The following is a 71,639-nucleotide window of genomic DNA, read 5'->3' as shown; positions in this document are numbered from 1 at the left end:
TACAAATGACTGGGTGGAGTGTCTGGATGGATACTCAAGTGAGGCTCAAATGGCTCCCCAATCCCTCCTTCAATGAGGGAGAGTCAACAGTCTACAAGCCCAGCTTGGTCTTTTGTAAGCAGGTACAGATGAGCTAATAAAGACGGTGACAGTTTGCACAAAGGACCGTGCTGTACAACAGCTGCTTAGTACAAATATGTCACTGTCCTCTGTCCTTTCTCTGGTTCACAGGCCTCCTCTTTGCACATGCTGGCTTCCCCTTTTGCTTTTCAGTCATGTTATAACGCAGCGTGATGCTCTAATCAGAAGCCAGGGGCATGCCACACTCTAGAAATTCTGCCTCCAAAATCAATAGACAACAAAACAAAACAAACACCAACAAAACCGACAACCAAAAACAAAGAAAACACCATCACCACCTAAAACTCCTCTCTTTCCATAAATTGTGCAGCCTTAAGCATTTTTATTATCGAAACAGAAGAGGGATTCAGACAGGACTAAGCATTAAATAATGTGATTTCCTCCTCATGGCCCTCTATTTCATTTATAGTACTTATACTCTTATTGTATTTCTTAGCAGTAATGAAGAAAGTACTGCATGGGGTGGTTGAACCTGGTAGGTGCTCAAACAATCACTATCATTTTTGAGTTGTTTTTTTGCTTTACCGTCTGAGACCTATAGAAACCAAAGCAGGCTATTTTTGCACAAAATTATGTGCAAATTAAATTTCTGTGAAAATCAACACAAAAGGAAGCCTTTTTTTTTTTTTTTTTTTTTTTTTTTTTTTTAAAAAAAAAACCTTTTAAAAGTATTTTAAGCCAGGCATGATGGTTCACTTGGGAGAAAGAGGAAGGCAGATCTCTGCAAGTTCAAGGCCAGCGTGGTCTACAGAGTGAGTTTTAAGACAGCTAGGGCTATACAGAGAAACCTTGTCTCAAAAAAAAAAAAACCAAAACCTGAAAAAAAAAGTATTTTTATTAATTCTCTGAGTTTCACATACGCATACAATATATTTTTGATGTATTTGCCCTTCACTCCTCCCCTAACTCCTCCTAGACCCACCCTCACCGTGTTATCTATTTCTTCTTTGTTTTGTTTTAATAATTCACAAATCCAGTTTGTGTTGCTCATATACTCATGGGTGTGAAATCATCCTCCAGCTCTGGGGTCAGTTGACCAGGGACTTACCCTTAAAGAAGTCTGACTCTCTTCCCTAGAAGTCCTGACTGTCAATAGCACTCCAGTAGGGTTGGGGAGTCATGAGCCTCCTCCTCCTCCACGCTGGAGTGTAAACTGGCTTAATCTTGTGCAGGCAACCACAGTTGTGAACTCATAAATGCAGGCATCCTGTCGTGTCCAGCACACGTTGATTCTCCTTGACTCTGGCTCTTACAAGCTTTCTACCCTCTCTTCTGCGATGATCCTTCATATCTCTCTCTCTCTCTCTCTCTCTCTCTCTCTCTCTCTCTCTCTCTCTCTCTCTCTCTCTGTGTGTGTGTGTGTGTGTGTGTGTGTGTGTGTGTGTGTGATGTATCTATCCTTTGTAACTGAGCAGTCCACAGACAATTATTCACTCTTTGAAAATCATGAAAGACTTCGTTGTCTTCTGACTCTGTTTCGAGCTGATGGAACTGATTCTAGGAGCGTTGTTTTTGATGGGCCTCTGAAACTAAGAACTAACCATTTCAAAGAACACTTACTAGAGTCTGGGGGCGGGGAGGAGATTGGGGAGTTGGTCAAAAGATATGTTTCCATTAGCCAGAAAGAATAAGTTCAAGAAATCTGTTGCCTAGCATGGAGACTATAGTTAATCAGGCTCACGACTCCCCACCCCTACTTGAGTGCCATTGACAGTCAGGACTTTTAGGGAAGAGAGTCAGACTTCTTTAAGGGTAAGGCGCTGGTCAGCTGACCCCGGGGTCTGGTGGATGGTCTCACACCCATGAGTACATGAGCAATACAAACTGGATTATTAAAACAAAACAAAGCAGAAATAGATAACACATGGTGGGGGTGGGTCTGGGAGGAGTTAGGGGAGTAGTGGAGGGCAAATACAATAAAACTATGTTGTATGCCTATGTGAAACTCAGAGAATTAATAATTTTTATTTATTTATTTTTGGTTTTTTTGAGACAAGGTCTCTCTGTATAGCCCATTCCACAATGTACACATATTTCAAATCACTATGTTGTACATTGTAAACATATATAATTTTTGTCAAAAGAACACCCCCCCCCCAAAACAAAACAAAACAGAACACCACTAACAACAAAAAAGCCCTAGTTGGGTCAGAGCAAAGCTGGTTATGAAGTAATGCTGCCACCCTGTGGCTACACAATGAAAAGCAGTTGGGTTTTTATCCATGTATAGAGGAAGTACTGGAAGAGGTGGGTGAGGAGCTGGGTTGACTACTTAGAGCTACAAGAACTGACTTAAAAAAATGCCACGAGTCCAGCACAATAACAACGATGATAACCACAGGGGGCATTTCAAGCTTCTTCCACTATTCAGGTGGATCATAGGAACTGAAGAACACGATGGAGACTCACATCTCTTTCCCATTGCCCTGTGAATAGAAGACTTCAGAAAGCCCCCAAAGACCTGCTGGGCCTCAGTTAAGGACCAGTAGGTTCACAAAGGGGACAAACCTCACAAACCTCACAGTGCAGTAGTAACACATCTGTCCTGCTCCGTGGAGGAACAGGCTCCCAGGAGTATAGATCCCTCGAAATCCAAACATCCAGAGAGGAGGGCAGAAAGGGAAGCTGTCTCAGCAGTGGCTCCATGACTGTCAGATACTGGAGACTTTTACATTGCTGTGAAGAAAGAGACACCATGATGAAGACAATTTATAGAAGAAAAAGCTTATTGAGTCTTTACAGGTGCAGAGGGTGAGACGATGGCCATCATGGCAGGGAGCATGGGAGCAGGTAGCCAGGCACGGCCCTGGAGTAGTAGGTGAGAGCTCACTTCTCTTATACAGCCGAGAGAGAGAGAGAGAGAGAGAGAGAGAGAGAGAGAGAGAGAGAGAGAGAGAGAGAGAGAGAGAAAGAAACTGGGTTTGGTGTCGGCTTCTGAATCCTCAAAGCCTGATCCCAGTAACATATCTTCTTCAACAAGGCCACAACTTCAAATCTTCCCCAACCAGCTACACCAACTGGGACCAAGCATTCAAATCTACGAACCTATGAGGACCATTCTCATCCAAACCGCCACACAATCTAACAGTCACAATGAACTTAAACTACAAATGGGGACTTCACACAGGTAAAGATGAAACAGAGTTGTTCATTCTCATAATAACAAGGTTGGCTTAAAATTATTTTCTGGAAATGAAATTTTTTAGTAATTGTTTTGAACTTTATAAAGGACTTGGAATCATGATGGAGAACTTGAAGGGACACAGAAAAGCATAATAAAACACAAATTTAGTAGTAATTCTATCACTCAAGTGGCCATCTTTCTAGATGGTTCTCCATGCTCTTAGATTCACTGGGCAGTATCCTAAGCATAGGAAATCTCAAAGCCCACCCCCACAGTGACATACTTCTTTCAACAATGCCATAGCCACTCAAAAAAAGCTGCACCTCCTCTTAATAGTGTCACTCCCTATGAGATTATGAGGGTCAGTTACACTCAAACTACCACAGGGATCCCACAACAGACCAAAGCACAGATACCAGCAAAGTCCAACTTGGTGAACCAATGAGGTTCAATAAGGTGTCACTTATAGGATGTGGGTGAGGGGTTATTGACAGGAACCAAAATTGCCAGGAACCAAAAGACAGCTGCATCACCAAATCCCAAGCCAGGATGGGTGACAGCTTACAAAAAGCTGGGAACCTGGAGCACAGGCAGCTCAACCGGTTGGAGAGTGTCCTTTCCAGGTGCCTCAGTTGGTTGAAACCTCTTCCTGGTACCTAAGCTGGTTTCTGCTTCTTCCAGGCAGCTTGTCTGCTCACAGTCTTCTTTGCAGCTTGTCTTGTCTGTGAGTCTTCTTTTGCACTTAGTTCTGCTCACTTGGGAGGGAGTCTCAGCTTTTATTGCTTACTCTGGCAGGGAGGGGCCTGGTGAATTCAGTTTCAGGGACTCCCTGAAGCTATTTTTAGTCATTTACCTTTCCATTTAAGGAGCTTTTTGTAGGATGTAATGTTTCAATCTAGGAGGATGCTGTTAAACAACAGGGCTTCATTGAAATGTTGAATCTCATGAAATAACATTTCTGAGAATGAGGAGAACCTAACTCATTTTTCTCTCACTACATATCATTTGTGTCCCCTTTCCACAACCACACATACATCATATGGTTGTTTAGCAGTACCTCATTTTAGCTCCTGACAGACATTTGAATTATCTTGATGGTCCATACCTGGGAATATGTGACTTTGTGCATATATCTTCATGTATTAGTGTTTTTTTTTTTTGTTTTTTTTTTTTTTTTTTTTTTTTTTTTTTTTTTTGTTTTTGTTTTTCGAGACAGGGTTTCTCTGTGTAGCTTGGCGCCTTTCCTGGAGCTCACTTGGTAGCCCAGGCTAGTGTTTTAATCAGGGTTCTCTAGTTCTGTGGAATAATACTTTTGCACACTGTAAAGATTTGTCACTTGAATTGGTTTAATAAAAAACTGACTGGCCAGTAGCCAAGCAGAAGTATAGGTGGGACAACCAAATTATGGATGCTGGAATGAAGAAAGGCAGAGTCAGAGAGATACCAGCAGATGGAGAGGAAGCAGGAGTGTAGAAAATGAGGTAACAGGTCATGAGCAATGTGGTAGAGGGCAGATAAGAAATATGGGTTGATTTAAATGTAAGAGTTAATAACAAGCCTGAGCTATTGACCGAACATTCATAAATAATATTAATTCTCTGAGTTGGTTATTTGGGAACTGGCAGGTGGGAAAGAAAAGTTTGTCTATAAATGGTGCTCAACATGGGGTCAGAATTTCTTTGAGGAACCTGACAAAGCTTAAGGGGAATTTCCAAAAACATGCAGGAGTGGAGCCAAATGCAGCTGCTTAGTCTCGTTCTCTGATGCTGGCCACAGTATGGTTGCCTGTGGACTTGAGCTGCCAGCATGAGCTAGGCCAGCACGCCATGAGCTAAGCTGCATGGCAGGTTACTACAGTCTCTTACATGGGACATGGTACAGAGAGGCATCTCTCAGCCATTGCCTGTAGGCTTGAGCCACCAGTGTGAGCCAAGGCAATGTGCTATATGGCAGGTTTTGGGTTTTGCTTCTCTAGACAGAAAAAGTTACAGATATGTAGTAAAGACATATCTAGACAGAAAGAACCTCTAAACGGGTTACAGTATGTTTAAAAATATACACAGGCTTGGGAGAAAAAAGAAAAAGGTTATATAAAAATAGTTTATAATAGTAAAGTACTCAAAAAAGGAGTAAAGTAATAAAAAGAAAAAAGCCACATAAAGATGGAAAATACACAGAGAGTATGGATCCTGTATATTACTGTGCTGTCTTTGAATGTTTTGACTGGTAAGACACACTGGATGTGAAGGGTGCTAGATTAAACCAACCTGTATATTTTGAAAATGTCTTGACTTCAGAATTTAAGTCAAAAAGCATATTGCTTTGGGGGAGAGGTCATGCTTTTATTTCCACAGGAAATGAGAGGCTGTGGATTCATTCCAGGTTAAAGAAAACAATGTTTGATCAAGGAAGACCCGCTAAAAATTCTGACTACAGACATAAAAAAATAAACTTGGAAAAACTACAAAACATGTAACATACATTTTACCTGCTCAAACATAAATTACCTTAGGCTAACTTGGGCACAACACACAGTCTATATTTGTATTAATACAAAAATGTATGTTACTTTTAAAAATTTATATATTTTTCTGAACAAGGAGACCAAACATCAATAAAAACAGATAGTCCAGATGATGCAACATCTCAGAGCATTTTTGTTAATATTTCCTTCGAGTTCTGCATCCATAACATCTTCAAGGCTACTGGCTGAGATGATCCAGCCTTGTAGACTACTCCAGCCAAGATTTAAAAATTATCCTGATTTCCTAAAGGTTCCCTCAAAGATGTCAGTGCCTCCAAACAACAGGAAGTAGTCTAGAGAATGATGTCCATACTCCCCTGAAATGGATTACAGATGTTTATTATCATTTAAGGGGGGTTGGTTACAAGTTGTTATTGGTAATAGTCAGAAAAAAAGCTAAACATAGGAGTTAAATTCAAAGATCTCATTCTTTCTTTTCTTTTCCTTTTTTTTTAAAAGATTTATTTATTTATTATGTGTACAGCATGTATGACCAGAAGAGGGCACCAGGTCTCAGTACAGATGGTTGTGAGCCACCATGTGGTTGCTGGGGTTTGAACTCAGGACCTCTGAAAGAGCAGTCAGTGCTCTTTACCTCTGAGCCATATCTCCAGCCCCAAAGATCTCTTCCTTAAAAAAAAGGGATATCATATAGAAATGATAAGATGAAAGGATAGGTTATTGAATCTATTTTAATCCAAAAAACAACTATTAGTCTGAAAATATTTTACGTTGGTATAGATTTTAGTTTATTGCTATAAATTTAAAGTTATTCTGTTATACTGTAAGTATGTTTCTACTCTTGTTTGGGGATATTTTGCTTATATAGCTCATTTAAAAATATATATAATTAAGAAATACAAGTAAATAGTAATCTATAATAGTCAAACTTGTAGTCATTTTAGGTATGTTTTCAAGGTCATACACAGATATATTTAGATAGGTAGATGGTCTTCAAATACTTCAAAGACCTACAGAATATTTCACTTAAAACATTTGATAACTTAAGGCTTTTCATGACAGTGAGACATGTCTGCTCCTGATGTACCAGTTTTCTTCAGAGAACATGATGGGCATCACAGAGTTTGCATTCTTTATGGCAAAAGCTAGCCATTTGGGCAAAGAAACTGCCCTTGCCTCAGTTGCTGACAATATACTGTCCAAACTGGACCAGCAGGATGCAAAAAAAAAAAAAAAAAAAAAAAAAAAAAAAACAACTGCCAAACTTTGGCAAGAGAAGGTAGGACAGTCCTTCAAAATTCTCTGCTTCTCAGAAGAGTCTGACCCTTATACTAGGCCTGTAGGCTAAAGATGGATGCCTCAATGTTACAGAAGAACTTTGGATGACTATCCAGGATGTCCCTGTTGTTAGATAACATTATACCCTTCTGGAGTCTTTGTTGGAGTTAAAGACTAAATAATTAGACCTAAAGTTTGTCTTAGTTATGATAAAGGTAAATTAGATATAAACTTTAGACTCACAAAGATAAGATAGATAATAAAATATTTTCTCAAATACAAATGAACTGGATATTGTAACTATAATTCTTAATAACTGTTTTTGTTGTATATAATTTTACTGTGTTAAAATTAAAACTTCCTTTTTAATTAGACAAAATGGGGGAAATGCTATGGAATAATTCTTTTATACACTGTAAAGATTTGTCACTCGAATTGGTTTAATAAAAAGCTGAGTGGCCATAAGCCAGGCAAGAAGTATAGGCAGGATAATCAAACTAAGGATGCTGGGATGCAGAATGGCAGAGTCAGAGAGACACCAGCAGATGCAGAGGAAGAAGGATATGTAGAAAATGAGCTAACAAGCCATGAGCCATGTGGCAGAGGATAGATAAGAAATATGCATTGACTTAAATGTAAGAGTTGGTAACATGCCTGAGCAATCAGCTGAGCATTTATAAATAATATTAAGTCTCTGTGTCAGTTATTTGGGAATTGGTGAGCAGTAGAAAAAGTCTGTCTACACTCTAAACAGAACTTTACAGAATGAATTTCTCTCTATATATAGAAAAGGGATTTATTAGAATGACTTACAGGCTGTGGTCCAGCTAATCTAACAATGGCTGCCTATGAACAGAAATTTCAATAATCCAGTAGTCATTTAGTCCACAAGGCTGGATGTCTCATCTGGTCTTCAGTATACTCTGGAATTCTGAAGAAGTAAGCTCTAATGCCAGTGAAGGAATGGATATGCTAGTGAGGGTAAGAACAAGGAGGCAAAGAGTGAGGCTTCCTTCTTCCATGCCCTTTATATAGGCTGCCACCAGAAGATGTACCCAAGATTAGAGGTGGGTCTTCTCACCTCAAAGATGCAGATTAGAAGTGGGTCTTCCCACTTCAAATGATTTAATTAAGCAAAAATCCCTCACAGATGTGCCTAGTCATTTTTGGATTTTAGTTAATTCCGGATGTAGTTAAGTTGGCAACCAAAATAGTGATCACAATTATAAAGCTCTCTCCTGCCATTTACTTCCTGGTGTTCTCACAACTCTTATCCCAGGAGAAAGGGGGCTATAGACACTGACAGGAAAATATTTTTACTAGAGATAATTCTGTGAGTTTGGGCATTATGGCCAGGAAAAGGTAATGAGTGTCCCAAAGTATAAAAAGGCTCTTTCACCCACTTCCACCATAATGCCCCCAGCTTCAAGGTTGTGTACTTGGGGAGGGAGCAGTTGAGGAGGAGGAGGGAGAGGATGAGGAGGAAGAGGAGGAGGAAGAGAAGGAGGAGGAGAAGGAGGAGACTGGAACAGTGACCACTTTCAGCAACAGACATTTTCAGAGTAAAGGTGTAAGCAGCCAATCCCATGAATAGGAGAGGGACATTATAGTATCATGTGTGAGCTCCCATACAACACTTATTGGGATGAAAAAAAAAAAAAGATCGTCAATAGCATTCTTAATGTGATGAATCTAAGCATCCAATGCTGAGCTGGGGAAACAAGGGAAATGCCTACTGTGTAGTGAGTGCCTGTGCATACTAGTGCCTCATGAATTTTGCAAGATGAGGCCACTAACAATCTAATTGTAAGGGAGGTAGGCTACAAGGTCACAGAGAGGTTAAGTAACTGACCACAGCTCTCTAACTGGTGTCAGAGCATAGATTTGTATCCTGGTCTCACTGCTGCCCTCTAGGAAGAGAGTCTCAATGAAGGTTTGTCTAGAACAGACTGGCCCATGGCCAAGCCTGTGAGAGATTGTTTTGATTTCCTTAATTGATATGTGAAAAACCAGCCTAAAAATGAGTGGCATGACTCCCTGGTTTTAGACACTGGGATGTATAAAAGTAGAGAAAGCTAGCTGATGCCTGAGGATGCATGCATTCCTTTCTCTTTGCTCTTGGCTGTGGATATGTTACTAACTTTTAAATTCCTGCCTATTGAATTTCCTGGTTACAGACTCTAACCTAGAATTGTGATCTCAAATAAACCCTTACTCCCCTAAGTTGCTGTTGTCAGGGTAATTTATCACAGCAACAGAAATAAAGCTAGGACACCTTTGCTCTGAGGTACTCCTCTTTTTGGAATGGACATCTACTAAGTTCTCTGACTCTCCAGCATGCACACTGTCATTGTTGAACAAAGCAGCCTCCTTTGTGTAACCCTAGCTATTAGATCCCCTTTTGTAATGTAGTTGATTGTTTCTGTTCCTCTAGAAAACTTTGACTAGCATACTTGATTTTCTGGCTTTCTCGGGAAGAGATGAATTGAGATACAGGAACTGACTTCTACATAGGCAATTTTTTGCAGGAAAGAAGCACCAAACACATCTTCCTGATGAGGCACAGGCTCCTGAGCACAGCATCTATACTGGCTGGTTTTGTGTATCAACTTGACACAAGTTAGAGTCATCAGAAGGAAGGAGCCTCAGTTGAGGGAATGCCTTAATGAGATCCAGCTGTAAGGCATTTTCTCAATTAGTGATGAATGAGGAAGGACCCAGCCCTTGGTGGGTGGTGCCATCCCTGGGCAGGTGGTTCTGGGTTCTATAAGAAGGTGCGCTGAGCAATTTAGGGGAAGCAAGCCAGTAAACAGCTCCCCTCCATGGCCTCTGCATCAGCTCCTGCCTCCCAGATCCTTCCCTGTTTGAGTTCCTGTCCTGACTTCCTTCAGTGATGAACAGCAATGCTGAAGCATAAACCTAATAAACCCTTTCCTCCCCAACTTGCTTTTTGGTAATGGTTTTTCATCGCAGCAATAGAAACCTAACTAAGACAAATTGGTACCAGCATAGAGGGGTATCACTGTGACAGACTTGACCATGTTTTGGGGTAGATTTTGGAACTTTGGGCTAGAAGAACCATTGAGTGTTAAGAGCTCAGTGGAAAGTTGTTGCTTTTTTTTTTTTTTTTTTTTTTTTTTTTTTGGTGCTTCATTGTGTGTGTGTGTGTGTGGGTGAGCTACCCAGCTCCCAGATAAATCACTCATGGAGGCTTATTCTTACTTATCAATGCCCAGCTTTAGCTTGGCTTAGTTTCTTGCCAGCTTTTCTTAACTTAAATTATCCTGTCTACCTTTTGCCTCTGGGCTTTTCCCATTCTCCTACTTCTGTAAATCTTACTCTTATTCTGTGGCTTCTGTGTAGCTGGGTGGCTGATCCCTCCTCCTTCTCTGGCTGCTAGCTAGCTCTCTCCTCCCAGTTTTTTCCTTCTATATATACTCCCTGCCTGACAGCCCCACCTAGTCTTTCTTGTGCCTCACCATTGGCCATTTAGCTCTTTATTAGACCATCAAGTGTTTTACACAGGCACAGTAACACAGCTTCACGGAGTTAAACAAACGCAACCTAAACAAAAGTAACACACCTTAAATCATTCTACTACAGGAAGCTCTTTGGGAGCTTGGAAGATAAGAATGTTAAGAGCAATGTAGAAGATGGAGGCCTGGCTTGTGAAATTTCAGAGGGAATTTTAAGGACTATCAGGCCCATTTATTGTTTTGAATTAAGATTTGGTGGTTCTGGTTATCTGGATCTGAAGAATCAGCTGTGATTAACATGATACCAGAACTACTACTAAAACAAAATTTTGTTTTGCTGGGATACTGGTTGCATGTCAGCTGGAGCTAAGAAATTAGTGGTGATTAAGAAGAGACCAGCATCACTGAAGTGAAATCTTAGAGAAGTGTTTTCTGAGAGCACAGGGAAACTGTGTTCCAGAGTGGCCAGGGTTGTACCTCATGCTGGAAGCCAGACTTGGTAATGTGTAAATGTCACCCAGGTGGTACTGGCTTTGAAGGCATGCAAGGGTCATGGAGAACAGCTGAGGCTTGGCGCTATGAGAGGCCAGGAAAGGCCAGTGATGAAGGTGCAGCCTCAGTGGCAGTTGAAGGGCCAGAACTGAAGGGGGTCATGCAAAGAAATTGAGGCTTGGCACCTTGAAGAGAGCCTATTGAGAGGAAAAGTGCAGCCCAGTTGCAGCAAGGGACGCCAGCATTTTAGAGATGCCAGTACCATGGGATGACCACCAAGAATAGCAGCAGCAGTGGAGTGGAGCCAGCTGGGGAACAGAAGACAAGTTGTTGTACTGAAGAAGGCAGAGCTAGAGAAGTGAGCCAAGTCCTTTGGAGAAGTCCAGAGGATCATGAGTGTATCCCAGTTGGAATTTTGTTTTGCTTTGATTATGACTGTGCCCTGATTTTTCCCCCTTGAAGTAAGAACATATTTTGTTGGAGCCTACAGTTGAGAGACTTTGATTTTGAAGACCTTGGATTTTAAAAGATTGGTTACTAAAATTTTAATGTGTTTTAACTTGTAAAGAATATGGGACTTTGAAAGTTATTTATGTTTTTAATATGAGATCTTGGGGATGAATAAGAAAGGAAGGGTCGTGGCTTAATAGGGATGTGTTTGTGTGTCAAGTTGACAAGGGGTCAGTTGTACTGGCTGGTTTTGTGTCAACTTGACACAAGTTAGAGTCATCAGAAGCAAGAAGCCTCAGTTGAGGGAATGCCTTAATGAGATCCAGCTGTAAGGCATTTTCTCAATTAATGATGAATGAGGGAGGGCCCAGCCCATGGTGGGTGGTACCATTCCTGGGCAGGTGGTTCTGGGTTCTATAAGACAGTGGACTGAGCAGTACAGGGAAAACAAACCAATAAACAGCTCCCCTTCATGGTCTCTGTACCAGTTCCTGCCTCCCAGATCCTGACCTATTTGAGTTCCTGTCCTGACTTCCTTCAGTGATGAACAACAATGATGAAGTGTAAGCCTAATACACCTTTTCCTTCCCAACTTGCTTTTTGGTCAAGGTATTTCATTATAGCAATAGAAACACTAAGCAAGACAGCATCTATTCAACCTTGCCCCATGTTCAGGGTTTGGCTTTCTTTCTCTGAAGACTTTTTATCCTTGGATTATGCTTGCTGGGGAGTTTCCTCACTGAATTCAATTTCTTTTTCTTTCTTTTTTTGGTTTTTTGAGACAGGGTTTCTCTGTGCAGCTTTGCGCCTTTCCTGGATCTCACTCTGTAGACCAGGCTGGCCTCGAACTCACAAAGATCCGCCTGCCTCTGCCTCCTGAGTGCTGGGATTAAAGGCGTGCGCCACCACCGCCCGGCTGAATTCAATTTCTTTCACAGCACTCTTCACTCCCTTTTGGGGAGAATTGCTTTCCCTTAAAGTTGTTACTACATTCCTCTTCCAAAGATTGATTGGAAGAGTTTTATTACTAATTTTATTCTGGAACATTTTAAACCCAAAACTCCAGGAGATATTATTCAAATATGCATGCGTGAACTGTACCACCATTCTCAGATTATACTGTTATTTTTGGTGACAGACAGTTGCTATGAAATATGTTCCTAACCTAGGAGCTTTACCCATGGCAATGATACAGTCTCTGATTTTTTGTCTGGGAGGGGTCTGTTGATAGTTATTAATGTAGCTTTAGATGTGTTCTTGGGAAACCACCCTGTGGATTCTCTTAGTTTTGTTGTTTCTCATAAAGTCAGTTAAGAATCCTCTCCATTAAAGGTTTTATTTTGAGTTTCTTGATTTTGGGATGTTGTTACACTGTAGAACAATCTTTGTACACTGTAAATATGTATTACTCTCATTGATTAATAGAAAGCTGACTGGGTATAGCTGGGCAGGAAGAGATTGGGCAGGAGTGCCAGACTAGGCAGACTCTGGGAAGAAGGAAAGTCTCAGAAGTCATAAAGAGACCTGGAGAGATGCAAGATGAACATGCTGTGCTAAAAGAAGGTACTGTTAACTTGGCAGAGGGTAGACAAGAAATACAAGTTAATTCAGCTGTAAGAGCTATTTAGTAACAAGCATAAGCTACCAGCCAATCATTTATAATTCATAATAAGTCTCTATATGGTTATTTGAGTGTGGCTGGTAGAACCAATCAGGGCCCAATGAAAAACCCCATCTACAAATGGGGTTCCAATATGGGGCACCTACACCCACATAAGACCTGAGAAAGCTTAAACATGTTTTTAAACACTCAAAATGGAGTCAAATGTGACTTCCTAGTCTCATGTCTCTCATGCCAGGCCACAGTACAAAGACATATCTCCCAGCAGCTGCCTGTAGCATGGGACCAGCCACCAAATGCCATGTGCTAGTGCCGTTCACTAAGCTGAGCAGTGCCAATGGCTCACATAACAATTTAAGATTCATTTCATTCGATTAAAAAACAATACGGATTTTATCCATCTGTATCTCTCTAGTAAAGTAAAATATGTTGACTTCAAAATGGAAGTCAAAAGGTGTGTTGCTTTGGGGAAGAGATTATACTTTTATTTCCAAAGTAAATGAGAAGCTTCATTTCAGATTGATAAGGATCAGGTTCAATCCAGGAAGGACCCCTGAAAGTCCTGGCTACAAACATAAAGAAATAAACCTAGAAAAACTACAAAACATATAATGTATATTTTACTTGCTCAAATATAAAACAAGAAATCATCTTTGGCTAGCTCATGTACAAAACACAGTCTATACTTGTACTAATACAGATATGTATGTTACCTTTAAAGGTTTGTATATTTTTAGAACAAAGAGGCCAAACACCAATGAAAACAGATGGCCCAGATGATCCAACATCTCAAAATGACTCAGTTATAGTATCCTCAGAATTCTACATCCCAAACAGCTTCAAGGCTGCTCGCTGAGATGATCCAGCCTTACAAACTACTCCAGCCAAGACCTAATAATTATCCTGATTTTCTCAAGGTTTCCCCAAAGATACCAGTGCCCACAGACAACAGGAAGTAGCCTATAAAATGACAACCACATTCCCAAAATAAGGGGTATGGGTGGTTTTGGTTATTCAATGGTTTATGAATATTTGTAATTATTTAGGGAGGGTTGGTTACAACTTGTTATTGGTCATAGTCAGAAAAAAAGCTAAACAAAAGAGTTATATTCAAGACCTCTTCCTAATGGAAAAAAAAGGAGAATATGATATAGGGATGATAGGAAAAAGGTAGATTATTGGATTAATTTTAATCCAAAAAATAGCTATTACTCTTAAAATATTTTACATTGGTAGGAGCTTTGGCTAATTGGTTCAAATTTAAAGTTAACTTTGTTATACTGTGTGTGTATGTTTCTGCTCTTATTTGGGATATTGTGCTTATGCAACTCATTTAGAAATATAATGTATAATTAAGAAATTCTGGTTAATAGTCATCTATAATCAAATTTGCAGTCATATTAGGTATGTTTTCAAGGTTAAACATATATTTAGATAGATAGATGGTCTTCAAACACTCCAAAGACCTAAAGAATATGGCATTTAAGGTGTTAAATAACCTAAGGTTTTTCATGAAAATCTGCTCCTGACAGCACCAATTTGCTTCAAAATAAGATGGTGGGCATTGAAAGAAATTCTGAATAGAGTTTGCTTTCTTTATGGCAAAAACTAGCTATTTGGGCAAAGAGACTGCCCTTGTCTCAGTTGTTGACAATATACTGTTCAAACTGGACCAGCAGGACACACACACACACACACACACACACACACACACACACACACACACACACACAAAGTGACTGCCAAACTTTGGCAAGACAAGGTAAGACAATTCTACAAAATTCCCTGCTTCTCAAAAATATCTGTCAAATATTCTAGGCCTGTCAGCCAAAGTTGGATACCCCAATGCTACAGAAACTTTGGGTGACTATCCAGACATCCAGATTTGTCCCTGTCATTAGGGACATTACACCCTTCTGGGATCTTTGATGGAATTAAAGACTAAGTAATCAGAGTTTTCCTTAGTTATGACAAAAGGTAAATTAGGTATAAAACTTTAGACTCATGAAAATAAGATAGTTAATAAAATATTTTCTTTAAATTTGCCAAATACAAATGGACTGGATATTGTAATTTTAATTCTTACTTGATAACTGTTATTGTTATATATGATTTTACTATGGTAAAGTTAAAACCTTCCTTTTTAATTAGACAAGAAGGGGAAATGCTATGGAACAATCTTTGTACACTGTAAATATGTAGTGCTCTCATTGTTAATAAAGAGCTGACTGGCCTTTAGCTGGGCAGGAAGAGATTGGGTGGGACAGCCAGATTAGGTGAACACTGGGAAGATGAAGAGAAGAATCTGAGGAGTCACAAGGAGACGTGGAGAGAATCAAGATGAATATGCTGTGCTAAAAGAAGGCACTGTCATATGGCAGAGGATAGACAAGAAATATGGGTTAGTTTAGTTGTAAGAGTTAGTTAGTAACAAGCATAAGGTATCAGCAGAGCATTTATAATTAATAATATGTCTCTATGTGGCTATTTAAGTGTGGTTGGCAGGACAGAGTTGATTGGGTCTCAACGAAAAACTCCACCTACATTATTATATGTATATAAATTATCTGAACATATTCTGTTCTGGTGAATCCTATTGGTGAAGGTGTCTGTTTTTTCTCTGCTATAATTGGAATTGAAACCTGAATATGTTCACTTGGCATGCACTCTGCCATAGAGTAAAACCTTGAGCCATTGTTTTTCACTTTACTTTTAATTTTTTTCTTGAGACTTGGAAAAATGCTTCACTAAATTTCCCAGGTTGGCTTTTTACTCAGAAACCCAGGGTGGACTTGAATTTGTGATCTTTATACCTCAGCCTCTCATGTAGCTAGCGCCCAAGACCAGGCTCAAAGGCTAATGTTTCAATTAATTATGTTATATTGGTGGTATTGGAAAGACATGTTTTATCCAGATCAGAATTTGGGGATTTTTTTCCCTCTACATTTATCCATCAATTTGGTTCAAATACTCTGAGGAATCCTTGTGAGACATTGTATATTGGTCAACCTCTTTTCAATGTGGTGACCTTCAGTGAACCTGCTGCTTGGACTTTCTTACAAGTAGTAGTTGTTCGGGCAGTGATAAGTTTGGGTCCTGTCATTTTCTTTGTGGAGATGATCTTTTTGAAGATGAGTTAATTGAGTCCTAGTTATATTTGTATATTGATGACATGCTCATTGACATCACTTGAAGAAATGTGCCCTCAAACAACCTTTCAAATCATACACACACACATACACACACACACACACACACACACACACACACACACACACACACTCAGTCATGTGCAAATATATACACAGAATTCAGTTTGGACTTGAGTATTCAATTTTTTTTTTTTTTAAGGATCCCAGGTCTCCAAGACTAATTACTTTGTGGTTAATTCATTTTGCAGCAAGTGATTTTTGAGAAGTCTCATAAACATGTATTATACAAGTTTTTCATGAAATTAATTACTATTGGTCATTTCTACAATCTGAATATCCACCGCCCCCGCCCAGTTCAAATGTTGAAACTCAGTCCTCAATGCAATAGCAAGAGATGGAGCCTTTGGAAGGCAATTTGGTCATGAGGGTTCTGTTCTCATCATTGCAGTTAGCAGTGCCTTTTCAAAAGACACTTGAGGAATGTGTTTGTTCTGTCTGCCTGAGGACACACAGAAGGCACCATCTATGAAGAATACACATATCAAACACTAAATATGCCAGCACATTAATCTTGGAACCCGCCCAAGCTGTAAAACTATAATCAATAATGATTCCTTTTTATAATTTCCCTGGTCTCAGACATATTGTTACAGCAACCCACAGGAACCCAAACACTGTTGTTTCTGAGGCTTTTCATTGGCTGAGCCCATGTGTAGAACTTATCTCCTCAGGTGGTAGTTCTTGAAAAGCCTCTATTTAAGCTAAATGTAGCCATGCACTTCATTTCCTCAGACAGGAATCTGGACCTGTTTCATCCTGGCTCGCTAGGATCTAAGAATATGTTCTCTGCTGTGAATTTTTGTTGTTGTTATTGTTGGGATAATTTCAGTTTGCTAATTAGGTGACATCATCAGTGCCAATGGTTGTCCATTGCTTTTGTACTTTCTAGACATTGTATGCAGAGTCTTTTCTAATGTCCTTAAAATAAGATTTTAAAAATTAAATTATGAGCCGGGCGGTGGTGGCGCACGCCTTTAATCCCAGCACTCGGGAGGCAGAGCCAGGCGGATCTCTGTGAGTTCGAGGCCAGCCTGGGCTACCAAGTGAGTCCCAGGAAAGGCGCAAAGCTACACAGAGAAACCCTGTCTCGAAAAATCAAAAAAAAAAAAAAAAATTAAATTATGTATATATACACATGTCTGTGTTAGCATGTAAAAATGAATACAGGTGCCTGTGGAGACCAGGGATGTTGGAGTTGGAATTACAGGCATTTGTGAGCTTCCTAGTGTGGGTACCCAGACCTGAACTCAGTTCCCCTGAAAGATCAGTACGCACTCAACCTCTGAGCTGTCTCTGCAGCCAGCTCTTTTTCTGGGGTCTTTTGTGAAAAAATTTTGCCCAATAAACCTTACCTGCAATCTGTATATTTTTCTTCAAGTGATGAGGATCCAGCCTGGCGTCTCATATAATCTACATAAGTGCTGTACCATTGAGCTACAGCACCGGCCCTCTGGTTCTCTTACCCTGCTTTGGCTAGACTTTCTTACAAGTAGTAGTTGTTCGGGCAGTGATAGGTTTGGGTCCTGTCATTTTCTTTGTGGAGATGATCCTTTTGAAGATGAGTTAAAGATGTACTAGCAATTTTTCTTGGAATTAATGTGTTTTGACCAGGACTCTAGAGGACATCAGACCCAGGAGATCCTCAGTAATGCCAGTGCAACTGCTGAATTTTGCTTCTGGGTCTGGTTTCTGGGGACTCTCTTCTCTGTGACATTGGCCTTTTGTTGAAAGGCATCAGAGGAACTTTTCTTTCCTGACAAATGGATGCAAACAAGAAAGCGGGGAGATCTGGAATTTTCCTTCACTCTCGTGTGGCCTGTGCTGTGACTCAGGAGCCAGCCACGCAGCAGAACTGAGGGCTCAAACATCTGACGATCTTCATACACAGATCATGAATTTTAACACTGCCGGGAAATGTCATGCATCAACCTTTCTTTGCTGACAGGCATCTTCTGATACCCACACTTTTAATTGATTTAAATCATTTCACTTTCTCTCTCTCTCTCCTGTCATGTTTTATGACAGTTTTTCATGTAGCCCAGGCTAGATTTGTAAGTGACTTGCTATGTAGCCTAGGATGCCACACTGCTTTTGATTCTCCTGTCTCCACCTTTTGAGTGCTGGGATGGCAGGTGTGCAAACAGGGGTCTTCATGCATGGTTGGTAAGCATTCCACCAAGTGAGTTACCTCCCAGCTCTTATTCTCAAATTCTAAAAATATCTGTTATTACAAATTTTACATTTTCCCAAAATTGTTTGCTCACAGATAGAAAAAGAAAATATACTTCCCATAGAACAGTGGTTCTCAACCCGTGGGTTGTGACCCTTTGGGAGGTCAAATAGCTCTTTCACAGGGGTTGCATATCAGATATCCTGCATACTAGAAATTTACATTATGATTCATAACAGTAGCAAAATTACAATGTGAAATATCAGTGAAAATAATTTTATGGTTGAGGATCAACACAACATGAGGAGCTGTATTAAAGGGTCTCAGCATTAGACAGGTTGAGAACCACTGCTATAGGATATGATTCAACCTTTTGAGAAAATAACTATAATCTATATAAAAATATGAGTGAGATTAATCAGTGCTTATTAGTCAAAAAGATGTTTTTACTATAAGATAATATTCTCTCACCAGAAAACTTTGATTTATCAACTTTATCATTTATATTGCGAAAGCCTTGTCTTTAAAGAACCAAACATGAATTTTTAAAGCTTCCTGTTTGGGATTATAAATATTTAGGGAGTTAATGTTAGCTGGTAATAAAAAAGATGCATGGAGTGAGCTTAAATGATTCTGAATAATACTGGTCATTTGAAATCTCTATGAAGGCTTCCTTTTATCAAAGGGGTAGGAACAAGGCTGTAATTAACTTGGAGCAAATGGACTCATACAGTATCCTGTTCATGGTCAGGGTTATTTGACTTCCTCTGCTATACTGTCAGGGATGTCTGGAAAGGAGATGGCTCTGAGACAGACTCAAGAACCACTTTTCAACTCTCTGACCATGGCCTCTGCTTATTAGCCTTGCTGAACCTTAGTTGTGTCTTCATTTATAATGTGAGACTTTGGGAAGCATCCAAGTGGAGCTATGACAACTGAATGAGATAGTGCATGGAAGCTCAGCCCCTGCACAACACAGGTTAAATAGGTCAAGTAATTCACCTATTATCATGGAAAACTAAGACTTCTAAACTATGTCTGTGGGTGAGACAGTGAATGAACATTCTCTTTAGGGGCAGAAGTGTTCCATTCTTGACTCTTTGGGAATGGCCTTTATCTTTGTCACCTTAAAATAGGCATTGTTTGGGAATAAACGTACTTAGATCTTCAATTTGTCCCTAATAAATGGAAGATGGAAGTCATTTAGCCCCTTCCCTCACTCTTGAGTCTGCCTTTCTAGCCTTCTCAAATCCAGACTTCCTATGTATCCCTGAGCCTCCTGGGCAGCACCTCTAAGCATGCCCTACGTAAGTACAAGTGAGTGCTCACTCCTGCCCCCATGCTCTGGCATGTGTCTTGTTCCTGGTCTGAGATGTGGTGTGTTCCACCTGCCTGTTTGTGCCATCTGTTCCCTGCACCAGGAACCTTGCAGTAGTCACCGGATACCTCCTGCATGCTCAGGATGAAATCCCTCACTTCTCTGTCATAGTAAACACAAGAAGTAGACAGTATAGGTTGAGAGCTAGCAAGCACAAGAACAAGGAAGTGAGGAAAACGACAGTCTTTTTAGCTTACCTGTGAGAGCTAGGCAAGCTTGGCTGAAATTAAAGTACATAACAATATCATCCAGAGAGAGCTGAAAAAGACTGCCTTAGTAAAAAGGGATTCAGCTGCCCTTAGAAGAATATGCCTTTCAGATGTGGCATTGACAATGACCTCTAAGCAAGGCTTGAAAGAGGCAGGGAGCTTGACCATATTACTTTACAGTGTTCAATCCCTGGGTAAAATTCTGTGACTGTTCAAATTGTGTGGCTGTCATGTCCAGCACATGTAAGTACACAGTCATTGGTGGCCAAGGCACGTGGCTGAGGGTGTCCACAGAACTTAAGGAAATAATATACAAGAAATGAAAAAGCATCCCATTTCCGACCTTTAGCTTGGATGATATCGAGGTGGCTGAGAGATCCAGGATTTGGTCGCTCTTAGTGGAGGTGGTCCTGTGTTGCTGGATGGAGAGTTTACATTTTGAGAAACCTATTGCTGGGCAATTTTACCATTGTACAAACATCTTAAAGTATACTCACAAACATAGAAGGAATACCCTGCTGTATTCCCAAACCCTGTGGATAGCCTATTGCTCCAGGCTATGAATTTTCAAAGCACAATAATTTTTAAAAAATATCTAAACATCTCTAAACACAGAGCATGTACAGTTAAAATGTATTATAAAAGATGAAAAATTGGTATACCTATATAGGACTTTTCCCATCAAGGGGGCTTGTAGGGTTGGGCATTGCTTTGGGTGGTTTCAGAGAGTGAGTACTCACTCACTGACTTAATGGCCTAGGTCATGGCTGTTGTGTTACTGCAGGCATTACAAACAGCTACAAGGAGACTGCATTAGTTTGGTTTCATTCTTCCATAATAAACCTAGTTTAATGTTATTTTTTGTTTTATAGACTTCAAATTTTTTTTTTTTTTTTTTGGTTTTTCAAAACAGGGTTTCTCTGTGTAGCTTTGCGCCTTTCCTGGGACTCACTTAGTAGTCCAGGCTGGCCTCGAACTCACAGAGATCCGCCTGGCTCTGCCTCCCGAGTGCTGGGATTAAAGGCGTGCGCCACCACCGCCCGGCGACTTCAAAAAATTTATTGGTTCTTTTATAGCAATGCTTAGTTTAAAATGCAAAGACAAAACTTTCTTTTAAAAAAAGATTGGCTGGGTGGTGGTGGCATATGCCTTTAATCCCAGCATTCAGGAGGCAGAGCCAGGTGAATCTCTGTGAGTTCGAAGTCAGCCTGGTCTACAGAGCAAGATCCAGGACAGGCACCAAAACGACACGGAGAAACCCTGTCTCGAAAAACCAAAAAAAAAGATTTAATTTTTAATCGTGTATATGGGTGTGTCTGTGTAGTGTGAGTTTGTGCATGTGCATGGAGTCCAGAAGAGGGTGTTGGGTCCCAGGGAACTGGAGGTACAACCTGACATGGGTGCTGGGAACTAAACTTGGGTCCTCTGTAAGAGCAACAGATGCTCTTAACTACTGAGCCATCTCTCCAAACCCTTCTTTTGGTGTATTCTTACCCATGTACTTTTATGTTAAATTTTTTGAAAGCTGAGGATCTAGCTCTGTTGGCAGAAAACTTGCCTAGCATGTATAATATCTATGAGTTCAATATCCAGCACCAGAAAGAAAACTATTTTAACCGGAGCCTGATGGTGTAGGCCTGTAATCCAAGCTATTCAGGCGAGGGAGGAGGATCATGAATTTAAGGCTGGCCTTTGTTCTTTTGTTAATGGTCAACTGATTATACTTATGTGGGTTTTTCCTGGGCTCTTTATTATGTTACAATGATTTAACTTTTCTACTCTTTCACCAAGAGTCTATCATCTTAATTGCAGTAGCTTTATTGCAAGACTTGACATTGGACGAGTCCATTTTTAATACCATTTTTTGGGTTTGTGTAAGCTTTTGGGGGACTTTTGCTTTTCCATAGGTACCTCAGAGCCACTTTTCTGATATGCACTCATTTGCTGCTATTTTTATTTAATTACACTGAATCTATAAAATTGATAACTGGTAACTTCACAGCAGTCAGTCTTGCTATCCACAAAATAGAACGTTTCTGCCTTTGGTTCTTTGACTCATTCATTGAAGCCATGTAGTTTTCTTCGTGTGTGTGTGTGTGTGTGTGTGTGTGTGTGTGTGTGTGTGTGTGTGTGTTTGACTTGTACCTAAGTATTTTTTTTTTGAGGATGTTAATTTAAATATTATGTTTTAATTTTAATTTTTGTGATAATTATTGAAATTTAGGGATGATTGGCCTCCGTGTTGACATTGCATCCTGTAACTATCTGAAAAGTGCTTATCAGGTTTAAGAGCCTTTTGTTCTTTGCTCTTAGTTCTTACACTAACAGTTGGGACATCTTGAAGAAAGACAATTTGACTTCATCCTTCTCAAAAATGTACATTGGTGTACTTTTTGTTATTTATTTGAAACAGGCCTCTCATAAAAATCCCACAAGCTAACAGGTTGCACAACTGAATTCTTGCAGAGGGTCTTTTTATGTAGCTAAGGATGGCCTGGAACTCATTATATAACTCAGTCTGGTCTCAAATTCATGATTCTTCTTCCTCAACGTTCCAAATACTGGGGTTAGAAATGTTCATGTGTATATATTTATTTAATTTTTGTTTTATTGCATTAGCTATGATTTCAGCAATGATATTGTAAAGAAGTTGCAGTGAGAAGGGGCATCCTTACCTTGTGCATCTGTATATATTTATTTTATTTTATTCCATTAGCTATGATTTCAGCAATAACACTGTAAAGGAGTCATGGTGAGAAGGTGCATCTTTACCTTGTTTATGATATTAGTGGGAAAACAACTCATATTTCACCACTAGTATTAGCCAACCAGTTGTGGAGCACTCAGGAACCTGAGGTAGGAAGATAGTCTGAGGCCAGCCTGAGCTACATAATGACTTAAAGGCCAGCCTGAGCTATATAGAGAAACTCTTGTTAAAACACATGTAACTCTCTCCATACACCAAAACCCTGTGTGGAATATTTTTTTATAGACTGTAGAAGGGGGACTAGTTGGAAAGAAGGGAATCAGCTGGAGTTGGAGGAGGACAAAATGGGGAAATAGGGGTGAATATAGTCAAAATACATAATGAAAATGTCACAATGAAACCCATTCTTGTGATAATGAGTATATTTCTTATAAAAATTTTAAAAAGATCTTTGCATGTAACTCAGACTTTATCCTAAGGATGGGTACCATATGCTAGTTGATAGGTCTTTAGCAACTTCACAAAATGAAGAGGCTGAATTCTGGTCCCTAAACTTTAGCCTGGGAATGTAAAGGTGATATTTTTAGCTTGGACACCTGGTTAATAAGAAGCAGCATGGGCTAGAGAAGGTTGTGCTTATTCTAAAAGCTCACAAGGTGGGGGCGTTTCTCAGTTAAAAGGGAATTTAGCTTTTCTACCCTCTGACCGGTGGGCTCTCCTTATTTCCATTTCCTTGTCTCCCAAGCAGCCTGCACTGAGCGAGCTCCCAGTTTCCCCCACTGTATACATCTATTGCCTTTGTTTGTTGTTCATTTTCCCCAGGCGCTCTGCTGGTTTAATCTCTCTTCTCCATCCACTCATACCTCAGCCCACTGGTTCTTTGAACATCATTGCTCAGTGAAGGCTCCTCCAGTGCATGGGCCGCATTGACTCTGGTCACTGAATTCCTCATGTACTATTTTACACTGGTAGCTATAGCCCTTTGCTTTCTGAAAAGCTTAAATTTTTTAGTGCATGACTATGAGATGGCCTTGATCTTACTTACTGATGTATGTCCGTGTGTGTGTGTGTGTGTGTGTGTGTGTGTGTGTGTGTGTGTGTGTGTGCAGAGCTGGTGAATAGCATGAGATAGCATGGCCCATGACTAAGATAAAATCAATTGGCTTTGAGTTTATTAAAAGTGAAATTGCTGGGCTAGGGACGTAGCTCAGTTGATAGAGTGCTTGTTAAATAAGCATGAAGTCCTGGATTTGATTTCCCAATATGACAAAAACTGGTTATGATGGTACATGTCTGTTATCAAAGTATTCAGGAGGTGGAGTCAAGAAGATAAAAAGTTTAATATAATCCTCTTTACATATTGAGTTCAAGTCCATCCTGGGATACATGAGACCCTATCTCAAAAAGGAAAAAAAATTGAAAAAGAAAAATTTAAATGTGGGAACTGTTATGGGTGAACCCCATTTAATCAGGGGGACCCTTAAAAGGAATCAAAGAGATTTTTCTGCTGGCCATAAAAGAGCAAACAGTGTGCATGCTCTAGAGAAGACTCAGCATAGGGAATGACAGACAGACCCCAGAAGCTGCCAGCAAGAAGGAGGGATTCCTGTAAGTGTGAAAAGGCTAACCTCAAGTCTCTGATAAGATGTTGCCATGAACAACAGTATGACTCTACCTCAAGACTCCATAAGCTGCTTGGTCCTATGGCCTAAGGGACTCCAATGGGTATAGTTCTAAGCTGGGGGTGGTAGTGTCTGTTGTTAATCAGTGAAATTACATATATCTAGTATCTATATACTAGATTGAAGGCCTGTTCTAACTCTTGGATGGCCCGATGTGTCCCTGTTTTTAGTTATAGAGGTTGGATACACCTGCTAGGCAGTGAATGCTAGTTCCACAGGGAGCTTGCTGTCTAATGGAGGGTGTCTTAGGGTTTCTATTGCTGTGATGAAACACCATGACCAAAGCAAGCCAGGAAGGAAAAGGTTTGTTTAGCTTACACTTCCATATCAGTGAAGGAAGTCAGAACAGGAACTCAAGCAGGGCAGGAACCTGGAGGCAGGAACTGATGCACAGGCCACGGAGGGGAGCTGCTTACTGGCTTGTTCAACCTGCTTTTTCATGGAACCCAGGACTACGAGTCCAGGAATGGTATCACCCAAATTGGGCTGGGCCCTCTCCATTAATCACTAATTGAGAAAATACCCTACAGCTGGATGTTAAAGAGGCATTTTCTCAATTGAGGTTCCCTCCTTTCAGATAACTCTAGCTTGTGTCAAGTTGATATAAAACCATCAAGCATAGAAGACAAAGCTTGGAAATCTTTTTGAGGGATATTCATAAAAGCATTCTAACTCAAAGTTGGCTTTGCATTACCACCAAGCAGTACCATTTTGTTTTGCTTCAATTTGCATTAATGGTAAAACTAAAATGCAAAATTTAATGTTTTTTCTGGGATAATCTCACAGTACTTTATCATTTGCAAGAGTAGGGATCATACAAAACAGTGGTCAATGGAAATAATGACTTTGAAATAGAGCGAATATAGGATTTGTAATTATTTGCAAAAATATGCCACACTTTGATCAAAATTCCATTATACAATTCCAAGTTATGTTTAATATAGGCTTAAACATGGTCTAAGGATGGATCTGTGAGATGACTTAGTAGGGTAAAAATGCTTCCCAAGACAACCTGAGGACCCAAGGTCTATCCCCAGAACCAATGCGGTAAAAGGAGAGAGCTGACTCCTGAAAGTTGTCCTCTGATCCCCACGTGTGCTGTGTCACATGTATCCACACATACACACAAAGTAAACATACCCTAACTACATAAATGTATTTATGTTATATTATATATAGATAAAATTGAGAGGGAGAAGGAGAGAGAGAGTGTGTGTGTGTGCCCCGAGGCCCCTTCAGATAAATAGCAATTCTCCTTTCTGCTCTAGCATCTTCCAGAGAAGCCAAGGCTGGCCTGGGGTCTTGGCTTTTCTTGGGTCTGGGGCAGGGATAGCATCTCAGGTCTGCTCTCTTTTGTGGTGTTCTCACTCCTGTCCCTTTCATAGGTACCACATACTCAGCATGCCCCACTTTTCTTATGTCCTATACTGAAGGAAAAACTACCTCCATCCATCCATGGGACCCAAACAAAAAACATAGCAACCATCTTGGATGAGTCACATTCCCAGTCTCTCTATCATGTTAGTTTCCTTTTAAATTATTTCTCATATCCACAAGCCACCATACTGCGTGATCAAATGCAGAAATGCTTACATTCTGTGCATTCCATATTAGGGTAGAATACTGATCAGCTTTAAGAAGGAATGTAGCTGGAGAGCTTCTCTCCAGGTCCCACCAAGCCCCCGCAGTCCTACAACCCATGTATAAAATAATTACCCAGATGCTTATATTACTTATAAACTGTATGGCCCTGGCAGGCTTCTTGTTATCTACTTCTTCTATCTTAAAGTAAGAAATTTCTATTAATCTATAAGTTGCCACGTGGCTCGTTTCTTACCAGTACCTTACATCTTGCTTGTCATGGCAGCTCGCAGGTCTTTCTCTCTGCCTTCCTGTTCCCTCAGTTCTCCTCTGTTAGTTCTGCCTATACTTCCTGCCTGGCTACTGGCCAATCAGTGTTTTATTTATTAACCAATCAGAGCAACACATTTGCCATACAGAACATCCCACAGCAAAGGAAGGAAATTCTGATCCATGTTTCGGGGTGAGTGAACCCTGAGGACATAGTATGACAAATAAAAGCACTAAATTCTAGCCACTAGAACCTAAGGATAACTACAGAATGCTAAATGAAAACACACACACACACACACACACACACACACACACACACACACACACACACGATTCCAGTTATATGAGGTACTTGGAATAGTTAAAACAACCCAGACAAAGTAGAATGATGGTTTTGAGGGTTTGGGGGAGGGGAAAATAGAGTTATTTAATGGGACTGAGCTTCAGTCCTACAAGGTAAAGGAAGAGTTTGGATGCTGGCTGGTAGGGATAGTTGTAAATATGAATGTGTTAAGGTCATTGAACTGTAAATTTTATGTCTTTTGCTTTAACAATAAAAAGATGGAAACATTTTCTAAAGTGATGACATAGGGTGAAGAAAAACACCTGTTATTAGTACCATGGGCAGCCTCCATGACATCTGTATGGATTCCCAGAGCCCTGACTGCAAAGCACAGCTGAAGTTAGAAGGGTATGGGAGGGGCTGGAGAGATGGCTCAGCAGTTAAGAGTGCTGACTCCTTTTCCAGAGGACCTGGATTCAATTCCCAGGACCCACATGGCAGCTCACAACTGTCTGCAATTCCAGTTCCAGGGGACTCGACACCCATGGAAAAAACAATGCACATAAAATAAAATTTAAAAAAATTAAAAGAAGGGTATGGGAGAGGGTCATGCTTTCATCCTATAATGTAGGAGGAAAAAGCCTCATCAGTTTGATGACTTACTGTATTTAATTCATGTTTTGGATTAATTTTTATCCAATAGCTAATCTAAAACTTCACATGATTAAAGACATTCATGCTAATCTAAAACTTCACATGATTAAAGGCATTCATGGTTAGCAGACCAGAGCATCTGTAGATGCCTGCCTCCTTCTCAGTCACTTCCATCTTAGCTGAAGTGAGAGTTCCTCTTGCAGGCCATTTTCTCAAGAGGTAAAAACCCATTGAGGCATTTCTGCAGCCACACTGGAGACACCTGGCTGAGATGTCTGTCCCATAGTCTCCTTCTCAAGAGGTGCTTTGTCTTTCTGCAGGGCTGGGGTCTTTGAGGAAAGAGCTTCAGGGAGCAGTTCCTAAAGACAAAACACAAAGGAGAGAAGGTGTTTTTAGAGATTAAACACAGGGATACCAAGAATACACAACTGCTGTTTTTAATGCCGGACACCCACAAAGAACAAAGCTAAAATCAACCTACTGCAGAGATCCATGAGATCAAACCTGCTGGGATCAAAGTGGTGCACAGGGACTCAGCAGCCTGCAGATAAAACCTCATGCAGTGCACTCCAGACTCTACAAAACATCAACTGCAATGTTCAGCATACACATAGAAATTACTAGACAGATGAAGAAGGAGGTGAATATGAGCCATTAACTTCAGAATGTCACAGATGATGGGAATAGTGGAGAGGGACTTAAAGTAGTCTTAAATACTTTCAAAACTATAAGGGAGAAACACAGGCATAATAAGTAAAAATTAAGGTAGTCAAGAAAAAGGAAACAGGAATTTAAGAGTTGAAAAGTATAGCTGCACTAAAAAAAAATATAGAGGGGTTGGGGAGATGACTCAACCAATAAAGAGCTTGCTGTGTAAGTAGGAGGACATGTTTGTTCCCCAAAAATGAAGTAAACAACAACAACAAAACCCAAAAGGGCATGGTGGTGTGTGCTTGTAATCCCAATGCTGGGGAAGCCAGCACAGGTATCCCTGCAACTCACTGGGATGATCATCATCAAGCCTAGCCTAATCATTAAGCTTTAAGGCAGTGAGAGACCCTGCCTCAAAAAACAAGATGAGGGCTAGAAAGATGACTTCGTAGTTAAGAGAACTTGCTGCCCTTGAAGGAACCTAGGTTCACTTCCCAGCACCTACATGGATGTGCACAAGTATCTGTAACCCTAATTTCAGGGGATCCAATGCCCTCTTCTGGCCTCCATTCATCCTGTATGCACATGGCACACTTATACAAATGTATACAAACACTTATACACATAAAATAAATACAAATAAACCTTAAAAAAAGACAAGATGGATGGCATCTGAGACTGACCCCTGACTTCCACATGTATGCATACATACATAGCCACTTATACACAAAAGGCAAAGAAAATAATCATGGAAATTCCTAGATAGAATGCTAGCCATGGCAGAGCAACAGAAATGATCCAACCTGAAGTTGAGGGAAAAGCTGCTGAGAATAAGTGACTTGATTATTTAATGCTCTATCACCTCCTCCAAGGCAGCAGAGTGGGTAGAAAGAATGTAAGATCAGAAAGAAGGGGTGGAACATTGTAGAACACTGTCTTCTGGGCATGACAGACCCAGAAAAAAAATGATGAGAGGGTGGAAGAGATGGTTTGGTGGGTAAAGCTTCAGGTCCTCATCTCTTCCATTTCAGTCATTCAAAGAATAAACCCTGGAGGGTGAGTTCCCTTTCATGCAGTTCAACCTTTAATATTGAAAAATGTGGCCAACTACAAAGTACAAGTTTCAGACCTACACAATGGGGCTACTCAAAAATATATTGCAATATATTCACCCATATTCATAGTTACTTTGGAGTGCATGGATTGGACTCATGGGATTGTCAAAAAGTACTATCAAACCAACTTCCTGATGGGTATGGTAGCTTGTGATTGTAATTCTTAGCACTTGGGAGGCTGAGGCAGGAAGATTGCAGTAAGTTCCTGGGCTACATAGTGAATCTCTTTCTTTGTTCTAGGGAATTGAACCCAGCACTTGTACATACTAGCTGATTCTCTAACACTGAGTGATATGGTCTCACCTCTTTAGTATTTTTATTTGCCCAGGCTGGCTTTGAATTTACCTTGTAGTCCAGACTTCTAAATCTGGTGTATCTTCCTTTCAATTTATTGACAAGACATTCAGCCTTACAAAATAAGCCCACTGGTTATAAGAGTGTATTAGATTGTTGAGTATCTTAGCATCAAATGTAAACAAGCTTAGTGTCTTCTGAGTTGGCTTTGGGACAGCAAAGCTGGTGAATGCAGAGGACCTCACTAAGGATATTAAGGACATATTGATGATGTCTAAGGAGATATTGATGATTAAGAAGACATCTGGTGTCAATCCCAATATTACACTGAAGAGAGTTCTCTAACCAGGTACTGTGTAAAATGGTGCAATTTTTAGAAGTTTGTAAAAGACTGTGGGAGACTAAAGTTCTGCTTGCCAAACTGAGGAAGAGAGAGTTGCTTTCAACTCTTTGGAGTCAATAACTGATGTTTGTAATAATATAGTAGAGGGCACACATAAATACTCATAATCGAAAGATAAAATGCTAAGTAGAATGCTTTATGTAATATATGCATTGAGAATTATATTTGGTCTCTGAGAAATATGGATTATTTTTAAAGGGCTTCAAGAAATTTGAAAGAAAGAATATTCAAATCTGAAGTTTTTAAAGCCAGTCATATTCACATTCACGACATTTTCTGAAATCTAAAGTAAATTTGCTTTTTTCATTTTTCTTTTGCTGAGTATTTTATGGACAAGATGTCAATGAGCTTGGCTTATGCCTGAGGTGCAGCTGTGAGGGAGAGGCTGGCCAAGGGTAGCCTCAGTGTGCTCGGTCCAGTGCCAGGTGCCTTGAGGATTTCCTGGAAATCCCGCCTCAGGGTGGCTGAGCTGGATTTTCCTTCTTCCCTCCTACCTGGTGACACTTGTCACACCTCTGCTGAATCTGCTCTTCCTCTTGTTTCACCATTTCGGCCATTCTCCCTTCCTTGAGGCTCCTGTCGTACTCTTCCTTTAGCTGTGCCTCCTCTTGCCTTTTCTGGGTAATATGACAGAGACAAATCAGGTCCCACCCCTTAGACAGGGAACCCTCCCTTACCTAAGACAGACCTGGACCGACCAGGCCCACTGGACTGCTTCCTATTATCAGGATTAGCTAGCCTGTAGCTCCAAACCCAACTCTAAACTCTCTGAGCTAGATTCTCTCCTTACCCTCAGAGTCCTCAGACATCAGAGGTAGCTAGGACTAAGCAATCCTCGCATGGTGGTTGAGCCAAGAAACTCTCCAGGGCAGCTCAGGACTCTGCCTTGGATGTCGAGCTGTTCTGAGCAAGCCGCCCCCGCCCTCCCAAGCAGGCCCAGTACACAAACGCACCTTTTCTTCAGCATTAGTCACATCCCTATAATGGTAAAGCCAGTGAGCCAAGTATTCTATTGGGTCACTGGGCCGCACGCTTGCCACCTCTGCCAGTGCCTGGGTCAGGCTGTTTCCAAAACACTTCTTCAGGTAGGCAGTTTCCATGCTGCAGACCTGGGAAACACCAGATCCTCCGTTTTACAAATGCGATCCGCCTTTTAAAATAGGTCCATTCTAACAACAGATTTGTTCCAGAACAAACATGAGGTGTTCCTAGATCACACTTATGGTAGTTTTCTATTACAACGACACAATACTTGAGATCATCAACTACAGAAGGAAAAGCTTATTGTGGCTCTGTAAGCATTTGGTCCCACCACTCTCGACCTATAATGAGGCCAAACATTGTAAGAGAGGGTACATGGAAGGTAAGAGTAGCTCACTTCAGGACGGGGAGGAAAGGAAAGAGAAAAAGAGGAAGAGAGGGACACATACTCCGACCCCACACACGAGAGAAGTGGGGGGGGGGAGAGAGACAGAGAGAGAGAGAGAGAGAGAGAGAGAGAGAGAGAGAGAGAGAGAGAGAGAGAGAGAGAGAGAGAGAGAGAACTGTGCTGGAGCCATACAGGAGGAGTTGGACGAGGAATTCGTGCTAGATATAATCAAAATGCATTGATTAGATGTGTGAAATTGTCAACAAATAAATAAATGATATTCTATTAAGAAAGAATTTGAAGCCAGGTTGAACAACAGAATGAGATCCTCTCTCAAAAAAAACTTGGAAGGGCAAATTATTAATACATATTTCTGAGAAAAATGGAGGTCAAACCTGATGGTGAAGGCCTAAAATTCCAGTTACTGAGGATTCTAGGGCAAGAGGATCAAAAGTTCAAGGCCTTCTGGGTGGCAGACCAAGTTCGAGTCCCTTGGCCATGTGCAGACTACTTCTTTCTCTCTCTGCTCTGGACTCTCCAGATGCCTCTGGCTGTTTTCTCCTGCCCATCTACAATAAAACCCTCCTCTTAACCACCATCAAGGAATCTTATCGTCGGTTTATTTACTTATTGGTACTTTGGTCTTCTGAGCCCTTGTGAGAACTGCCCATCAAGTTCTGCTTATTGTAATATGAATCTTAAAAGGTCTTATTAAAAAAAAAAAAAAAAAAAAACAGAGTGAAAGCTGAAAGATCAGAGAAGCCGAACAGCCAGCCACTAGTTCTTAGCTCTACGTAATTCTCAGTCTAAAGAGAGTGAGTTCCTGTTTCCTCATGCCTTATATACCTTTCTATGTCCTGCCATATCACTTCCTGGGATTAAAGGCCTGTGTCACCACTTCCTGGCTCTGTTTCTCTCACGTAGCCCAGTGTGGCCTTAAACTCACAGAGATCCAGATGGAGCTCTGCCTCCCAAGTGGTAGGATTAAAGGTGTGTGCCACCACTGCCTGACCTCTGTGTCTAATTTAATGGCTGACTCTCTCCTCTGATCTTCAGGCAGGCTTTATGGGGGCACACCACAGTTTATAGCATTGTAGGCTGGTGTCTCCAAATTTTTCAAAATTCCTTCCACAAATCCCCAAGATTTCTGAAGCACATTATCAAGTAATCAAACCAATGAGCCCGATTTCATGGTGCCAATTTTCATATTAGTAAACTCTCTGTTGCTATAACGAAATGCCTGAGATAATCAACTAAATGAGGCAGTGTTTACTTCGGCCCATGACTTTGGATTTCTCAGGTCATAGTCACTTGGCTTCATTGGTTTTGGGCCTCTGGAAAGGCAGAGAAAACTTCAGGGTAGGGAGGAACACATTAGAACAAAGCTGCTCACCTCATGAAAAGTCAGTAGAGAGGGAGGGGTCAGAGTCATACAATTCCCTTCAAGGGCATGCCTCTGGTGATGCACCTTCTTCCTATAGTCCTTACTCATTAAAGATTCCATCAGCCTCCAACAGTGCTACAAGTATAAACTGTAAACTGACCACATGGCAGTTCCGTGGTACGGTTAAGGGGAAGGTTTTTATTGTAGATATGAGAGAGAGAACAGCCAGAGGCATCTGGAAGAGTCCAGAGCACGGGTGTGTGTGTGTGTGTGTGAGTGTGTGAGTGTGTGTGTGTGTGTGTGTGTGTGTGTGTGTGTGTGTGTGTGTTAGGGGCAGAGAAAAAAGTAGACTGAACATGGCCAGCAGACTGGACCAGACCAGGAGAGAAGCAGGAGCAGATGGGGGGGGGGCATGGTGGGAAGGGGGAGGGGAACAGAGGGAGCATGTTGAAAATAGCAGGGTAAGAAGAATGAGTAGCTGGGGGCGGGGGGGGGGGGAAGCCCATGAGCCAGAGAGAGTAGGGGAGGAGGTGAGAAGAGCTACTTTGAAACAGGTACCTGTGATTCTGAGGGAGCCTGGGGGCCAGCATCCACTTTGGTATGCTAATAAGCACTACAGGAAGCCTTTTAAGGCGTCCCTTCTGCTAGTGATATGGGAAACAGTTTTGCCTTCACAAATTCCTGAGAAATGTTGGCTTTTATCTAACCATCAGAAATCCTCCTAGAGTCCAAGTTGAGCCTGTTTCTGGACATTTGGACTGCCTTTTGGAGTTTGAGAAACTGGATTTTCATTTGGAACTAACACTGCAGACTGGCAAACTAGCCTTCAGCACATGGCTTTTGGGGGTCATTTAAGATCCATCCATAGCACTACCTTTCTTAAAAGAACCAACCAAATTGCACTTGCCAATAGCCGCTGCAGTCAGGTAGGCTTCTTTCCTAAGGTTTTGCAGCTGGAGTATGTCAGACCATGAGTCCTAGTGATCATCAGTCTTGAGAGGGCTTGGCCCGTGATTAGTAAGGGTGGTGAATGTTTTTTAACTAACCCATATTTGCCCCTAAGTACAGAGAAACTCTGGGTAAACAGCAAGCTGTGCTATTGTGAGGTTGGAAGCTAGTCTATGACATAGACAACAGAGGCTCATTTACTTTATAGGGAGAGAGAAGGAAGAAAGTGATGGACCTATCAAGCCACTGCTGATACGCTATCCCACAACATCACTTTAGGTGGAGATGATGCTCCTAGATTTCCTAATAGGTGTCAAGAGTAACAGATAATGCAGCTTGAGACTGAATGCCACATTGGGAGCAACAGTGAACCAGAGCAGAGCCACAGCAGTGCAAACATCTGTACCAGGGCTGTTGTTGACACTTAACAGCTCTGTGATCTTCAGAAAGTTGCTTGGTGTCTCCCAGTCTTGATGTTCTTTGGAAAACAGAAATAAAATACATTCCTCATAATATTGAAAGGACAAATTGAGCTACTAATCACATGAAAGGCATCCAGCCTGGCACACAGCAAGAATTTAATAAACATGAGCTATGGAACAAGATATTATCAACATATATCCTTAGCACCTAGCCTCCATATTCCTATTTTCAGCTTAAGGATGGATAAATAGACATATTAGTATAGAAAACATATATATATATGCATATATGTTCTACCACTCATTACTATCAGAGTCTAGAAACCCACACATTCCAGAAGCAGTGTACATTCTGAGCACACTTGTATTTATTTGTGTTTCCTTTAAAAAATGAGACAGAGTCTCATTATGCATAGGCTATCCTGCAACTCCCTAAATAGTCTAGGGTGGCTTTGAACTTGTGCTTCTTTTGCCTAAGCCTTCGTAATGATGAATGAGAGGTATGCTCCACCACACCCGGCTTCAAAGGGGAATTAAATATTGTTCATTACTTAAAGAACCAGAGATCCTTAAAGAAGAGGTTGTTTCCAGTGTTGGGGCAAAGAAAGTCTAACCAGCCAAAGACAATTATGCCAGAAAGTAAGAAAACTCTAACAAATTAAATTTTTGTGTTCATAGGAGCCATCTGGAAGGCTTGTTCCAGCACTACATTCTTGGTCCCAATGGTGCCCATATTCTCACACCTGGAACCTGTGAATGGTACCTTATATGATAAAAGGAGCTTTGCAGTTGCAATTAAGGATCTTGAGATAGGGAGTGGATTACACAAGCAGGCCATCTTAGTTACTTTTCTATTGATGTGAAGAGACACCATGACCAAGACAACTTATAAAAGAAAGCATTTAATATGGGGGCTTTATAGTTTTAGAGGGTGAGTCATGACTATCATGGGGGTGGGGAGCATGGCAGCAGGCAGACAGGCAGACAGGCATGGTGCTGGAGCAGTAGCTAAGAGCTTACTTCTTACCTGCAAGTTGGAGGGGTGTGTGTGTGTGTGTGTGTGTGTGTGTGGGCTTTTGAAACCTTAAAGTCTACCTCCAGTGACATACTTTCTAAACAGTTACATCAACTGGGGACCAAGCATTCAAAGACTATGGAGACCATTCTCATTGAAACCACCACACAGGCAGAGCTGTAATTGCCAGGGTTGTCAGAAAGGCCAGCCGTGGAGGATGGCCCAGCGACAAGACAGAAGAAAGAAGCAGCATAAGATTCAAGATCAAATGATTCAAGATCCAGAAGACATGGAAACGAAACATCCAGAGGGGTCAGCCCTGTATACATTTGTGTTTAAAGTCACTAAGTTTGGGGTAGGTGTGGAGGCTGGGGGATTGGGGCAGGTCATCCTCTCTCTGTGCCTGTGGATAAACCATTTTCCGAACCCCTGCTGCTCTGTGATCTGATGACAAATTGTTGATGGGCTTGGTGAAATGCAACTTCCAATATCTCAGATTCAAGACATATGTATCTAGATAAAATCTCCAGTGCAATTCCTAGCCACTGACCTACTCCTCTATCAGTGTAGAATTCCGGCACAGAATCACCAATTGCCTTCCCAGGACACATCCATTCCTGGGTCATTGAGTGACTGCCACACTGCTTAAAAGTGACAAGTCCTATGAAGATACTATCCCTGACACACTAAGTACTCAGTAAATATGTCCGAGGGCTCTGATGCTAGCAACAGCTCTACTTTGTTGACCCATCTGTGCCTCTTCTTGCATTTATGGAAGCCTCTATCAATGAGCAATGCCCTGGCCATATAAGTTAGAAGAGAACTCGGGGAATCCTGCTCCCCCGCCCAATATGGTCCACACACCACCAGGCCTGTGTCCTAGTTTGCTTTTGCTTTGATAAACACCATGACCAGAAACAAATCGGGGTTGGGATGGGGCAGCTGAGGGTATTATCTGGCTTACAGGTTACAGTCAGGGAAGCCAAGGCAGAACTCAATGCAAGAACATGAAGCAGTAACCCTGAAGAGGATGCTTCTTACTGGTTTGCTTCCCCAGGATGACTCAGCTACCTTTCTCACACAGCCCAAGCCCACCCAGGGATAGGCACTGCCCATGGTGGAATGGGTCCTTCTACATAATCAGAAATCAAGAAAATGCCTCACAGATATGCCCACAGGTCAATACGATGGAAGCAATTCCTCATTTGAGATTTCCTCTTCCCGGGTATACCTAGGCTTTTGTCACATTGACAAAAACTAACCAGCATTTAGGGAAGAGTGCACAGGAGGGCCTGGTGGAGGGTATCTTTGGGCAACCTGGAGTTGCCTGTGCTTGAGTAGGCTCTGAAAGGCGTCTTAAAACTACCAAGCCAACGAGTGACTGTCTCCCGGGAATCAAAGGGGCTCCCCTGACTTTCCAGGGCTCCTATCTAAGGGTCCCTGCCGCTCAGTCTCTGTCTCTCGGGGTCTGCCAGTTTCCATCGCTCTGTCCTGATGCTCCTTCTCGGTGCTTCCCCAGCGCAAATCTGGTTCTCCCATATGCATGTCCCTCCCCTATGGCGCGTTCCTGGCCCCTTCGTGAGCTCCCCCCCTCCCCTCGTGCGTGTGTTCTATCCGTCGGGGAAGGAATCCTAGCTCTCCCAACGAGCGTGCACTCGTTGCCAGGCAACGGGACGCGACTCACGGGCAGGTGGCAGGAAGTGAGTCAGTTGCACGCACCAAGGAGGCTGGAGCGGTGTCCTTAGAACTGACCCTCTAGGGTCTCTGCAGAAGCGATTCTCAAATTTACACCTTGCGAGTCTTGTGGGTCTCACTCCGAAAGCTGAGGGAGCGTTAGTTCTCTGGAAGGAGCCGGGGTGACTTTTTCTCCACCTTCCTCGCTTCCGGTTCCTCCTCTTTCTCTTACTCCTCCCCCTTCTCCACCCTCTATCCACACAATAGGAAAACTGGGGTAAGTGTCTAGGTTAGTGGCTGCCTGGTTGAATTTTATTTTCTGGTAAACTGGTTACTTTCTAGCATAAACATAGTATAAGACAATTATTCATCGTTTCTCTGAAATTCAAATTGAACGGGGCCTGCTGTAGTTTCAAGTGTCGAATCCAGCGCTGCTGCTCAGGTCCCCTCTCTCCCAGGCCCTGGCAAGAGGACCTCCTTCATGAAGTGGCTCACAGCTGATACTTCAACCTGGAGGCAGCTCGCTCTGTGAGAAGGGACTTTCTTCTGTGGAGCTGGATGCGTACTGGTGTTTGTTGGGAAACAACATTTCTTAGGGCAGAAGAGATGGCTATTATTTTCTCACATGGCCAGGAAATAGGTGTTATAGAGATGACAGAGGACCTCATGCAAGCCCCAATTGAGAATGCTAAGCAGCGGTCAGAAAACCCAGATAGACCCTGGCCAACTCCTAAATAAGAGTTCTCCCCTTACAACCACTGTTCCTCTCCAAGGTTCCTTGTTTCTGGAGTATCTACCATGTTTTATGTAACTGAACTTCAAATGGCCTTGAGATGTCCACATGTTGAGTTTATCTCTGGAGGATTTCCCACTGAAAAAGCACAGTGGAGACACAGTTCAATTGGTTACCATAATACTTCTCTCTATGTGGTTAGGACACCAACGGCAACTTGGTAGGAGATCAGCTCGCCAGTTCTTAGGGCTACTCACACATACATACATTCCTTTGGTGGCAGAAGGAGTTTCTATACTACCCTTCTCCTCCTGCATTGTGAGTCACTAGGGAACCACTTTCTATTTTAGAGAGCATTTCCATTCCCTTATATTATCACAAGACTCCACAGTATGGTATACCAGTCTGACTACGGTAATAATGGTGTGAACACTGCATTCACATGTCAGTTTACAGTCTTGAGACTGCAACTTTGAGATAGGATTAAAAAATGGCAAAGGTGAACATAATGTGATATTCCTAGATGTTACCACATCACCCTCAACAATGTCAATTTTGCTCTCCTATCATTATTGCAGGCCAGGGTAGTGTCTACAAGAGGCAAAAATGCCTTGATTCAGAGGCAAGTCTTGACACATTGGCACTCTGTCTCCTCTGGGTGCTAGAGTTCTTGCTTCTTTTTTCGCCTAGTGAATTTCACTGTTTGTTCAGCAAACTTGAGCTTAGCTGAAATATCAACTTCTCACAGAAGGTTTTCTTGGATTCCCTGGCTTGTCAGCCCCTGTTGTCTGCTACTAAGGGAACGGATTTCAGTTTTAATCTTGTATTTACTGATTTGTCATTAATATCTCCTCTACTTATTTTCATGCCATATGAAATCTGAGATAGTCTATAGGTCCAAATGCAGATGTTTAGAAGGCAACTGACAGACACATCACATATTTCTAATGAAGCAGTATGAGTAGCCTTCCCACCGGGACATATATTCTCACCTTAGCTGCTTTGGGAAACCCCAGTAAACTCATTGGGTCACAATACTGAGCTTGGGTAGAATCACTTGTTTGGCCTGTTATTTTCCACCTGCTTATTCTTTTGGGGTAAATCAACCCAGAAAAGGCCATGCAGCAGTCTTCATATCTGAAAAGACTGAGAAACAGTTGAAAGTGGGCACAAAATGCTCACTTGCCACCATAGAGAGATGGTGGTGTTAGCCCTGTGACCAAAATACTCTTTGGGAACCTAGAGGAGTCTAGCTTCTAGAAGAAAGACAGACACAGATGCACAGTACGCTCGCATACCTCTCTCTCTCTCTCCCCTCCCCCCTCAGGCAGCATGACAAGGGCTGTATGAGCTATTTGAAGCAGGAGGAACCCCCTTGTACTGGTTGACAAAACTTAGAGAGCCAGAAATGGTCTGTGCCTTGAAGGCAAGGAGCTCTATTCCAAGAATAGAGGGAGGATTATGGAGATGCAAAAGTGCAGGGTGTGGTGTGTAGAATGGGAGAATATTTGGTGGGGTAAGAGCCTAGGGTATATGATGACAGGCAGGTGCTTGAGGTGAGCCTAAAGTTTATGGCCAGATTATGAGTAACCTCATGCTGTTTATTAGAATCTGAATTTGTATTCTCTGGCTTTGACAACACATGATTTCTTTAAGAAGAGTTGGACAATTTGTGTTGTTTTATTGAAGTGCTTAGGAGAAGCATCTCAGAGTCACTAGAGTTAAGGCCCTGAGGTCAAGAAGTGGATACAAACCCTACATTCATCTGTTAGCCAAGTGCTCTGGGCTGTTTACTTAAGCTCTTTGAGTCTGCTTCCCTATCTGCCCACTGCCTGGGATGTTGTAGGTGTTAACTGGCACCAGCATTACTTGGCACATTGTGAAGAATAATGCTAGTGTCCAGTTCTGACTCTGGAACTAAACGAGAACCTTCAGGATGTAGAAGCTATTTTAGGTATGACTTCTACAGAGTATTTTGTAGACCATTTGGAGTTTCCTGGGGCCAGCTTGCTTATGTCATCCTTAATGAGAAGAACCCATGACTAGTGACAGGGTGGAATGTTCAGGTAGCTTCCTTTGACTTTACTCTATTTTTTTTGGGGGGGGGGCAGGCTTTCTCTGTGTATCCATGGCTGTCCTGAAACTCACTCTGGCCTTAAACTCAGAGATCTGCTTTGCCTCTGCCTGCTTCCAGAGTCCAGGGATTATAGGCGAGTGCCACCACAGCTTAGCTTGACTTTATTCTTACCCGTGCCTACTCAGAACACTTTTGGCTCTAATGAAAAACTTTTGTAGGTGATTTTATTTAGGAGCTAGAAATGGAGTCGATATACCTTCAGAGGTGCCTGGGGACATGCCTAACTCAAGGCCTCGCAGAGGTGGCAAGAGTTCGCCCATTGGATCCAATTGAATATTTGGCCTTGTGGATTTATAAGTACAAGGAAAATGTGACCATGGAGCAATTGGTAAATATGGATCTCCTTTTAGGAAATTAGAATAGCATGATAATTGGTTCATCTTGTCTATAATTTTATGTTCAATTTTGTTTTTCTGTTATAAAAATCTCTATTATATAAACACTTTGGACAATATGTGAATGCAGAGAGCAGTGAAAATGGAAAGAAAGCTTCAGTTTTATTTTTAAATATTTTCTTCCCAGTATTGTCTTTTTCTGACATGTTTGCCTGTAGATTGGTTTTCTTTTTCTACTTTTTTTTCTTTGTATTCAACATATAATCTCAATTGTGCATTCTTTGTTTGGCTAACGCATAAAACTCCCCCAAACTGATGTATAGTTTCCAAATGAACAGAACATCATTTTCTTAACCCTTCTTCTATTGCTGGTAGTTGAGATGCTTCTGAGATTGCATTGACAGATTGGTCTCTAATAAGTTGTGTGCTGTTGCTTTTTACCAACTGCTAGAGACAGAGAGAGATGATTGAGTTGGAGCATGAGAGAGAATTAGCGATGATGGAACAGGAAATGCTGGAGCGACTTAAAGCAGAAGAACTCTTGTTTCAGCAGGTGAGAAAAGAGCTCAAATGTGGCTGAAGTTAACAGTGTCACCCTTGGTGTGGTACAACCCACATCCTGAAATACTCCTGGCTCTGGTCACTTAGACATTTCTCCCTAGTATCCCCATCCTTCTCTGGTGTAGAGGCAGTGCCATGAGGTAACTGGACAACCCAGGGAGTATATTATTGTGGAAACCAATGGGACAATAGTCAACAGCACCACTCCTGAACATTCAAAGCCCAGACGATCACTCCAGGAACAGTGGTGAGGGTAGAGTATAGTGGGTAAGAAGGGGGATGGTGAGTGAGCATTATGATTCCAGGGAGTTTGTGAGGGGAAGGGCAATGGGTTTTGTTTTGATTTAGGAACACATGGAGCACAATGTGTGACATTAGAAAAACAGAAAAAATGATCTAGAACCTTCTGTCCATATTAATAAGAGAAAGTGGGTCTGGAAAACAAGTGGATGAGTCCTTCTTTTATTGGAGCTCGGAGATGAAGCATAGGTGGCCTAGATATAGGTGGCTGTATTGTCTTGTGACATAAAGTTGACAGCTGACTTGGTGTGACTGTTTCTATCTTCTTTAGAATCAACCATGAACACACACTTAAGAATCAAGTAATGAGGTAGGAGGGATGGAAAGAATGGTAAAAGTTTGAAGTAATACCTTTGGAGAATGGAAGAGTGGGTTGACCAAGCTTTATGTGTTGAACATCTCTAACCTTAAAAAAAAATCCAAAAATGTCTCTAAACATGAAAACTTTTGTGTGCTTACATGGTGTTAAGGAGTGGAAAATTCCACATTGTTAAACCTTGTTTCACATAAAAAAAATAATAAAATATGGTATATGTTTATTTTTAGGTAGAAGGTAAAATAGAATTGAATTTCATGTTTAGTCTTGGGTGCCATACGTAAGGCATCTTATTACAGATATATAAATATCTCAAAAATATGAGATCTGAGCCACTTCTGGTCCTAAGCATTTCTGAAACAAGATACTCAATATGGATGATGTAGCATTTGGAGACCAAGCATTCATAACAGTGCTATCCAGGGGACCTGTCCTTCTCTACTGCTGATTTATCTCTACTGAAGAGAAGCAGGAAGTCTCAGATGTTCTGTGTCCCTGAGACAATGGGTTCATTATGGAAATAGACTTCGTTTTCTTTGATGTGTCTACTTCATCCTACTGGAATAAAATTTAGTTACACTAGAAATTAGATATTTGCCTAGCCATGTTAGCCAGCAAAGCTAATCTGCTGTGTGTTGAACCCAAAGCATTTCATTTGAAGTGGGTGTGGAATGTATGGTAACATTCTACAGGTGATGTTAAGGCTAATTAAAGAAGTGGATTGGGGGGCAGAAGTAGATGGGAGAAGGAGAGCTGAACCAAAAGGGCTTAACAGGGAGTGGGTTAAGATAAGAAGCGGCTGAGTGTTCTCTTATGCTCTCAGAAGTGTCTGAGTTGGAGGCTGAGGATTTGGCTTCTTCCTTGAGGTCATTTCCAACTCAGCACTGATGCTTTCAAGGAGTAACTTGTGGGCACGTTGAAAACATCCTCTCCTAAACAAAAGCCAGAGAAAAATCTGGGTGCACCCCTACAATCCCTGCCTTGGGAAGGCAGAGGCAGGAGAATCTGAAGTTCCAGGCCAGCCTGGGTTACATAGTGAGACTGTGTCAAAAAATAAAATAAAGCAAGCAAACAAAAAACAACAACAGCTGAGAGAAAACTCTCAAAAGCATTTAACTTGTTTTTAGTGGACATCTAATATTGCTCCCAGTGTCAACAAATTGATCAGTGAATGAAGAAAAAAAAGAAAAGAAAGGGAAAAAAAAGGATATTACTGCTCCTAGATATGGTGGAAGAGAAAGTTTATAGGTAGAGTATAGCCAGAGGCAAGGACATCAGTGAGAGTCTAGAGTGAACATGACCCTGAGCTGGGCCATGTGAGGAGAGGGAGGAGGGGAGAGCCAGGACAGCAGAGGGTAGACAAAAAAGGCCTGGTAACCAAAATATGTGGATTATAGAGAGAAGGGAAGCTGAAGGAAGGGCACCCCACCCCTGGGATAGAAAAGTTTAGAATAGGGGGTGGAGTTTGCTGGCCATACTCTCTAACAGGTAGGGAATGAGGGATGCTGGGAGAACCTGGCGGCCAAGTCCACTTTGATATGTTAGCCATTTGTCTCAGGTTTGAGACCTAAGATCTAGCTTTCTCACTAGGAGTCCAACGATCTAAAAAAACTAATTTGCAGGGGGACACATATCTTTGAGTATGTAAATCACCGCTGTTCAAATTAACTCACATTGGCAAATGTCATTCCTCACTTTGAGAGCAAATAAATTACTTAGATACTTCATATTTTTGTAAGCTTGTTTTAATTTTTTTTGAAGAAATTCTGCAGTGATAAGAGGAATCAGTCTTAAATTTTCTATTTTTAACATTTGCTTTCTTTTTTAAATTTAAAATATCATTGTGAGGGTGTATGTGTGTGTAGTTTGTGCAGGGGTGGGAAGCAGAACACGTGCACACTGTGGCCCATGCATGGAGGTCAGAGGGCAACTTTGTGGGTTGGTTCTCTTCTTGCTCTTTTGCAGGGGTTATGGGGATGCAACTCGGGTTGTAAGGCTCACCAACAATGCTTTTACCCACTTAGCTTTCTGATGACCCTTGACCTTTGCTTTCAATGTGAGTTAAGACTATTGTGACATGTGCATCATCTGTGAATGATGTTTGTTGCATTCTTTTAGTGCAGTGTCATTATATTGAACAAAACAAAATTGCATTTTGCTATTGAGGTAAAAATCTTTGCATGCCCCATTTTGTCTTTAAAGTGTGTCAGTCAACAGCCACATCTTCTTTTATTATTGTTTGTTTCTTTGTGACAAGGTCTCAATATATTAGTCCTAATCAGTACCCAACTTCAGATTCTCCTGTCTTAAGTTCTTAAAGACTGGAACTACAAGTGTGTATCACTGCATCCAGTTTTGTGATGGTATCAATTTTTTAATTGCCACAGCATAGTGATATCAGGACACTCCAAACACTATTGGTGTGCAGTGTTATCTGATTTGTAGTGCCACAGTGACACCACATGTGACCTTTTATAATGACTGCTTTGCTATTTTGTTGCCAGCAAAAAGCAGTCATAGACAATTCACAATAGAATGAGCCTAGATGCATATCAACAAAACTTTATTTATAGATCCTGAAACTTGGATGTTATATAACTTTCATATATTACTATTCTTTTGATTTCATTTTCCCTCAACCATTGCAGAATGTACATGATATTCTTGGCTTCTGAGCTGCACCCAAACAGGAGTTGTATCCCATTTGGTCCACAGGCTTTATTGCTGACATCTATTCTAGTGTGACATGCATTCTGCATTAGGACCAAGCATGCTGTTGATCAGCAGTGTTTACAGATACACACTTTCATGGTCATCAGACTGTTCTCACTCACTGCTTTGCATCCAAGAGTTGGTTCTCTCCCAGCCAAACTTATAAAGATCTCACCTCAGAAAAATCACTCTAGTCTTATTTGTAGTTTTAAGAACAAAAGAGACATAGCTTGACTCTGTATCCACCACTTCCTACTTTTGGCAATTAAAGAAATGTCATTTTTTTTATGCTTAAGGAAATAAATCATTGTAGAAGCTGAGTATTATTTGAATATAATCATTTTTCTAGTTTTCCAAAATTTAGTTGGGGACTTAAAAGTGACACATAAGCAGGTGTGGTGTTTCCAGGAATGTCAGCACTAGAGAGGTGGAGGCAAGAGGATCCTTTTGAGTTAGAATCCCATCTGGGCTACATAGGCAAGACCTGTCTAAAACAAGCAAACAGACAGACAGACACACACACACAAAGAGTGGTAGGGTTGAGGTCTAGCTATTGTTCTCTTATCACTGTCGTATGATTTAAATACCTGTGACTCTTCAGCAGCAGCTGGCATTCCAACTGGAATTGGAAATGCAAGAAAAAGAGAAGCAGGAGACAGAAGAACTCCAGAGAACTCAACAAGAATTAAATAAGGTAATCTGATGTCGAGTGTTTGCTCCTTAGACGCTTCTAGACTCTTCAGGCTCTTTCTTCCAGCCATGCCAGCAGAAAGACTATAGGATGCGGAACCCAGACACCTGTTCCCATCACCCGTGGGACTTTAAGCCTCAGTCTCTCTGTCTGCTCCCCTGTTTCGCAGCAGAGGTTGCAGCACAGCACCATAGGCATCAAGCAGGGAGTCACATGTGTGCCTTCTTGAGCCACACGGGCCTCTAGAGGAAGACTGTCAATGGTTTTGTCAGGAGACAGCTGCTGTTAATTATGGTGGCTGATTTGAAGGTATTTGGATGGATGAGACAGCAGTGTGTTGCTTTTCTTCATGTTAGATATACCAAGAAAATAATTTACATTTTAAAAATCTGTTCTTAGGTTGATTTTTCATGTCCCTTATGAAAATAAACAGTGCAGTGACTTAGTTGAAAAAAAAAGCCAATTTTCATTGGCAATATGGACATAGGGTCAAATCTCTAGTTTAGCCAATATTTCCTGATATCCTGAAAATGTATGCCATCTAGGCCTGATTTCTAAATGATTGTATTTATGGCTACTATCTCCCCTACCCAACTGCAACTCCCTTTATTGAATCCATAATTAAAACTGAAATCAGAAGCAAATTTTAGCAAATATATTTGATATGTTTATTAGTGGGTCAGATGAGAAAAACCATTATTTGAAACTTTTCATTTTTTTTCCAAGATAGGGTTTTTCTGTGTAGCTCCGCCTGTCCTAGAACTCACTATGTAGACCAGGCTGGCCTAGAACTCAGAGATCCACCTATCTCTCCCTCTGAGTGCTGGGATTAAAGATATTTCTTTAGAGATGTATAGGTGATGAATTGAATAAAAAGTGAGATAATGGAGGATAAATTCAAATATCTGTGGCTAGTTTTAGCATCTAGATACTGATGTTAGCTTTTGCAAAAGGAGCATTTGTTGAGTATGTATATAAGCTAGCACAAATATTAACACACCAGAGGGTCACACCCTTGTCTCCAGATAGCAAGCCTGTGTGACCTGGAGTCAACACAACTTTTATACTTCATGTCCACATTGGCTTAGTGTTGCTCATCTCGACCCCGGAAAGTATCCTTGTCTCGCTCCTTCACTCACTACTCAGACTCTAGTCATATCCCTTGCTCTGGCCTATAGACACACAGTGTAAGCTGTCATTCTCAAATAGATTTGAAGAATCCTGAGTTGAATAGGGGCTGGATTCTGGGATGCTTGCCTCAGACTCTTGGGAGTAAGAGAGTCAAGAGCTAACAGTTTTCCCTGCTGTGGTCTGATACTGATTTCAGCCTTCCTCCTGATGCTTTTGTTAGTCGCAAAGGATGAGAAACTTGAATCTTACTGGGTTCTGGAGTCACATGTTGTAGCTCCCACCATGGTGAAGGAACAGATTTATTTTCTGGTTTTAGTTAAAAGAACTAAGGGGAAGGTTAGTTTCCAATATTCATCCTTATGGTTTCAGGTTGTGGTCCTTTAAGAATATAAACTGCCTGGGGCTACTGTGTGGTTTCAGGATAAGAACTTCCTAGAAAAGCCAGTATAGTGGTGCACACTTTTGATCCTAGCATTCACGAGGCAGAGGTAGGAGAATCTCTGTGAGTTCAAGGCCAGCTTGGTTTCATAGCAAGCTTTGGTCCAGCCAGGACTACATAGAGAAACCCTGTCTCGAAAAACCAAAAAAAAAAAAAAAAAAAAAATAAATAAATAAATAAATTAAATAAAATAAAAAAGAATATCTTCTCATTCAGGAGTAGCCTCCTATGCTGAGTGGAACATTTTCCCTGCAGCATATGAGTGTTGTTAAGGACCTATGGAGACCACTTGGGAATTGGACAGTAACTTAGACATGGTTAATTCATTTAGGAATATACATTCCTTTCTTCCTATATATAAAGCCCAACTTCAAGCTCTCTTTAAAAATATCATATTCTAAGACATTACTGTAATGTTGCTTTACATAGTTGCTAGAATTTTTCCAATTTTTTTTTTAAAGATTTATTTATTTATTATGTATACAGCATGTATGACTGCAGGCCAGAAGAGGGCACCAGATGTCATTACAGATGGTTGTGAGCCACCATGTGGTTGCTAGGAATTGAACTCAGGACCTCTGGAAGATCAGTCAGTGCTCTTGACCTCTGAGCCATCTCTCCAGCCCCGAATTTTTCCAATTTTAATGTTTCATTCAGTCCATTTTTAAAATTCATAATATTTTTATTGTCTTAAAAAATTTCATACAATGTATCTTTTTATACATCTTCCTTTTATTTTTGAGACTGTAATGCAATTATATAATTTCTCTATTTCCTTTCATCCCACCAAACCTTCCCTTGCTTTCTTTCAAATTCATGGCCTCTTTTTCCATTATTTACTGATATATATATATATATATATATATATATATATATATATATATATATATTTTTTTTTTTTTTTTTTTTCTAACTATAACCTGCTCTGTCTGCATAATGTTACTTTTGTATATGTTTTTAGGTCTGACCATTTGTCATTGGACAACCAATTAGTCTGTTTTTCCCTGGGGAAGAATATTTATTTCTTCTACTCTCAGCATTTCTTAGTTGCCTGCAGTTCTTTGTGTAGTGTTGAGGTCTCATGGGCTTTCTTCTGTTTCATTTGATATGTCTATTATTGCCTTTGTTCAAATCATGTTTATGCAGTCATGCTAGTGATACTTTATGGTGTAACTTCTGACATTACTAGGAGACACAGTCTCATAGCAAACCCCCTAATCCTCTGGTTCATACAATCTTTCCATCCCCTCTTCTATGTCCCCTGAGCCTTAGGTGCAAGAGGTGTTTTATAAATGTATACACTGAAGCTGGTCTCCACAACTCTGCATTTTAATTTTAATTGAATATGGTTTTATTATTTAATTTTAATGTGGTTTAAATTTAATGTGGCTTTCTGTAATGGTCTCTGTCTAATGCAAAGAGAAGTTTCCTTAATGAGGGGTGTGGTAGCCCAGCTGGGAGACTGGCTCCCACATTGTACCCCAGGGTACTCTTGAGGAGTGAGGGATAAGAGATTTAGATAGAAGTATAGAGGGCAGAGAAATGGATAGAAACACAGGATAGCCTTGGGAGAACCTGGATCCTTAGCTACTGGCCCCTCCTGTCTCTTTTAAAGGGCTATTTATAAAAATACCAATGGGTGGAGGAAAAGACCTCCCCCTAGCTTAGCCAAGTGTAGACCCTTCCAATTATCCAGAAACCATGCATGGTCAAGCAATCCTCTAATTCAGCTCTGCTGGGTACAGCAAGCTCAGATCTTACCAGGAAACCTTTGTGGGTCTCTATAATTCCCCCTTCTTGATATAAAATAGGGCCCCCCAGACCTCTCAGATAGACTATGCCTGTATTAGGCTATCCTTCTTGATTAATTTTACATTCGTACATTCATGGAGTTATCAAGCCCATCTTTGGCTACCAGCCTCTAGCAGGAGGCAGTACAGAGCTTAACTCAGCTCTGGCCCTGGTCCCTACTGAGCTTGCAAACATCCACATCTGTTTCCACAGCTTTCACACCTCCCAGTAAAGGATAATAAAGATGGAATATCCTTATTGGAATGAGTCTAAGGTGATTACAGCAGCAGTCTTAGCTGCACCAAGCCTTTCCCCCAGATGTTCAATAAAACTTTTAAGAGACTATTTTGATTCCCAGGAGAAAACAGCCATTTCAAATAATTTCAAAGTATCCACTCAAGTAAACAAAAACCCATGCTGATTATAAAAACACTTTTATCTGTTTAGTACCTCATTTATACATGTGTTCCTAGCACAGCAGTAGAATTTCTGTATTAACTAACTCGATTATGGGAGGCTTACCTCTTTGCGGGAGGCCTACCCCTTTCTAAACAGAAACAGACAGAGTGGAAACTTTTTGGAAGAAGACAGAAAAGTTCCCCTAATTATAACATCTTCACTTAAGTTTTCCAGGGGCCACTGAGATAATAAAAATTATATTTTAAGCTATCATAAAAAGTATTCAAATATGTCTAAAGGTAAGAGAGTAATAAAAATTTCAAGATGCTTCTAATGTGATTGATTTAGTTTATCTTTTAAAAATTAATGTTATTTACTTTGTCCAGACTAGACAGATATTGAATTGATGATGTAATAAAAACAATTCTAGTATAAACTTACATTTAACATTTATACTTTCAACATTTACACTTTTTTTTTTTTTTTTTTTGGTTTTTCAAGACAGGGTTTCTCTGCGTAGTTTTGCGCCTTTCCTGGAGCTCACTTGGTAGCCCAGGCTGGCCTCGAACTCACAGCGATCCGCCTGGCTCTGCCTCCCAAGTGCTGGGATTAAAGGCGTGCGCCACCACCGCCCAGCAACATTTACACTTTTTACAGACTTACATTCAACAATTTAGTCTTACATTCAACATTTACACTTTTTACAAACTTATATTCAAAAGGAAACTATAGGACTATTTTCCAAATTTTAGCACATATCTAGAAGAGATTTCTTAGAAGAACTATTTACCAAATTTATATTAAAAAAGAAACCCTATAGAACTATTTTATAAACTTTAGCAAACGTCTAGAAAGAATCTCTTAGCAGAACTAACTTATTTTCTTTCAACAAGACAGTATGCAAATCATGAGTTATGATAGAAAAAATTATAAGTGAACTCAATACTACTTTATTTCTGAAAGTTCAGAGTTCATGGTCAGCTTTAACATCATTCTGAAAGTTATTCCAGTTCTTCTGGAGGAGCATCATTGGAGCTGACATTTCTCTGTTCCACACATCATATCAAACTCAGGCAGCCAGCAAGCTTCTGAGGGGACAATTTCCCCCTTCTTAATTTTTTAAAGCCATGGGTTCTTTCCATTATATCTTGTCCTTGAGGACTATAAGAAATGCCTGTTTTATATTCACTTTACCATCTTGCTTTTTCATAGCAAATAATTCCCACCTGACAGGCAAACTGTTTACCTGTTTCTTATTCCCAGGAGGCAAGTTAACAAAGCTTGTGGAAAAAAATAGCATTTTGAGCTTAAAAACCACTGAAAACACAGAGTTTTTGGGCAGTGCAGTAACAGTATCTCTTTTATGGACTACATTTCCCAAACTGCCTTTCTCTATATGGTCACACTGTTATGAACAAACAACATTTCTGGGTCCAGGAGAAAACTTCTGTTCACATGGTCTATATTCAAGCTTTTGTTTTTACCACAGGAGGTTTTTGAGTCAAGATTTTGCCCTTTTACCATGGGAGATTTCTGTTCTCCCTGAGCTGGCATTGATAGATATATTTCCTTCACCTGACACTTTTCCTGGAGTGGGCCACATCCATCCACCCACACTCAACAGAATTCTCAGTTATCAAAACTTTTGAATGCCATATTCTCTAGGTATATGAAATGTTTGAAGATTACCTATCCATCTGACATATGTTTCTGTAAGTCTGGAGAACCTAACTAGCATACCGATAAAAATGACAAGCATGGACAAGCATGAAAAGAAATAGAATCTTGATGACAATGGCCCCTTTTTATTGATTTTCTTCTGTCCCACAGCAGACAGCTCTTCTGATATGAGACAGAATCTCTTAACTTTTTCTTTTAGCAGTATGCTTGGGTTTAGAGAAGGAGGGAGCCAAATTCCAATTCCAAACCAGCTTGATATATAATTGAATCAGAACCACAACTTTTCTAGAGTTAAATAGATATAGATATTAGGCAGTGAGATATTAACCTGTGTATATTGGTGCCAATAGATTCTTTCCTTCTGCTGTAGATGTCTGGATATTCAAGGCCTTATAATTTCTGGAAGATTGGTATTTCTATTATCCTATAAAGACAAAAAACAGAACCCCACCCCAACCCTTGTTTGTTAAATTTTTCTTACAACTTGTGTAGATGTCACATCTGTGGGTGAGCTTTTACTTCTCTTCATCAAGGGGTTTCTCCTGTTCAAATTGAATTTTTATTAACTTTATTGGTATCCATAGCTTTTTTTCTCCTGTAGAAACAAAAGCAAAACCTTTTCCCCAATGTAGAATGTATCCTGGTTTCCATTCTGAGGTCAACACATCTTTGAAATACACCAGTTGGTTTAGCTCATAAGTTTTTTCTGTTGTCCAATTTCTCTCCAAAGCTGTTGTTCCTTTCTCATCAGCATTGAGAAAATTCAAGGTCAATAAAGCTTTATGCAATCCATTTCTAGGAGTCATTTTTACCTGATGCTGTTTATTTAGCATATCCTTTAAAGTTTGATTGGATCTTTCTATGACTGCTTGGCCTGTTTGTAGCTGGAGTTTTTCCAGTCCCACCAGGGCCTGCAGCCGCTCAGACCCAAATAAACACACAGAGGCTTAATTAATTAAAACTGTATGGCCTAATTGCTCAGGCTTCTTTCTAGCTAGATCTGACATCTTAAATTAACCCATTTCTATAAATCTGTACCTTGCCACATGGCTCATAGCTTACTGGTATCTTTACATCTTGCTTCTCATGGTGGTGGATGGCAGCGTCTCCTGACTCAACCTTCATGTTCCCAGAATTCTCCTCTCTGCTTTTTCCGCCTATACTATACTTCCTGCCTGGTTACTGGCCAATCAGCATTTTATTTATCAACCAAATAAAAGTAACACACATTCACAGCATACAGAAAGACATTCCCAGCACCTGTGGGATTGTGTGGTATACCTGTAACATGCTTGATATTATAATAAGCAAAAAACTGTCTCATTTTATTTGAGACATATGTTGGGCATTATTAGTCTTAATTTGTACAAGTGTTCTCATGATGGCCATAACTTCTAATAGGTGTGTAATCACAGAATCAGCCTTTTCAGAACTCATAGGAGTTGCTCACTGAAATTCTGAATAGGTGTCAATGGTATGGTGCACATACTTCCAAATTCTGTGAAATGAAACACATCCATCTGCCAAATTTTATTTCTTTGTATACATTTTGGATTGCTTCATGTGGGTAATGAAGTCTTGGTATAGAAGAAACAAGTAGGACATTTTCTTACAATTTCCTTGGCTTGTTGCCAGGTGATGGAGAAATCTCTTCAAAGTCTTGCTATTTACATGGTTTTTCTTATGAAATTCTGAGGTTTCTAGAACATTTCCTATTAGTAACTGGTCAATTTCATCATTACCTTGTGCTAGAGATCCTGTCAGATTTGTATGGGATCTGATGTGTGTTTTATATATATATATATAGGATGTTCCCTATTTCTGATGATTTCCTATAATTGTATGAACAATGAAGTTAATTATGTATTATCAGGAAAAAATTCAGCAGTTTCAATATGTAAAACAACTCTCTATGCATATTGAGAGTCAGTGACTATATTGAGGGGTTCTGTGATATCCATCAGTACCATAAGAATGACATACAGTTCTGTTTTTTTGTACAGAGTTATATGGACTTTGAACCACTTTACTTAAGTCTCCTGATATGTATCCTGATTTCCCTGATTTATTTGCATCAGTATAGAATATGAGGACTCCAGAAATTGGCTTATGTTGTACAATGTTCTCTTTATGAATTCTATTCTTGTACTTTTGGGATAACAGTTGTTAATCTCTCCCCTAAAGTTACTGCAGGCTCTGTGACAATATTTATTATCTTTCCATAGCAAGGAAATTTCCTCATTAGTTAAAGGTACTACAATTTCTGCTGGGTCCATTCCTGTCAACTAGAAAAGTTTTAATTTCCCTTTTTGAATCAAATCAGAGATCTTTTCTACATAAGTTTCTTATTTGGTTTATGTGGCAGAAATATCCATTCTAATATAATATCTTCCCTCTGCATCAAAATCCCTGTGGGGGAATGTCTGGAGGGGAGTATGACCAGAATACATTTAAGTTATGAATTCACATGATCCACATGCACTTCTCATAGTTTCTTTTCTACTAGAGCCAATTCTTTCTCAACTTCGGCTGATAATTCTTTTGGACTATTTAAGTCTTTGTCCCTTTTTAGAGTATTAGCCATTTTTTTTAGTCCATCTTTAATTATTCCAATGATACCCTGTTAGTTGGAAATGCTTTCTAACAATTTTTGAAAATCATTAAGAGTCTGCAATCAATCTCTCCTGAGTTGTACCCTTTGGGGTCTAATTTTTTTTGTAGCTCTATCTTATATCCTAAGTAATTAATAGAATCTCCTCTTTATATTTTTTTAGGAGCAATTTGTAGTCCCCAGTGAGGCAAAACTTTCTTTACTTCTTCAAACATGCTTTTCAGGTATCTAACTTTGGATCAGCTATTAAAATATCATCCATATAATGATAAATTATGGATTGTGGCAATTTCACACAAATTATCTCCAATGGTTTTTGCACAAAATATTGGCACAGGGTAGGGCTGTTTAACATTCCCTGTGGGAGGACCTTCCATTGATATTTCTGGACTGGCTGGGAATTGTTATAAATAGGTACTGTGAAGGCAAATTTTTCTCTATCATTTTCTTGTAAAGGTATAGTAAAGAATAGTCTTTTAAGTCAGTAACTATTATAGGCCATTCTTTAGGTAGTAGAGAAAGCAAGGACATCCCAATCTGTAAGGAGCTCATAGGCTGAATTACTTTATTAATAGCTCTCAGATCTGCCAGGATTCTCCAGTTGTCAAACTTTTTTCTAATAGCAAATACAGGAGAATTCCAAGGGCTGGTAGATTCTTCAATGTGTTGAGCATTTAACTGCTATTGAACCAGCTGTTCTAAAGCTTGCAGTTTTTCTTTTGTTAAAGGCCATTGTCCAACCTAAACAGGTTTCAGAGTTAGCCATTTTAAACGTAGGGCTGTTGGCACTTCTGAGAGTTCAATAGCAGTTGTGTTCTGTTTATGTACAGCCTTAATAGTTGGTTACTGTTTTTTATAGTATGTATAATATTATTCCTAGAAATATGCATTGGTATGTATTCCCTTTCTAAGATTGTAGGAATTTTAATCTGAGTATTTCACTGCTGTAACAGATCTTGTCCCCAAAGATTCACTGCTACATTTGCCACATATGGCTCCAGCCTTCCTCTGTCTTTCTGTCCCTATGCATTCAACCCATCTCGAACTCTGTTTTGTCTGAGATAGGGTTCCAATCCCTAGAAACTGGACAGCTACTTCTTGCAGACGCCAATTCGTATGCCATGATTTTGGTGTAATTATAGTCATATCTGCACCTGTGTCTACCAGGCTCTCCAGAACAGTGCCATTAATTCAAATTATAATCTTTGGTCTTTGTTCATTTATGGAAGTCTGCCAAAATATTTGTTTCATTGTGTTCTTTGGAACTTTTGATTCATCTATCAGAACTGTTCTATCATTCAGTGCAATCTCATTCTTTACATTAGATAATGGGCTATTTAATTGTCCTGGAGAGGAATTTCCTTCACAGTGACTGGAAATGTTTGGACCATTTCAATTTGGCAGTCTGCAAGAGGCCCCCTGAGGTGTTTCCTGATGGTAAGGTGTTGCCTCATATATCTACCATTGATCTGCACTCGTTGGTCCAATGTTGGCCTTTGCTGCATCTTCTACATAATCCAGAAGTTTGGGGTCTCCTGTTTGGGTTATTCCTACAAGGAGTATTTCTAGGAGCACCCCATGTACAGTTTTTACTTATATGACCTGATGTACCACAGTTAAAACATTTGGTAATCTGGGGCCTTCTTCCACCCTTGGAAAATGCCTTTTCTGTCCAAACTTCATTACTATGATTAACAGACTCAGCACCAATTGTATACTGAATCCATTCTTCCAAAGGAGCTGATCTGACCTTTAATGGCATAAGTATTCTTTTGCATTCTGTATTAGCATTGTCAAATGCCAAGGATCCAGTTAACACTTGTTTTAATTCTTTATCTGACACAGCTTTTGTTATAGCCGTTGTTAGCTTTTGTTAAAAAAAAAAATAGTGAAAGGTTCTTGCAGTCCCTGGAATATTTTTGTGTATACCTCAGTTGGTTTTCCTGGTTCTGGAATTTTTCCCCAAGCATTTAGTGCTGCTGTATGTCATAGGGTTATTGTATACTCAGCATAAGTGGCTTGTACATTCATATCAGTGAAACATCCTTCACCAAGGATTTGATCTTGGGAAATCTCAAAACTTCTGATCTTACCTTGTTGTTCCAGATTCCTTGCCTCTGTTTTCAACCAGTTTTTTTTTTTTTTTTTTTTTTTTTGGTTTTTTTCGAGACAGGGTTTCTCTGTGTAGCTTTGCGCCTTTCCTGGGACTCACTTGGTAGTCCAGGCTGGCCTCGAACTCACAGAGATCCGCCTGCCTCTGCCTCCCGAGTGCTGGGATTAAAGGCGTGCGCCACCACCGCCCGGCTCAACCAGTTTTTCCATTGCAACTGCTAACTATATTCTAGAACAGGTGAAGTTAACTGATTCCAGTCATCTGGTATGATTCTATTTGAGGTAAACCACAAATTAAACATTTGTCTTACAAATGTTGAGTGTATGCCATATGTGACTACTGTTTCCTTCGTATTTTAAAAAAAATCTCTCATCAGAATAGATTGTAATGTATATTCCACACATTGCTCAGGATGTCTATCATCTGCTGGCCTCTCATGGATGATGACAGGATAAGTCATTGTATGAGAGCCACCTGGAGATTTTATGAGCTGTATGGTCTTGCCTTTCTACTTATCAGGTCCTTTGTCATTTTTACTGAGAGTTTCTTCCAGGGCTTGCAAACAAGCACCTAGGATCTGTCCCACTGAGTAAACCTCCTCTGTTGCAAGGGATTCCAGATTTCTCATGGAATCATGCAACCTTTTATGTTCTTCTGAAACACATGATTCCATAGACCTTATTTTATCAGTTAATGATAACCTTTCTTCCTTATAAAGTGTCTGAGCAGTGACAACATCACCCTGGAGAGCTATTGTTCTATCCATTAAGTATTCATATCTCTTATCAATAAAATCAAATCCGTTTGTACATTTATTGTTAATGGACTGAATTTCTTGTAGTAAGTTAGCAGATTCCAAACTAAGGAGCCTGTTATGTAAGTCTTTATTACTACCTTGTAAATCCTGGTTAGCAGATTCCAGATAAATATTTTTTTTTAAATGTAAGTCTTTATTACTACCTTGTAAATCCTGGTTAGTAGATTCCAGAGAAAGAATCTGTTTATTCAAGTCTTTATTAGTTCCTTGTAATTTTGGGGTAGCAGATTCCAGAGAAAGAATCTTTTTATATAAATCTTCATTGCTACCTTGCAAAGCCTGTATCAGTCTCAATAATGACTCATCTTTGTTATTATTATTAAATTAGTTTTTCAATGTTATACGAATTATTATGGTAAATGCTAAAATTATGTATACCAAATAGGTCCCAGGAAGGTTACATATTTCCTAAAAAAATCTCATTTGTCATTCAAATAAAAAAATTCTTAAATCCTTGTGAAGTACTATTTTCTGCCATGTTTTGAGAAATATTCAAAATTTGTAAAGGAAATTTTTATTGTTTATTTATTAATCAGTTTTAAAGTATAAAATTATCAAGTACTCTTACCTGGAATGAAAAACTGGTTTCCTTGGTCCTTGCAATGGTTTTTGGGTGTAGTAGCGCTGTTCAGCCAGCAGGTGTTGCTGGTGTAGCGCTAAAGCAGGTCTAGTGCAAGCTGACTGGGGTCCCTGAATGGCTCTTGTGAATTTAAGTGCTCACTCAGGCAACCCTTGAGTACTAGGTAGGGTTGCTGGGACCACAACAGATTATATACAACAATGAGGAAATACACCAATGAGCTGGAAGCTCTCAGGCACAGTCATGCAGGAGCTACCTGTCTGGTTGGTGCTATAGGGCTGGTTACAGTGGGCAGGGGTGGCAGATCCCTGGCCCAGGCAGGACACAGCAGTGTGAGCCGCTGGGGAGAGGATGCGTGGCTGTGGTTGTGATGGCAGCGGTGGCAGCCTGTGGGTAGCTGAGTGCTGCAGGACACAGCAGCTTAAGCCACTGCGGGGGGGGGGGGGGGGGGGATGCACAGAGGTGTTGTGGCAGCTCTTGGGTAGCTGAGTGCCATGGAGTCCTAAGCCACTCTGGAGCTGATGGCAGGCAGGGGTGTGGCACAGTGACTGGACTCAGCTGGAGTGGTGGAAGTTGGTGGGTGGGTGGGCAGGTGTGCTCTTAAGGACAGAGCACAGCATCCCAGGGTATCTTAGAATTGGCAGCTGCTACACTGAACAATTTTAAAAGTAAAGGAACAGTCTGCTGGTACTCTCTAAATAGGTGGGGAACTGTGACCCAATCCTGTCGCTAAAAGCACAAAAATAGAAAGGCACCTAGTGCTGCCTTGTGAGTTACCTGGTCAGAGAGTGATTGACTTACACACCTCGTGAGGTGCCTGGTCTACAGGCACCGGGCTGCTGTATGCCAGGCCCTTCCTGGGAGGTTGGGCTGCATGGGCTCTGCAGGGCAGAGAAAGTCACTAGCAGCTGCCCGCATACTTTCGGGTTTGGTCATGCAAGTAGCTCCAGTAGGGACACGAGGGACTCAGATCCATGTGGTTGGGACCAAGTTAACTCTCCGTAGTGTGGTTGACCTGCAGTGAGCACACAAGCCTCTGAGCCTACCTGCTGCTGCCACCGCCTGTAGCTGCTGCAGTCACAAGCTACAGGGAGTCTGGGGTCTTTTTGTCACGTGGGTGCCACTTATTAAGATCAATCCACATGAGTCTGTTTAATGGCTAACAGAATTTATTAAGATATACATTGAGGAAAAACATTCACAACTACAGAAAAAAGTAGATAGCAGAAGTCGTCCTCTGATCTGATGGGGAGCAAATTTACCTCACAGCCAGGACCCGGGAGAAGGGGCTGTGTCCCCTCTCCATCTCTTTATCAGAGGTCACATCCAACCACAGCAAACACTTCCTCCTTTGGACCGTATAGCCAGGGTCGTGGGTGGAGCAAATGCCACTATATCCACCTCAGGGGAAATCCTTTCCTCCGAAGCTCAAGACTTAAATCTAAGCCATCCACAGGCCAAAAGCTTTTACAGGAATCTTTTTCTGCTAATTTTTCTCATCTTTGATAGATTTTTCTCTGATTCTTCCCCAGAAGTTTGCATTCATAGTTCCATGGTTGTAAATCAAGGACATAGTTCCTCTGTTTTGTTGCTTATTTTATTCTACCTTACACTAAGTTTCTTTTTACCCAATATTCCTAATTCTACTCTTATTCTAAATTTCTTCTTACACTATATTCTACCTTACATTTTTTTCTTAATTTTTATAGATAGAAATCAAGAGAGAGAAAAAAGGGAAAGAAACCTAGATAGAGAGAAATATGCGCTGCAGGTTCATTTTTCAACTTTGGCATTCTGCCACCAAATTTTCACTCCTAAGATTAAAATACCATCGCCTTTATATTTTAATTCCTTATCAAGCATGCCTCCTTATACCTGTGACACCCCTGACACTCCTTTTGCCAAGTCCCTGGTTCCTGTTCTTGGTGCCATCTGTGGGAGGCCAGCTGGGAGACTGGCTCCCACATTGTACCCCAGGGTACTCTTGAGGAGGAATAAGAGATTTAGGTAGAAGGATAGAAAGGAGAGAAAACAGGAGAGCCTCAGGAGGGCCTGGATCCTAATCCACTGGTCCCTCTTGGCTCTTCTAAAAGGCTATTTGTAGGAATGCCAAAGGGTGGAGCAAAAGACCTCTCCCTAACTCAGCCATGTATAGACCCTTCTAATCACCTAGAAACAATGCACATGGTCAAGCAATTCTCTAATTCAGCTCTGCTGGGTAAAGCAAACTCAGAACTCAGTAGGAAACCTTTATGGGCCTCCACGGAGGGGTGAGGACTACATTTTTCTAGGAGTACAAGGACAAATACTTAAGAGTGTAGTTAGGGATTATGTGGGTTTAGTAAAGTGGTTGTAGGTTCTCCTTCAAGATCCACCAATTTGTTTGACCTGAGTAGTTACCAAGTTTCCAGTACCAAGCATGATGCCGCTCTTGTTAACCAGATCTAAAGTCCAGTTGGAGAGTTCTTGGTTACCACTAAGGTAGGCATGCTACCACTGCACCCTTAGGGTTATGGTGCAATGCTGGTGGTTGTTGTGGTTCATGGGCATCAGAACTGACTAGGACTGTTGGTTGCTTTGTTTCTTTGGAAGCTCTCATGGCACCTTCTGGTATCCCCAAACTTGTCCCCAGAGAAAGACACTCAAGTCAGTTTCAGCTCAGGGCTCTGTCTCTGAAGTATCTTAGCGTGGTATCTTCAGCAATTGAGATTTACCTTCCACCTTTGGTAGGCCCATTTTGAAAGAGTTTTTATTTAATTTTAAATAGTTATCTCCTATTAGTATATAGTAATAAATGAAACTGGTCCATTGTTTTGTGTATACTATATTCTGATCACTCCTTAGAAACTAACATTGTTTTTACTGTTAAACTGATCATAGCACTTTATAAAAATAAAAATTCTTGAAAACCAAACATGGAATAAAAATGAAAGTATTCTGAATTTTTTTTAGGACATGAGCCCGGAGGGCATAGCCAGGGGTGAAGAGTCCATCCTGTCAGAGGTGAGAAGGAATGTGTGTTATCTGAGATGAATACATGCTTTAGAATAGAAACTTTATCTTTGTATCAGTGGCTAAAGTCTGAATAAGGGCACTGTCAATACTGCTGGTCTAGGATGGGCATGGTGGAGCACACACGTGATCACAGTGCCCGAGGCAGGAGAGTTGTGATTCCTGGCATGCCTAAAGCTACATAGTGAGACTGTTTTAACAAACAAAAGCAAACCCAAAACCCAATACAAGTGACAGTCCAAATGAATATTCTAATGATAAGTTGCAGGTGTATGTTGCTTTAAACTAACCCTCAAGGTGGATAAAATTGGACATGCAGTATGTACTTGTATATTTTGAAGCAAATAGAATTACTTACAAATTATGCATTTTGAAATTCTAAATGCATTAAAAATAACTTTTAGTGCTTCTTACCAAAATTCTTTTGTTACTAGGCTTTGGTGAATTCTGCTAATTAACAATGTTGAGTTTGGGTGGTTAATTCAGAAATTTTATATCAAAATTGCAAGAAAAATAGCATGTTAATTTTGAAGGCATGTGAAAGTAAAACCTTTTTTTTTTTTATATGACTGTAGGAATCAGTGGACTCAGGCAAAACCTTAGCTGAAATTAGTGATCGGTATGGGGCACCTAACTTGAGCAGAGTGGAAGAGCTTGATGAGCCAATGTTATCTGATGTAAGTATCATGATGTGTCATCTCAGAGCAGATTATGTTTCATGTTGATAAAGTCTAGTATATATGAAGTGGGTTGGCAAATAGAACTTTTCCTTCATACAAAGAAGACCAAATTTGTGTGTGCTAACCAATTTTTTAAAAAATTTTACCTTTATGTGTATGAGTATTTTGACTATATGTATATGTCTATGTGCCACATTTGTGCAGTGCTAGTGGAGGCTGGAAGAGGTACCAGATCCCCTGGGACTGCAGTTACAGAAGTTTGTGAGTGCCACATAGGTGTGCTAGGATCCAACCACAGGTCCTCTAGAACAGCCAGTGCTCTTGACCACGGAGCCACTTTTCTAGCCCCATTAACCAGATTTTTAACTGGTGCTCTGCCTGTCAATGAGCCAGCAGTGGCATATCTCTATTTACATCTATAGCATCATATCTGCCTATGCTTCTATCTATATCCAATCATCTGTATCTGTGTATTTATTTTACAGTTAGATTTTGGAACTGTCAAAACCTCTTAAAAATACATGTGTGAAATATTTTTTTGAAATACGCAATCCTTAAATTCAATAGAGAAAGAACCATTCAGGCTCTCTGGAGCCAACTCTGGAAACACATAAACAGTTTAATGCAAACAAAGTTTTTTATAGTATGTAAGTGAATGTGTTTATTTAACAAGCATGTTTTGATGTCTGTGTGTCAGGCATTGTACCTGATGGAGTGGGCAATAAGGCAGTTTTCACCTCATGGAGTTTCTTGCCTAGAAGAAAAATACAATCAGAGGGGTTTAGTGCTTATCATTAGAATGACCAGGATTCTATTGCCCATACCAGTGTAGTTTATGACTGAAAGAAGAGCCATGAATAGCTCACTCAGATCAGCAGGGGCATTGTCCTACCAGGAGGGCAATGTGATGTCTAATCTTGGGCTGAATAAGAAATAAGGAAAGTGAGGGAATGAGTCAGTAAATAGTGGTCTGGCCTAGTCTAGTCTTCTATGGATTCTGCTTCAGTTCTTGCCCCAGCTTCCTTCAGTGATGAATTGTGATCTGGAAGTGTAAGCCGAATAGCCCGCTCCCTCCATATTCCTTTGGCCATGGTGTTTGTCTCAGCAACAGAAAGAAAGCGAACTAGAAGAGGCAAATCTTGTTACTTCATTCTGTGGGCACTGAGAGGGTGGGACATGATGAGGACAGAGGAACCTTGATGCAGAAAGAATTGTAGGCAGGAATCATAAGAAGGGTGAAGACCCAGGTAGGCGAGAGAAAAGAATGGTGCTTAGGGCAAAGAGGGAGAAGGTCAGGAGACAGTCGGGTCCAGACCCTGAAAGAACTTCTAATTCCTGCTCTGGGCCTCAGACATTTTCCTTCAGGCAGCAGGAGACTTATCTCATCAGAGCTGCACTGTAGAAAGAGCATCTACTCTTTTTACAGTCGGGAGGAGAATGGGGAAGTAGGTGTGAGTAGATTTGGTAGTAATCCAGAAAGAACACAGACGCTAACTGAGCTAAGGGAGGGAGCAAGGTGGTGAGGCGAATGTACAGAGTGAAAAGGCCTGCAGACAGGAGCACGAGGAACCACACTGAATTACAATATTTAATGGTGGCTGTTGGAAGTAGAGAAAAAGATGAATTTAGGAGTTTTCAAGAGCTATTCACAGCAGGGAGCTACAATACATGAACAGTTCCATTCCCTTGAGCCATGTGTCATTGGGAAAAGACTATAAGAGACCAAGAAAGGAGATTTGGAATTAGAGAAGGCAAAAAGCAGCCAAATAGCCCAGGGTTCGGGCTGAGCTTCACAGAGCTAGGAGCATGGTAAAACTTAAAGGCAGGGAAGTGGAAAGTGTCAGATCACATGTGCATGTCACTTAGACAGAAGGGATTTAGGTAGGAGTAGAGGGAGTTATTGGGAGCATATAAGGATTTTTATCAGGTGGAGAGTTAGAGTGAAGCAGGTATTCAAAGGGGAGACCACATGTCAGTGGGTACTGTCATCTGTATGCAAGATGACCAGGGCTAGAGAGCACAGAGGTGACCAGAATGGACTTGAATTTGGCTCAAGAGATGGAGAGAGGGTGTCAAGAGTGAATCCTAGCCTTTTGTCTTGAGCAGCTGAGCTGTGAGTCTTATCATTGGATGAGTTGGTGAACATAAAAGAGGAAGAAGGGTTTTTGAACAGGGAGGCTTTAGTCATGGAGATGTTGAATTTCAGTGTCTCTGAGATATGCACATGATCCAAACCCACTTTATGTATGGTATAGCTCTGGTAGGGATGGGAGGGTCATGCAGAAGATTCAAATTCAGCAGCCAGTGTATTCACTGAGCCAGGGAAGGGAGCATACTGTTGAGGAATGAATGCAGCGTTTGTAGGTCCATCTGTAAAGGAACCACTAGAAATTCCAGTAAGAGGTGCCTGAACTGGAGACATGACTACACCCTTAAAGGCCAAGGCTCACAATCAGCAGGACAAGGGTTCTGCTCTCAAAGGGAGGTGGCTCTGGAAAGGTTGTGCCTCTTAGGAAGGATGAGAAAGACAAGGATAAGACTTCATTTGGGAACATGAAGTATAATTATATACTACTTGGGTACTCTTTTAAAATAATCTGGAACTCAGAAAACTTCCTTTACAGGATCACATTGATATTACTTAAGCTCTGTTTTCTTCTCTTTGTGTCTTTTCATTGTAGTAAAGTTTATTTACCCTGTATTTTTCTTTTAGGTTGCATTAAACATTGATCAAGATTTGTAGGACCAACCAACTGCAAAGAATTATTTTCTACCTGTTTCAAACATCAAATCACAAGGGCCCTAATATGTATTTTCTTCCTCCAAACTTGAACTCTACTCCCCCGGTTAACTTTATAAATGGGACTCAAGGGTATCCTTAAAATACAGTTTAGATTTCTCAGTACATCTGGTTACTTGTGTGATTTATTGTGGACAGAATTTGCAGAAGCAACAAAAAGAGGCAAGAGATGGACCAAAAGAATGTACATCTCTACAAAGAACAAGAATGCTTGGAAAGAAAGTTCTAGAAAAGAAACTACTACTGTGCAAAGGATGGAGGTCTTGAGTTTTTCAAGTCTCAGATATTGCCTCTCCTTTAGGAATGAAGTGAAAAGCATTTCCCAGGTTGCTGGCAGGTGGAGCCCCATAGGAACACTTAATTAAACTTCCATGATGTAGCCAGATTCGAAGGGAGTGTTTTCCCCATTGCTCTGTTGGTGGCTGTTCTCAAGCTTGGCTTGACTATCTACACTCAAGAACAGGTCTGGGGTTTCTTTTTCTTTACTCTCTGTAGAGTTGGGTATCCAAGTTCTGTCTTTCTTTTCAGGGTTTGTGAAAGTAGGATTGTTGAAATGAGTGTTCACACAGAGGCAGGGGAGTGGGAAAGTCTTGGAGGGCCTGGAGCACACTTTTTCTTGATGAACCAGTAGGCTCAGGCACTATGACACCATGGTCAGACAGATCTTTTGGTCCCTTTGAAGTTTCAGGATACATCTAGAGCTTTCAGGAAAACTTCCTTCCTGAATTCTTCCAAATCCAATGGTGTTGAGTTTTTAGTTCTCAAAGACGTGGGTATAAAACCACAAATACTAGAAAGAAACCCCCCATTTTTTTTAAAAAAATATATTTTGTATATAATATCATTTTTCCAAGCCATTGTCCAGATGGAAATTGAAACAAGAAAAAATAGGAGAAATTACTTATTTTATTAGCTATATATATTGTCTTGTCATGTCTGTTCTATATATTTTTCACAAAAAGCTCTGGAGAGATGTGTTCTCTGGGACTCTCCAAGGCAGTATGGTCTGGTATGGCTCACCATCATTCACACCCATGAGTGAGAGTCTGTCAGAGGAGGGAACTGTGTCTTTGCAGGTCTACCTAGCCTCAGAGAACTCCATCGTGGGAGGCAGGCGGTCCAAGACTGTGGGATCCCACAAAGATTCCAACTTGTAGTTTGATTCAAGGTCAGAGAGTCAGAGTTCATGTTGTTCTCCAAGGCTGCATAATAAGGTGTAAAAACATAGTTACCCGATGTCTTATACTTCAAGGCCTAATCACAAGAAGCTTTGCTGTGAGGCGTGGTTGCCAGGTGTTTTGAAGGGTCTACACTTGGTTGTATATTGTGGTTTGATCTTGAAATGGGGAGGTTTTTGCCTCTCCCCCTGCTAGTGTATAAAAAGCCCATTAGAAATAAACTGGAGGCTGCTGGATATTGACCCAGGGACCTCCTGAAGTTATCTTGGGTCTCTTTTTTCCTCATCTACTTCTATATTTCCTATCTAGCATTTCTCAATTCCTCACTCTCCCCCTTCAAGAGACCTTTTGATGGATTGGGGCTGGACCCCAACCAACACTGGGCTCTAACAAAAGACAGGAAGGTGTGTGTGGGGGTGATTTTTGGACTTTGTACAGCCTGGAACAGTCCTTAAAGGGTATGGGTGAGAGCTAGATTTGGCTGGTCATAGGCTGAGTTCCTATGTGGTTCCAGGTAAGGTACAGTTTTGTTTAAAGTAGTCCTGGCCAGAACTCAGTGAGAGAGTGAGAAGCAGATATTCTTTGTCCTAAAGGGAGATGGGTCTCAAATAGAATGGCTAATCCTGACTGTCCACCAGAGTCATAGACTTTCTTGCTGATGGCAGCTAGGCTCATTTTGGCAGACTGTCTCTGCTGCTAGATCAATCCTGGGCTCATTGTGAAGAGATCTAGATCTTCTATCTGAGTCAGACTCAGGGATAACAATGAATCCAGAAGAGGAGAAAATATATGGGAAAATGGTGGCTACAAAGGATGTAAGCATAAGTGATTATCTTAGTTAGGCTTTCTATTACTGTGAAGAGACACCATGACCATGGCAATTCTTATAAAGGAAAACATTTAATTGGGGTGGTGTGCTTGCAGTTCAGATGTTTAGTCCATTGTCATCATGGTGGAAAGTAAGGCAGCATGCAGGCAGATATGGTGTTGGAGAAGGAGCTGAAGGTTCTTTCATCTAGACCTGCAGGCAACAGGCAGTGATCTGAGACACTGTATGTGGCTTGGGTACATATGGGACCTCAAAACCTTCCTCCACAGTGACACACTTTCTTCAACAAAATCACACCTACTCCAACAAGGCTAAGCTCCTAATAGTGCCACTCCCTTTGGGGGGGGGGCATTTTCTTTCAAACCACCACAGTAATTAAACTAATTTTTCCCACTGCAAAAGATTAGACCATTAAAATGAAAATGTTTGCAGGCACACTGAATCTGGAATAAAAGGATGGTGATATTCAGCAAAATTAAGGATCAAGTTGTACATCAGTACTACAAAAAGTACACACCATTAAGCAGCTTTGGTCTATTCCACCAGCTTTTCACTCTCTCAATTCTGAGTACCTCTAGGTTAGCCAGAGGAGAGAATTTTGAATGTCATCACCATAAAAATAGTGGTAAAAATTCCAGGTAACAGAAACATTGATTGTTCTGTTAATGACTACGTGTGTGTGTGTGTGTGTGTGTGTGTGTGTGTGTGTGTGTGTGTATACCACATACAAATAACACTCATAAATAATGCAAACTATGTGTTATTAAAATAAATACTTTAGGGCCTGTGAGACAGCTCAGTGAGTAAAAGCACCTGCCATCAAGCCTGGCTATTTGAGTTCGATACCCTGAAACAACACAATGGAAGGAAAAAAAATCCCTGCAAGTTTGACAGTCACGTGCACACAGCATGTGTGTGTCTATATATATGTGCATGTGTGTGCACACACATAAAATATACAGTAATACATTTAATTTCCCCTTTTATTGAAAATAGATTCTTTTCTCATATAGTATATCCTAATTCCAATTTTCCTTCCCTCTAGGCCTCCTAGTTCTCCCCACCTCCCCTCCCATCTGAATCCAATCCCTTTCTGTCTCTAATTACAAAAGAACAGATTTCTAAGAGATAACAACAAAACATAGCAAAATAAAATATAAGATAAAACAAAACCATCACATCAAAGTTGGACAAGGCAAACCAACAAAAGGAAAAAAGCCCAAAAGAAGGCACAAGAATCAGGGACCCATTCTTTTCACACACTCAGGAGTCCTATAAAAACACAAAACTAGAAGCTATAATATATATGCAGAGGACCTAGTGGAGACCTATGCAGGCTCTGTGCATGCTGCTTCAGTCTCTCTGAGTTCACATGAGTTTTGCTCAGTTGATTTAGAGGGTCTTGTTTTCTTGATGTTCTCAATCCCCTCTGGCTCTTACACTCTTTCTGACTCCTGGGTGCTGAAGGGAGGGATTTGATGAAGACATCCTATTTAGAGTGGAAACACCCCATTTAGAGTGTTCCAAGTTCTTTCTCTCTCTCTCTCTCTTTCTCTCTCTTCACATAATGTCTGTGGGGCTCTGTATTTGTTCTCATCTTCTACAGAAGGAAGCTTATCTGATGATGGCTGAATAAGGCATTGATCTATGAGTATAGCAGAATATCATTAAGAGTCATTTTATCACTTTTTAAAAAAGACTGTCTGTAGATGTGTTGATGTAACCAATCGTCTTATTAAATAAGAAACACAGAACCAATGTAAAAGAGAAAGCCAAGAGGTCAGAGCTCAGAGCTAAAATCTCATCCTTCCTCCTGTGGTGGTCCTAGCTTCCCGAAGGAGAGTTACTTCCTGTGTGTACATCTTTTCATAGTCTTTTTGTTATGCCTTCTCATTGGTTGTAAACCCAAACATGTGACTGCCTCATCACTGTCTGTATGCACAGCTCCCCAAGTCTTAAAGGCATATGTCTCCAATGCTGGCTATATCCCTGAACACACAGAGATCTACTTAGCTCTTCTACCAAGTGCTGGGATTAAAGGCGTGTGCCACCACTGCCACACTCTTGCTATGGCTCTAATAACTCTGACCCTCAGGCAACTTTATTTATTAACATACAATCAAAATCACATTTCAGTACAATTAGAATACCACCACAACTGTCAGTATTTGGTTTTATTCCCCAGTCTTTGTGCTACCTAGTCTCTGGTTCTTGGTCACCCAAGCAGTGTTGGATATGGGTTCCAACTCATGGAGTGGGCCATAAGTTAAATCAGACATTGGTTGGTTACTCCCACAAACTTTGTGCCACCATTGTCCTGGCATATTTTGTGGGGAGGACAGATTGTAGATGAAAGGTTTTGTGGCTGGGTTGGGGGGGTTGGTCTTTTCTGTTTTTTTTTTTTTTTTTGTAACCAGTGGAGTACCTTCCTGTACCAAAGACACTATAACTTAGTGAAGGCTCTAATGTAGGCACCTGCTTGACTTTTCCATGTTCAGTAGGTGTATGGGTGTTGTCTTCAGCAATGGGGCCTTGTTGTTAGTTTGTGGAGAACAGACTATTGTCTTGGCAATAGTCTAGATGATTTAGGAATTTTCATGGGACCCCTTTAGCCAACAACTCAATGGAATGTAACCCAGTCCCAGTACTGGATGCTTTGTTTGGTTTCAAGTGTTGGCCAGTTGGGACTCTCTCTCCCCCATTATTTGGAGACCTCAGAGTATTACCCTCATATATTTTATGAAGTTCCCACTGCAACAAGTTTCCATACTGCCCCTCAAATGCCCCTCAGTTCTAGCTTTCTCTCCTGAAATCCCTCCCTCAACTCCCTCTCCTCTCCTCTCCTTCCCACCTGATCCTCCCATTTCCATCCCCCCTTCCCCACTCCACCCTTAAAATCTATTCTATTTCTGCCTCCCAGGGATATACATGTGTCTCTCCTTACTCTGTGCCTAGCCTCTCTGGGTCAGTTATCATTTACTATGGCTTGGTTATCATTTACTTCACAGATAATATCCACATATAAGGGAATACATACATATTTATCTTTCTGGGTCTGAGTTATTTTATTCAGGATGATTTTTTTTCTAGTACCACCCATTTGCCTATAAATTCCATGATGTCATTTTTTAATAGCTGAATAATACTCCATTGTATAAATGTACCACATTTCCTTTATCCATTCTTTTGTTGAAGGGCATTTGAGTTGTTCCCAATTTCTGGCTATTCTGAATAGAGCAACGATGAACATGGCTGAGCAAGTGTCCTTGTGGTGGGATGAAACATCCTTTGGGTATATGTCCAAGAATGGTATGACTGATCCTGAGATAGATCGATTCCCATCATTCTGAGCAACTGTCACACTGATTTACATAGTGGCTGTACAAGTTTGTCTTCCACCAATGGATGAGTATTCCCTTTATTCCACATTCTCTCCAGCATGAACTGTCACTTGTGTTATTGATCTTAGGCATTCTGACAGGTGTAAGATTAAATCTCAAAATAATTTTGATTTGCATTTCCCTGATGGCTAAGGATGTTGAACATTTAAGTGTTTCTCAGCCATTTGATTTTCATCTATTGAGATTTCTTTGTTTGGATCTGTACCCCATTTTAAAATTAGATTATTTGTTTCTTGGATACTTGGTTTCTTAAAAAAAAATATTTTAGATACTACCTCTCAATCAGATGTGGAGTTTGTAAAAGTCCTTGTTCATTCTACAGGTTGCCACTTTGTCTGAATGATCGTTTTCTTTGCCTTACAGAAGCTTTTCAGTTTCTTTTATTAATTATTGATCTTAGTGCTGTGCCAGTGAGTGATACACTTCTAACAAGGACATACCTACTCCAAAAAGGCCATACCTCCTAATTTACTGATCCTTCTTAATTAGTTCTGCTCCATGATGACTAAACACTAAACATTCCAGACTCAGAAGGACAAACATGGTATATACTCACTGAGAAGTCAATACTAGATGTAAAGTGAAGGATAATCAGACTGCAAACGACAGCTCCATGGAGGCTAGCTAGCAGGGAGGACCTAGGAAGGATGCATGGATCTCCCAGTGAAGGAGAAATAGATGAGATCTACATGAGCAAACTGGGAGTGGGGGGGGAGTAATAGAGGGCAAAGAATTGGGGATGAGAACATAAGGAAATGGGAGGTTTGAGCTGGAACAGGGACAGAGTGGGAGAGCAAGGAAAGAGATACCAAGATAAACGAAGACATCATGGGAGTAGGAAGAGACAGGGTGCCAGGGAAGTTCCCAGGAATCCACAAGGATGACCCCACCTTTGACTACTGGCAATGGTCAGGAGGGTGCCTGGATTGGTCTACTCTGGTGATCAGATTAGTAAATACCCTAACTGTCATCATAGAGCCTTCATCCAGTTACTGATGGTAGCTTATGCAGAGATCCATGGCCACACACCAGGCCAAGCTCCAGGAATCCAATTGATGAGAGAGAGAAGGGATTCTGTGGGCAGGCGATGTGGACATCATGATGGGAAAATGTGCAGAGATGACCAGCCACACTAGTGGTAACGCATGAATTGTGGACTAATAGCTGTGGAGCCCCCACAGGACTGAACTAGGCCCTCTGGATAAGGGAGATAGTTGTTTGGCTCGAACTGTTTGGGGGGCCCCCAGGCAGGGGGATTGGGATCCATCCCTGGTGCATGGGTGGGCTTCTTGGAACCCAGTACCTAGGGTATGACACCTTGTGCAGCCTTGGTGCAGGGGGAAGGGCTTGGACCCACCTCAGCTGAGTGTGCCAGGCTCTGCTGACTCCCCATGGGAGACCTTAACGTGGGAAATGTGGGGATGGGGAGTGGGTTGCAGGGGAATACTGAGGGGTGGGTAGAGGGAAGGGGGGGTTCTGTGGTTGGTATGTAAAGTGAATAGAAAATTTCTTAATAAAAAAGGGGGAAAAAACCCAAACAACTAAAGAAAACAAACAGAAACAAAACAAAAGAAAGCAAAAAAGCCAAACAACAACAAAAACCACTTCACTCCTCTATCCTTCCTACCTCTCTACCGCCTCTTCATTCATCTCAGAAGATTTGGGAGCTGCTGTGTATCACATTCAGTATGCCCTTTTGTTCAAACAGCTTTGCTTGCAAATGTTCATTGTGTAATGTGTTGTTGGTCAGGTTCAAGGCCTTTGGCTTCCGGTACAACACCAATGCTGAATCCTCACGGAAACTCCTCTCAGATATCCTTTTGTTGAGTCATGGAGATCCTGCGGCTATGGTTCTGCAGGACCAGTCCCTTAATGCACTCCAGTAGGTCACAACTGGGGTAGATGTTGGGGTGTGCCAACCCAATGCTCTGGATGTGGGCCTGGGTGGCAGCTGAGTTATCAATTCAGGCTACTGGGACCATTCCCCTCAGGTGAGGGACGGAACCAGTTCTCCCACACTAGTGGTGAGGGATGAGGTTGGATTTCCCAAGAGGGGAGCAGCTTTCCTATGAGGGGTAGGGCCAGCTCTCCCATGCTGGGGTCATTGGGGTTCTCTATGCCAGGGCTGGTGAGGGGCAGAATCAGCTCAGCTCAGCACCACCCTTATATTTCTACCCATGGTTCGACACATTATTCGTATGGGCCCCTGGGGTAACATGGGCAACAGGCAGCAACACAGACCCCAGTTGCAGCAGGACCAGGGACCGAGATGTGACCACCACCAGCAGCAACTTGTGTTTGGATGTTTCCATAGCCCTTGGTAGCAGCACAGGCCTCGTGGATGGGCATGGACCCAGCAGTAGTGTCGTCCCAGACCCTAGGTGGCAGCCCAGACCCCAGGTAGTCGCACAGCAGGCCTTCAATGGTAACAGGAACCACAGACGTCAACACAGACCCTGGCTACAGTAGGCCATGGACCCAGACATGGCCCTTGGCAGCAGCCCATGCCCAGATGTCGTAATGGCCCCAGATGGCAAGCAGGCAACTCAAATCAGCCCGTTCCTCACCACCTCCCCCTCTTCAGATCTGCCTCTCTCCACAGGACATGAGCCATTCTGTCTCTCTCCCATACCCCACCAAGGTGCCAAGTAGGCTGTGGTTTCTTCTACTCTCCTGAGGCAAACGGCCCCAGGTGGGTCTGTGGGTGTCCTTCACCTGCTTAGTCCTTGAGGTTTAGTGTTTTACCCACAGTCTGTCTGCACCATGTATGTGCAGTGCCTGTGGAGGCCAGAAGAGGGCATCAGATTTTTTGAAGCTGGAGTTACACATGGCTATGAGGTGCCATGTGGGTGCTAGGCCCTGTGAACTGCATTTAAAAGTTTTTCATATTCACTTTTATTTTGTGCCTAAAAATCTTCGAATTCATCATCAGCAATGAGACATTTATATTACCCTAAACTTCAATTCCTCATGTGAAAATAAAATAATGTATAACTTCTTTGTTGATTACCAAGATTAAAATAGGTAGAAATTTCCTTTTCTGGATTTATTTTTAAAATCTAATTTAATATCTCTGTCTCTCTGTCTCTGTCTCTCTCTCAGCTTCCTTAAGCCCTATGTGGAAATTCAGGCCCATATTGGAATGCCAAAATGTTGTTGGTTGTTTTTACTCTTTGGGGGGGCCACCACCCAGCTCCCAAATAAATCACTCACAGAGACTTACTCTTAATTATAAATGCCTGGCCTTTGCTTGGTTTGTTTCTTTCTAGCTTTTCTTAACTTTAAATTATCCCATCTACCTTTTACCTCTGGGCTTTTTCTTTTTCTTACTTCTGTATATCTTACTTTCACTCTTACTCTGTGGCTGGCTGTGTGGCTGTGTGGCCGTGCGGCTGGCCTCTAGTGTCCTCCTCTCCTTATTTTCTTGTTCCTTCCCCCCCCCAGATTTCTCCTTCTATTCATTCTCTCTGCTTGCCAGCCCTGCCTATCTTTTCTCCTGCCTCACTATTGGCCATTCGTCTTTTTATTAGACCGTCAGGTATTTTAGACAGGCAAAGTAACACAGCTTCACAGAGTTAAACAAATGCAACATAAAAGAATGCAACACATCCTTGCATCATTAAACAAATGTTTCCCAGCATAAACAAATATAACACATCTCAAAATAATATTCCACAGTAGACTGGCTGGTCAGTGAGCCCTTGCGATCCACTGGGGCTTGTGCATTTACGTTGGACTTTTAGGGGTGTGTCACATACCCAGACAGGTCCTCATGCATGTACAGCAGCACTTTGCCAACTGAATCATTTCTCAAGGCCCAGTATTTTAATACTGTTGGATATGCAGGTTGCCATTGCAGAGGCAATGTTTGGTTCTCAGCATACACATCAAGACCTCAGATC

The 71,639-nt window shown here is 41.0% G+C and overlaps 2 protein-coding genes across 6 annotated transcripts; one reads left to right on the top strand and one right to left on the bottom strand.

Annotated features, from left to right (window-relative positions):
• Positions 1-27,208: 27,208 nt before the first annotated feature.
• Positions 27,209-36,625, bottom strand: Dydc2 (DPY30 domain containing 2). 3 transcript variants are annotated; one of them, XM_028854971.2, is made up of 5 exons: positions 36,537-36,625; positions 33,787-33,858; positions 30,633-30,788; positions 30,174-30,296; positions 27,209-27,575 (listed from the first exon to the last, which is right to left on the bottom strand). In XM_028854971.2, the coding sequence occupies exons 3-5, from the start codon at positions 30,777-30,779 to the stop codon at positions 27,429-27,431; spliced, it is 417 nt and encodes a 138-aa protein (XP_028710804.1). In that variant the 5' UTR covers positions 30,780-30,788; positions 33,787-33,858; positions 36,537-36,625; the 3' UTR covers positions 27,209-27,428. The 3 variants fall into 3 exon arrangements, with proteins under 3 accessions (XP_028710804.1, XP_028710807.1, XP_037064586.1); XM_028854974.2 differs by lacking the exon at positions 33,787-33,858 and having other exon boundaries at positions 36,537-36,623; XM_037208691.1 differs by lacking the exons at positions 33,787-33,858; positions 36,537-36,625 and adding an exon at positions 33,340-33,735.
• Dydc1 (DPY30 domain containing 1) lies at positions 36,473-62,434 on the top strand. Of its 3 annotated transcripts, none has more exons than XM_037208690.1 (7): positions 36,473-36,517; positions 39,520-39,689; positions 40,148-40,249; positions 44,187-44,279; positions 58,790-58,840; positions 59,425-59,526; positions 62,243-62,434. In XM_037208690.1, the coding sequence occupies exons 2-7, from the start codon at positions 39,543-39,545 to the stop codon at positions 62,270-62,272; spliced, it is 525 nt and encodes a 174-aa protein (XP_037064585.1). In that variant the 5' UTR covers positions 36,473-36,517; positions 39,520-39,542; the 3' UTR covers positions 62,273-62,434. The 3 variants fall into 3 exon arrangements, with proteins under 3 accessions (XP_037064585.1, XP_028710803.1, XP_028710802.1); XM_028854970.2 differs by lacking the exon at positions 36,473-36,517 and adding an exon at positions 36,518-36,768 and having other exon boundaries at positions 44,190-44,279; XM_028854969.2 differs by lacking the exon at positions 36,473-36,517 and adding an exon at positions 36,518-36,768.
• Positions 62,435-71,639: the final 9,205 nt, after the last annotated feature.

The sequence above is a fragment of the Peromyscus leucopus genome, chromosome 9 (genome assembly GCF_004664715.2).
Source record: "Peromyscus leucopus breed LL Stock chromosome 9, UCI_PerLeu_2.1, whole genome shotgun sequence".
NCBI classification, from domain to species: domain Eukaryota; kingdom Metazoa; phylum Chordata; class Mammalia; order Rodentia; family Cricetidae; genus Peromyscus; species Peromyscus leucopus.
This window is presented reverse-complemented; position numbering and strand designations above follow the sequence as displayed.

What these genes read in the sequence shown, in the direction of transcription:
- Dydc2 (XM_028854971.2), bottom strand. Translation starts at nt 30,779, where the DNA reads ATGGAAACTGCCTACCTGAAGAAGTGTTTTGGAAACAGCCTGACCCAG. An exon ending in TGACTAATGCTGAAGAAAAG is followed by an intron (nt 30,297 to 30,632) that starts GTGCGTTTGTGT and finishes CATATTACCCAG; the next exon opens with AAAAGGCAAGAGGAGGCACA. An exon ending in GGTGTGACAAGTGTCACCAG is followed by an intron (nt 27,576 to 30,173) that starts GTAGGAGGGAAG and finishes TTTTGTCTTTAG; the next exon opens with GAACTGCTCCCTGAAGCTCT.
- Dydc1 (XM_037208690.1), top strand. Translation starts at nt 39,543, where the DNA reads ATGGAGTCGATATACCTTCAGAGGTGCCTGGGGACATGCCTAACTCAA. An exon ending in AAGAACTCTTGTTTCAGCAG is followed by an intron (nt 40,250 to 44,186) that starts GTGAGAAAAGAG and finishes GTGACTCTTCAG; the next exon opens with CAGCAGCTGGCATTCCAACT. An exon ending in AAGAGTCCATCCTGTCAGAG is followed by an intron (nt 58,841 to 59,424) that starts GTGAGAAGGAAT and finishes ATATGACTGTAG; the next exon opens with GAATCAGTGGACTCAGGCAA.